Source organism: Embiotoca jacksoni, unplaced genomic scaffold (assembly GCF_022577435.1).
Source record: "Embiotoca jacksoni isolate LCO1_2020_lvr unplaced genomic scaffold, fEmbJac1.0.p SCAF_23, whole genome shotgun sequence".
Classification (NCBI taxonomy): domain Eukaryota; kingdom Metazoa; phylum Chordata; class Actinopteri; family Embiotocidae; genus Embiotoca; species Embiotoca jacksoni.
In genome coordinates this window covers 3,756,583-3,817,530 of record NW_027185374.1, presented here as the reverse complement: position 1 = coordinate 3,817,530, position 60,948 = coordinate 3,756,583, and the positions used below count along the sequence as shown (strand labels likewise).

The following is a 60,948-nucleotide window of genomic DNA, read 5'->3' as shown; positions in this document are numbered from 1 at the left end:
CTCCATCAGTTCTGCAATTTGTTTGCTTCTTGCAGAAGCCAGCTACTTACTGACATATCTAAATATTTGTGTAAGCCTTCTGTGTCCGTAGACACGTGAGATTGTTTGATTCACGAGGTCGAATTCGTTTGGTCAAACCTGCTCTTCAGGCAATGCAAATTTCTTTTGCACTATGATGGGTGGATTTTTCTACACAGTAATATTGAAAGGACTGTTGTTTGGCAGTACAATATAGTTGAGTAATACCATACAAATACCACAGTTAAACTAGCAAATAGTGATATTACATGTAAAATAAAATAAAGCTTTTAATGTATTCATACACAAGGCAATTCAAAAACATTCAAAATGATACTTTAAAAAAAACATAAAAGACAATCAAAGCAGAAGAAAACAAATACATGGTTTAACATTAAAAATAAGTATTAAGTATGTATTTACTTTACCGGAAAGGCTCAGCAAACAGTCATGTTTTAAGCCCTTATTATAGTACAATGTTCCAAATCTGAGAGGCAGCATTTACAGGCCCGAGAATGGATCCCTTTAGGAACTCCATATGTGATTTTTGTTTTCTTAGACTCATTGTTAACAATTAACACAAAACAATTCCTATCTTGAAAATAGGATTTTTAACCGAGTTAGCACAGTCCCTGAAAGTCCCACCCACTTTTCCACTCTGCTGAGAAGCATATTATGGTTAACTGTGTAAAATGCAGCACAGAGATCCAGTAACACTGACTGAAGGTTTTTGAAGTGTCACTGCTCACATGAATGTCATTTAAAACTTAAAAGTTTTTTTAAAGAAATTGTTTTGCAACAGAAATGTGTTAAGTTAGTTAAAAACAGCTTTTTCAATTTTCTTTACTTAAAAAAAAAAAAAAAAAAAAGTGTGATTTGATATGGGTCTAGGTATCCCAATTTGACTTTTTAAAAGGAAGCTTAATAACTGTTCTTCGGGGGAAAAAACATATTTGAAGACGTTTGTTGGGAGAGCAGCAGAAAGTAAGTGTTGAACTCTTGTTTGTCAAGTTTGCATAATCTAGGTGGTGAATAAGTGTCAAATTTATGTGGAGGCATAGGCAACATCTGTCTTGTTCTCAATGTTATCTTTGAAAATAGATGCAAAGTCATTGCATAAAGATGTGTCATTTTAACTGAGTTTAATTTTCAGACTTTGTCAGATCCTCAAAATTTTAGCTGAGAAAAAGATGCAAAGTCATTTAGTAAATATGCTGTAAATTGCAAGTAAGAGCTGTTTTCAAGTGTTTTATGAGAACAAAAAATATCTTTGAGTTTTTACTGTTGGACAGAAAAAAAATCACTAATTTGAAACATGGACTCTAGGAAATTGGGTTAAGCAAAATTATTTTGTGGACAAATCGATTAATAGAGGTGGGAAATCCAAATGCGGGCGTATTTGTGCAAACATTCAGTTTGTTTGCCTTATGACGACCACCTGGCTATTACTGACTACATCCAGTATTCATCACCATTATCACATGTTTCTTTGGACAGTCTCACTTCTTTGGAGGCAAAAGAGTAGTGTGGTTGCGGTTGTAGTTTTGACCGGCAAGTGAATGGACACATTCACATGATGTACTGCCACGCTGCGCCGGGTGTCGGTGACGGTTGAATGGGAGGGGATGGTCAGAGAGGGAGGACCGCACCTCCGGGGCTCCACCAATCCGAGAGAAAGCCGGTTTCCCCTGAAACCAGATGGCCGCTGATATATAGCTTGAAGACGCAGCTGATGCAACACTAGACAGAGATAACACAGACGCCGCGTCAGAGCGCTGAAAGCGACAGGATCAGCTCAAAGCAGCAAGCGGCATCTCTTTCTCATCAAGCAAGTCGGACAGGATTTTTATTTTTATTTTTTATTTTTTTTTACTGCTTATCGTCCTGGTGAGTAAATTGCTTTCGGTATACTGTATTTCATGTATTAATCTGCTCACGTTTAAAAATAAAATGAAATGTTTTAATTGATGTTTCAATCTTATATTTGTCTGCCGGGGACCACGTGCTTCTTCGATTGATTATAGTGTGCTTTTTTTTTTTTTATAATGTGCTCAATCGAAATTTCTTGTTGAGACCCTCAACCTTGTGCTTTTGGCAAAGGCAAAAAAAACAAAACAAAAACCCGGCTCAGGCAGCGTGCCAAGATAGCTTCAATTCGGCGCACTGGCTTGGTTTCAATTATCTGGGTGGCTGACTGTTTCTCACACACAGATCCCTCTTTTGGAAAAGGTTTCTCACTCATTAATACATTTGTCAGCCTCTTAATAGTGCTCAGCATCACAAAAAAAAAAAAAAGTCCAAAAAAAGCAACGATAGAGATCGGCGCCCGGTGCCGTTATGGAACTAAATTATGGGCATATCTATGATATGACGCGTTGCAAAAGAAAAGGGGGGATGCAGATCTGAGCCCCTATTACAAATGGCTTACATGGTGTGTAACGTGAAACGATGTTGGCACAACAGCGGACAGCTCATGATGTGGGGAGCGTAGACCACGGGCTGAGATGGAACAGGAGCGCATAGCTTTCTCGCGCATAAAGTTGATGAAGTTTTATTGTTGATGCTTAATTTGTGATCTTTCTTTTTTCTTTTCTTTTTTTTTAAATGTCTAATACAATGTATATGTTGTTAAATTACTACTTTTAAGGGGGTTAATACAAACGCAGTTTCATGTGATTTCTAAATCGTCCCAAAAATACCTCCAAATTCTGCCTCGGTGATTGCCGACCTGGTCTTGGCACGGTTAGTCCGCTAGAAGGCTACTGTATACCGCTGTACGCCCTCTCTCCCTGATTGGCTGTCGCCTAAGGCAGGGCAGTATAAGTACGCTCAAGTCACTTTCTTTCTTCCTTTTTTGGAAGCTCCAAATTCACTCGGTAAGTCCATTTCTGAAGTGATGCGTTGCGGGAAAATTGGCGCATGTAAGTGATGAACAAATGAAGAAACACTAAAGATAAAGTTCCATCACATTTAACCCAGAACTGCGCTATTAACGCATCACGTGTAAATGATATTATTCACCCCGAGAGCTGCTTTTAGTTTCAGGTCTAATTGTTCTAGGTGCTCGGGTTTCCCTGAGCGTTTCTGAAAATGAAATTGTTCTAATGCTGCGTGAAAGTTTGGTAAAAGTTGTGATAATAATAAAGTTGCTAAATAATAATAAATAAAGTTTTGCTGTGCGCTCGAGCGCTCCTGTTGCGCTTTTTTTTTAAATTTTTATTTTTATTTTTATGGCTAGTCGGTCATTTGCATTCAGCTGTAGACTACGTGTCTTCCCTGTTGGTACATTTTCTTGCAGTTCAGAACCTTTTTCAGGTTTATTTTATGTAACTAGAAGATAGGTTAGGTTAGGTTAGGTTAGGTTAGGTAGTTACTTTATTAATCCCCGAGGGGAATTTTTTTCGCTACAGCAGCATACAGAAGCAATAAGATAATAATAGAATAATAGAAAAGCAATAAAATAGCAGTAAAAAATATAAAATGCACAGGATATACAGTATATACAGTACAGTATATATCTATATATATTATATACAAGATAGGAAGAAAGGGATGCAAATTAAGCCGTCTGCCTCAATGCCAGGTTCGTGGTCAAGTCCTCTGTTTGTCTCTTGGCGCCTGGAGTCTGGAGGGGAGCCCAAATCTCTTGACACAGAACTTGGGAGTTTTGCCCAAAAATTTTGCTGAAAGAGGCCACCAAATGATGGCAGTCAAATATATATATGTCCGTGATCCAAATATGCTCCCAACATAATGGGAATCAGAACTCTTCTCCTTAAAAGAAAAAAAAAAAACTCTTGGCACACTAAATATCACTGCTGCCTGTGGAATTTGTGAGCCCTAGAGGGACCTAAAAGTCAACGCACTATTCTGTTTTTGTTCACCTGCAGGTACCAGCATGCCTGTCGTCAGAACCCTCAGCAAGGTGGCCAAGCAGGCCCTGCTCAGCAGCCCCGGGTGTGGCTGCCGGCCCCTCGCTGTGGCTGTACGCAACATCAGCTTCTCCCCTCGACAGGTGACTTCTGACGCGAGCTTCCACTCCGTGTCCTTCTCCGAAACAGACCACCCCAAGGTGCTCATCACAGGTACGCAACATCTGGTTCTGGGCAGTTTGCGACACTTGTTAAATACACCTTCAACATTTACTCTGGTTAGCCAATGAAAGCAGAGAGGATCGCCAGCTAAAGTGTGGGCGTCAAGGGCTTTGACCTTTTTCTTATGGCCCACTCTACTTCTTGGATACTTTAGTCTCCATGGAAACCAGCACTGATGATTATTAGCTGCTGTTCATTTAATGCGTGCTGTGTCCTCACTTAGTATTTGTGTCCTTTGCAGGTGGCCTGGGACAACTCGGGGTGGGGCTGGCCAAACTGTTGAGGTAGGAATTCACATTTGTCTGAGTACAAATGACACGTAGCTGATGTTAATTGCAGCATAACTTGTAACCAGTTCAATAATGTATTTAAAGGTGTGTAACTGTGACTTTTTTACAGGAATAGGTTTGGAAGGAACAATGTCATTCTGTCTGACATCAGGAAACCTCCCAGCAACGTTTTTCACAGTGGTGAGTTTAACTCTTGTAAGAAGTGTGTTCTGCAGTGTGAACTCTATTCATTTCAAACACACACCACAACCATTATACAATGTTCTGTTTTTAGTTTTCGAGACAGGTCACATTCACAAGGGTGTTTGATTACAATGCATTCATTCGTACAAAGCAGCGTCAGGTGCATTCAACAAGCAACAATGCCGAAATGTTAGATAAAGAGTTAGTTGCCCTCAAAATATCATATCTGTTTCGTGTCTGGAAAGTTTTTATTTCATCCCATGACAGACCACAAAGTTCCTCTTATGACTTGTATTCTTCCTTTCAAAAATTCAGGTATTTGGCAATCGGGGTTGTTTAACATGTTGCAAATGTTTCATAGCTGTTTTCCTCTGACTGAAATGCTCAAATAAGGGAGCTGTAGTGCTGGCAAATAAAACCTCTTCATATTGAATTTTCTTTTATTTATGCTTGAGGGAACGTCACGATTTCCTGAAAAATGCTCCCGAAAAATTCACAAATCAGTTCCTGACTCTTGCTCTGCTAAAGTCCAGTAATGAGCTGTCCAAAAGATGTTGATGATCACAGCAAGTAACAGCCTGCAGCTCCGAGGAAAAATTTGAGAAATATGCACCGGCGAAAACACACGTTTCGATACATTAGCAGCTCGTACAACAGTGGAAAAGGATGCACTGTAATAACAGCTCAGCATAAGAGGCAACATCCCTGACAAACAAGCACAATTGCTGTCACTGTAGACATTTGTCATTTTTGCCATTTTAATCAAGAACAATTATACCTCTAATATACAATGTTGAATCCTCTCTGTCCCCATCAGGCCCTTTCATCTACTCAGACATCCTGGACTACAAGAACCTGCGAGAAATTGTGGTGAACAACCGCATCACTTGGTTGGTTCACTACAGCGCCCTCCTCAGTGCTGTGGGAGAGGCTAACGTGGCCTTGGCACGCTCTGTGAACATCACTGGTGAGTAACTTCCTCTCATTAAGTCCTGCAGATTTAGTGGTAAGCAACAGCAATGTTCCCTGAAATGTTGAAGTGTAGTTTACTCAGTGATCGATTTATTTCTTAGGGCTTCACAACATCCTGGACATCGCGGCAGAGCACGGCCTGCGTCTGTTTGTCCCCAGCACCATCGGGGCCTTTGGTCCTACGTCACCCCGCAACCCTACACCGGACCTGTGTGTGCAGAGACCTCGCACTATCTATGGCGTTTCCAAAGTCCATGCCGAGCTGATGGGAGAGGTGAGAGTCCAGATTTTTATTTCGTCACTGCAAATCAAGACCACAAAGAACTGACTATCCTCAATGCTTATTCTCAATGCAAGTTATAATAGAGTAATGCCAGTTTTTTGTCATTATTGATTGATATTGCCTGGTATGTATGACTGACAGAACTGATTTTACATTGGCCTTTTTTTTACATGATCAATAAATTATTCCTTCCTGTTCTTCCACAGTACTACCACCACCGGTACGGGCTGGACTTCCGCTGTCTCCGCTACCCGGGGATTATCTCTGCTGACTCCGTGCCCGGAGGCGGCACAACAGGTATGAGCGATAAAGTTCGGACCGTATATGGTTTCAGTTTTAATGGAGGCCTATTCCTGTACCTCTCCTGCCATGTCACAAGCTTGTTATGCAACTGATTTATAACTGAGAATTCTTATGACTTCTATTTTTTTTAATCTCCATACTTTCACAACCACATCACAGCCAATTTTTTGTTCTTATCACTTTGTTTGTTTTTTTCATAACTGCAGTATTAAATAAATCTTAGTCCAAATACTTTAGCACTGTTGCTTTTGTTCCTTTTTTCTATATTTAATCAGGAGGGTTCATTTCAGAATTGGTATAATGATCGTGTTTATTTTCTGTCAGATTACGCTGTCCAGATTTTCCACGATGCAATCAAAAGTGGCAAGTTTGAGTGCAATTTGAGACCCAACACGCGGCTGCCCATGATGTACATCGACGACTGCCTGCGTGCCACGCTGGGGGTGATGGAGGCGCCAGGTGACACACTCAGCATGAGGACTTACAACATCAACGCCATGAGCTTTACCCCCAAGGAGCTGGCCCAGGAGCTCCACAAGCAGATGCCCGAGCTGGAGGTCACGTATGACGTCGACCCCGTACGACAGGCAATCGGTAAGCCACCCTTTGATTTGTTGAGGCAAACACATTTTTTTTCTCCTCTGAGCAGCAATGACTGAGGTGACGAGTGACCAATACAGGAGAGTGAAACGCAGAATTTGCCTGAGATCGCTGAGATTTGTTTGAGTCAGCAGCTTTAAAGGCTAATTTGTGATATATCAAAGTGAAGTGTAACTAAGTAACAAGCCGGCTCGGCAATGTCAGTTACACAACAGTGTCTATTTAAAGTTTGCTAACGTTGGCCTCCATAAGCTAAGACTGTAGCACCAAAATCTCGGAGTGTATTCAATTTAACAGGGATGGGGTTAAACTTGCATGATTTGAGCTTTTTATTTGTTAGGTGTTCACGTTTTTTTGGAAGATTTAGGATGGAAATGTTTACGTGATGCTTTAAATCCCAAACCGGCATGTTTTTAAATTATGTTCCACATATCTGTTTCCTTCCAGCTGACAGCTGGCCAATGAACTTTGATGACTCCAACGCACGGAAGGACTGGGGCTGGAAACACGATTACGATCTCCCAGAGCTCGTCCAGACGATGCTCAACTTCTTTGGCGCAGAAACACGCATGGCTCGTGCTAACTGATTGCACGCCGTATCAGTCCGAGAATTTTGTTTTTTGTACATAATGTAAAGATTGACCAAAGAGAATAGAGAAACATGGCCTGTACATAGTCGTTCTCTCATTTCTCTCCGTAAAAATCAGAAGGGCTCTGCTTGCCTGGCACAAGGCTACCGCGTCTCCAGAATGTAAAGGTGGGCGGGCTAGACAATCATCCCCGCTCCTGCCTATCTACCCCTGCTTAGTTCTCTTTTCCCCTTTTTCTGCTCGGACATTTGGGTAAAGAGCAGTTTATCAGTTGAAGGGTGTCAGTATCAGGGATATCGACTCAGCCTGTGAAAACTTGTTTGGACGAAAAACTGGGGGGGGGGGGGGGGGAAATCAAGTTAACAAATGGGGAATATTGCAGTGCGCATTTGTAAGCAATTCTACCTGTTGTTTTATTTCCATGGATTGTCAAAATTCAGGTATGCCTAAAGCTCTTGAGGCTAAAATCAATTGAGCGATGTACTTTGTGTCTTTGATGCACTTTAAAAGGAATTATATCTGAAAATTTCTGACAAATACATGAACCTAATCACCTGTGGGGTTTGATCATCTGATAAGACGCATTTGTATTGCGAGCATTGCGGGGCAGTAATTGCTCTTCAGTTTATTCCAAGTGACATTATTTATTCTGTCGGTTTTAAATGTGTGAGAGCTTCATCGAGTAAAAGCGTTTCTTAACACTCTTGTTTCTAAGTGTTCATGTTCACTTTTATGTTATTTTATTTTTTTCATCAGCAGTCAGATTATTTTGACACAAAAAAGGGAAATGTGACACCATATGCCACATTTACATTTAGCCACGTTCAGTGGTGTCTGTAATTCTGTAAAAGAAATGCTGACATTGGTTTCTATGTAGAAGTCTTAGCGGGTTCTGTCTGTTCTTGGAACCACACGACAATCTTTGACAATAAAGCATTTTCCACATACCTCTGTCTGTTTCTGTGGTCGATTTCACACCTTCACAACATTTAGTTGTGATTTCCAACAATCTCTGTTGATATCTGACAAAGAAACCAAAGACAGTTTAGTTTTTACACTCAAGGTTGAGGTGAGCCCGCCATGCCAAACATTTTAGGACAAAGTGCACTCGCAGTCTTTGAACTTAACTGTGAACACTTCAATCCTAGACACATATATTTGTTTGTCTTTCGTAAAGAGTGTTAGACATTATGTTTTAAAGGAATTAAATCCCCTTTATTTTAAAGCAGAACAAAAGTGCCCACCAGACAAATTTGGCTGTGAGTTACACAAGCAGTCGAGTATTAACTGGATAGTACATCATTATGGTCAGCAGATAAAATCAGAGTATGATCCTAATGGACCAAGCTTAAAATGATGTGGCATTCTGAAACGTCTATAAAACACAATTAACAGAGTCACCTCAAGTATGACCTCTATCAATCTGACTTTTGGACACGTCAGCAAAAACAGGACTGCATTTTCATTTCATCACAGGAAAGATTTTAGTTTACAGCGTAAACAATTGTGTTCTAGTGTTGTTGACAACTGGGGCCGGTAATAAACTATTTTCTGTGTCCAAAATGACCACACCATAAATGAACCAAAACATCTTTGGGCTTGAGGAAGGTTTATCAGTGAGACTAATTCACAGATTAAAAAAAGATAAGGTTTAATCTTCATGTTACTAAATCCTTCCTTTTTATTTGACATTCAGTGTAAATTGAGTCAACAAGCAGTTGTTTAGCAGCAACTGTAGCAAAACTGGTTCAGATCTCAGCATGAAGGCTCAATGAACTTTGGGGTTCAGTGTTTTTGTTCCTGTTGACTCCACGCTGCCTAATATATGCAACGTCACTAAAATATTTCTGCATGTATTTAGTTGAGTGGCGTAGGCTTCAATCAGCAAGTGTGCAAATCTATAAATGTGTGTGTACAGAATGGCCCTCCAGTTATTTATCTAGACTTCAATCTCCTACAGATGAAGAAGAAGGGCCAAATAACCATCCCTTTGAAAAGTGCCTTTCTCAGCATATCAATAAAAGCACTGAAGTGGTGCTGCTGTATTTTGTTCACCAAACAGGATCATAAACTGTAACCCTGACGACAGCAATGTCCTTGACTCCACGCTTGACAGCCCATCTTCAATTTCTCTATGTCAGTGATTGCTGCTGTTTCAGGTGATCTTGTTGACTGGCAGGGTGCACCGAGAGACTCTCTTTACTTCATTTTGATCAAGTGAAAGAGCATTCAGGCTCTTATATCACCCACACACTTACATAAGCTCTCATCACTACTCAGCACCTTCTTTGTCCCCGAATGTGTGACAGTAAAATGGCTGGTGTATTCTCCAGCTGGAATGATTTGTATTTTATAATTATAAATCTCAACAAACCTTCTAAAGTTGTATGCAGGCTTTTGCAGACATTCCTGTAACCCCACCAGTTTTACACATCCAGCCAACTTTAAACAAATTAAATTATTTTGATTTTGTAACTCGTACAACAGAGGGAAGACAATATCAGCAAATCATGAAAACAACCCTGTAAGTACCTACATCATACTTGCAAACATGAATTTGTGTTAGTTTGACTGCAAAATAGCTGCAGTTTTGGTCTTTTTTTAGTCTTAAAAGAGTTTACAATTTACAGAATCTTTTATCTGTAAATTTGTAATTTCAATTGTCAAAATTTTTTTTTTTAATGTAATTTCTGTTGAAAGAAATGTTGTCAGGAGTTCAGCAGGAATGTGGAACCGTAGATTAAACCAATATTTGCAGTGAATTTGCATTTATTTCCAAATAAAGCCTATGTCTAATTTAGTTTTTCAGCCTTTGAAAACAGGGAGTCTTTTTACTGACATTTAGCTGCAAATTTAAGATGGCCTGAACTAAGAGCAAAGCCTGTACACTAACGCATGACTTAAAAAAATAAAATAAAATATATATATATGAATATCTCTCAGGATTTCCAGGACATATGTACATGTGCAGGCATGCACTGCATACATATAGAACTGATACTACTGGCTGCTGGCGTGTGGTAAGAGGCAAAATATTCCCTCCTACCAATTTTGTTTTGCATATCTGTATCTGAGTGTGACTGAACATGTGTGTGTGTGTGTGTGTGTGTGTCACAGACAAAGCTTTCCAAGAGGGAAGGGTGGGGTTTGGGGCTGGGGGGTTTGTGGGTTTGGAGATTTGGAGGAGGAAACAAAGAGGCATCTGAACAGGCATTCACTTTTTACTTCATGTTCTCTTTTCTTGTAAGGAAAATCTTGCCTCTTATGTAAGACCTCTCCCTGGGTGTGTACACACGCTTGCAGCCCTGCCTCCCACCAGCCAATCAGAGAGCTCCCTAGGTCGCCTGGGCCCCAGTGTTTTGTTCGTCATAGTGTAATAAGATTCTCTGTGCGGCAGATTATGTTGGACCGTGGCAGAAAGTGAAGGACAAGACATAAAGAAGCACGGGGGAGGGAGGTGCTGGGCAGTGAGCCAAAGATGCCATAATCCTCTGTGCCACAGCTGTTATTTCACAAGGAGACCTGTTGCCATGGTAATGGAGGGCAAGACCCCCCCCCCCCCCCCCCCCCAACACCACCACCACCACTACCACCAGCACCCTCCTACCCTATACATCCATGGCCTAAACTCCAGCCTCAAATGAAAACTGTGGAGGCAAGTATACTGTAAAGTATATCCCTCCCTTACAGTTCCAGGCTCTCAGACTGACTGGAAACAGTCAAGTCCTGTGGCTGCTTTATTCCTCATCTGTTTCCCAGTAACACACACACACACACACACACACACACACACACACACACACACACACACACACACACACACACACACACACACACACACACAGACAGAACAGTTACTTCTGGTTCATCAAAAAGCACAGGCTCGTCTTGAACGCTTTAATGTCTTTAATAATCTTAAAGTTTTAAATGCTTTATGATTATATTTATCATGCTGCCTTGGTGCAAAAAAGAATGTTGTGCTGTGAGACAATAAAGAAACTGACCTAAACTTCTTTACTGCCCTAGTCGACAGATTCTACAATTGATCCAAGAGTCAAAAATCAACTTTGAGTCTTGGACCATGGTTCCATTTATGATCTCCGTGATTCAATGATTCCTGTAACGAGCTCCGTATGGAGTTTTTGACCTTCACACTGCAAGTGCACAGTTTGAACATGTGACCCGTGCATAGGAAAGCCTTTTTTGAATCTGAATAACGTCCTCATGGCTGCAACATACAACAGCCTCCATTCAAGGTTAGCTGGAAAAGAGAAAGGCAAACAGGACTGCCAGCCAGACTGGCTGATAAGGCACAGTGACACAGAATATTAGGAGGTTTACTGTCATGTTCTTTCTAGGATGGTCTGGTGAGTTGAGATGATAATATGCACTGTCAGTGATCCCGTTCAGGCTTCTGTTACATAAGCTTGCCTTAATCCTGTGCTTGAGATAACTTTACCCACAGTTTTGCGGTCAGATTAGAGTTTCACACAAATCTAAAGGGATACCTGATGCTGGAACAGCAGATCAGGTGAATCTTGTTCACTTTAATCCCTCAAGTAAAGCTGTGCAACTAGGACAAGACTCTGGGGCATACAAGCTTGTCACTATGGTGTACCTTCACACTACCCATAATTACTTACAGATTTATTTATCAGTGAGTTAGATATTCAGTCTACACTGATGGGGGTGGAGAAGGTGACCATTTCCAGTGTTTGATAGAATTAGAAACAGAAAACTATACAAATAAGACACTAGAAACAAGACAAATAAGCCCAGGGAAATGTAGGTGAGGATGGATTTATCATCTTAGGGTGCAGAAAGTCATAATTGTATTAATTATTTCTGTGTGGAGTTTGCATGTTCTCCCTGTGGCTGCGTGGATTCTCTCCGGGTACATCTTCCCACCATCCAAAGACATGCTTGTCAGGTTCATTGGTGATTCTACCAATTGCCCTTAGGTGTGAATGAGAGCGTGAATGGTCTTTGTTTCTGTCTGTCTCTATGTGCTGCCCCCGTGATGGACTGGCAACCTGTCCAGGGTGTACCCTGTCTCCGTTTCTGGGCACACAAATCTTGAAGGTGACCCAAGTCTGCCTTTTATTTTTTTTTAACCTGGGCTTGATTTCAAAGAACTAAAGGTACAGATGAGCACAGATAATTGCATGTTCACTCTTTGCCTTGGGCGCACAGGGACTGTTACCACTTGGATGAAATGTTCCTCCTAATAGGGCTGACAAATGTTCCCACAAAGCTTTTAATAGTAACTCAAGGACACCTGGGCCTATTGATGGATCCAACAGTGTGCTATATTGGTACACATTTACGTAGACTTGTAAAATGTTTACTGTGTTTAATCACAAGTAATTTATTAACCAATAGAGAGGTGTAAACACTCCATCACACAACGAACTGTTTGTTTTTTTAGGTTGGTATGCTGTCTGATGTGCTGGGTACAGGTTACATAAGAGTGACATTTGGTCAAATTCAGTTGGTCCACATCTCAGCAGTTTACTTTGTGGTGGTTAAAGCTGTTGCTTCAAGTGCAATTTGCGATTCTTTTTTTTTAGAGTTGAAGTGTTTTTGCTGGCAGTGAAACACCTTGCAATAGAAAGTAGGTAAATAAAAGTGCTTTGATATGTTGAATAGTGAGTGAGAGAAGGTTCAAGTCTACTTTTTTTTTTTTACTTTCTATGATTTACAACAACTTTTCAGCTCTTTCTGTACTAATCTTGTGCCGTTGAAGGTTAATGTACTGCGTAAATCACTAAAAACATTATGACATTTGTGTGTTGGCTGCACAATAAACTTATGCAATGATTTTTTTGGATTGAGCACATCTTAGTTTAGTTTGGATGGAGCTTGAGTAATGGATCACTGGGATGATATCAGTAGATATTGGCTGCTCGCAGATACATAATACTTGCCCTGGCATAGCCTATGTATTGGAGATGCAACAATTCATTACAGAAATTAAATGTTTTTAAACCCACATTTTTACAACCCATGTTTTGAGGATAATTTATACTGCAATTAGTCTTTATATATATATATGTATCAATTGGAATTATTCATTATTATTAATATTATAAAATATATAATTATAAAATATACTATAGGCTATAAATTCATAGAGGTCTATATGTGGGAATGAAAAGTTATTTTGCAGTGCATTTTAGCCACAACTCTTATAACCAATCTAAGTGTCTCTGCATAGATCAAAGAACATAGGATATCATTAGCATTTTAGCCCTTAATTAAACAATTATTTGTGCCGGTGGCCCCGCCCCTTCCTCTGCGGAGCCAAGATGGCGACCGTTTAGGGTGGAAAGTGTCCAGTTTCAATACTTCTTTTTTTGGGGGGTGTTTTGAGTGCATCATCCTGCACTGCTGTGTTTCTGTACTGACAGTGTGGAGAAAAAAAAAATAGTGAGTGTTAGTGTACAAGTACACCATTTGAAACACAGCAAGACACTCACTGTTTAAGTCTACGGTTCATTGAACCCGGGTGACCCATGCAGCACAAACTTCCTGCGGTGACTATTTGCCTGTGGCGCCCTCTGTTGGCGAGAACAACCACGTGGAGCGATATGAATGAAATAACAACAGTATCAATAATACAAATAATGTACAAATTAATATAAATATATACACATTGAGCACTATTGGCAGACAATAAATATTATTTTTAAGGGTTTATTTACGTCGATCAACCACCGTTGTTAAACATATTGTGTTCAGGCATTTTCTGGGACGCCTCGCCGACTTTAGTCGATCTGATCAAGGACCCCAGGATGTCCATGCTTGCTGAGCGTAAATATATTTCTTTCCGAATTTTTAACGTATATTTCGGTCTTCTTTAGTTGTAGCTATTTGTTATTCTGTGTTTTATCTTCTCAAAACCCTACCGAAACCTAATGTATAGATATTTCCAACTGAAACCATGTCGTATTTTAATAGGCCTACTTGTTAAAAGTATTCCGGTGCTGACATTAGCATTTTCTACAGCAGTAAGCAAACACGTGTTTTCTCTTGCAACTTACGGAGCTTAACCACAGCAACTCACTATCAGCTCATTTGTAGCCAAAATCGGCGTCATTAATAATTAAATAAAATGTTTTTCCATCTCTTGTCTCCTGCTTTTTGTAGTTAATGACTCGGGATGTTGTCACGGTGTTAAATGTGACATCTATCAGCGTTGTATGTAAAAAAAAAAAAAACTAGTCTCAGGGTAATGAGTGTTTTGGTGCATTGTTTGTCTGCACTGTGTATACAGACTGAGTGCCGGTTTCTTTTTCTGCACTTTTACGTGATGTCTATGTTGGCTGACTGTTATGTAATAATGCTGCTGCTCTCTGTTCAGCCCGGAGGAAACAGAAGTGGTCTGTTGACCCGAGGAACAGCACCTGGAGCAAAGATGAGTCCAAGTTTGGTCAGAAGATGCTGGAGCGAATGGGCTGGTCCAAGGGCAAGGTGAGTGTACCGATGACTCCATCAGTGGTGTCTCTAGACAGGCGGTGGATGGGAAGAATTGGTAAACATTTGTCACATGTCTGGTTTTGTTTTTTTTATCTTCAGGGTCTGGGGAGGACTGAGCAAGGCTCCACCGACCACATTAAAGTAAAACTTAAGAACGACAACTACGGGCTTGGGACCAATGCCAGCCAGGAGGTGAGCGCAGTTAAAACGTACATACATTTACATATTAATCAAAAATAGGCATTTAGGTTTTATTCTTTAATTTGAACTGGTAACGAGTATCGCCAGTTACCAGTTAGTTTTAAATGCTGAGTCAGTTGACTACAAATCCAAGTTTATCTTCCATATCAGTGTCAAACTGGTCTGAAAACATAAAATAACCTGTTATTGTCAAACAAATGTTTGTCAGTTCTGTTGTGTTGACATTTGCGATCTTCGCAGGATAACTGGATTGCTCACCAAGACGATTTTAATGAGCTTCTTGCCCAACTGAACAACTGCCATAGTCAAAACAACATCACCGGTATGTACAGAAAGCTCAGTCAAGCTGTATAGTTTGTATATATAACGCATTTTTCATCACCACAGTTTGATTTCATTTGTTTTTGTCAACTCTGTGTGTCAATGATACGGCAGAGAAGTGTGTCAAGTTGTTCTTTATGCTAAGGGACAAAAATATTAAATTTACATTTGTGACCTTTTGATCTATTTATTTTTTCCTTGGGTTGTAATATAGAAGTGGTACGTGTGCTAAGCATGTGGTTAGATTACATCCAGACTGTCCAGACCTTAAACTATTGCTTCTAACCAGTGTTAAAGCAGCTCACCGCATACAAAATCACTGTGATACACAGGATGCACAGAATATTTTGTCAATTAATGGCTACACATTACTCTTATTTACAGCATAAAGTTAATAGACATAGCAGCACATACAAGGGCACACTTGCACATGCAGGTCAGAAGATATATCAGCAGTATCTGGCACATAGCCGGCCAGCTGTCGATTTAATAGGCCTGAATTATACCATATATCTTTGCATATAGTGTTGACATGTAGTGATACTTAATATGTTTTCAATTGTAAACTTTCCAACACCAGTTACAGACTTTATCTGCCATCAAGCATGACTATGACTGTAAATAGGAAGTGTGTGAAGAAAAGCTTGGTTGGTTGGTCGACCTGATGGACAGTAGAGGGTGCTGCAGTGCAACATTTAGTCGATTGAAGGCCTGGACTTAGTCTCTGTCACATCATGAACATGCTCATCAGCACTGTGCCAGAAAGCTAAAAGCATATTAAAAAAAAAAAAAAAAAAACCGTATATGGTGCTTGTAGAGGTTTGGTGCAATAACAACACTTTTAAATCTGTATTTATATGTGACTACCTTTCGTTCCCTTTTTTGAATTTTCTTTATTAAATGTAGAAACTCCACCAGACGAGCAGAAAGGCTTCAGCTTGGAAGAGAAATCCAAGACTTCCAAAAAGAGGGTCCATTACATGAAGTTCACCAAAGGTGGGTTGACTTTGTGGCAGCTGACAGTTCTTTTTAGCTTTAGAGAGAGATGTGAAGGATAAGAAGAGTTCAAGAAGACAATGAAAACTGGGGCCTCTGCTTTGGTAGTTTTTGACATACAGACACACAGTCACCTTGACCTCTCGTTGAGCCCTGTGCTCTCATCTCAGACCACAGACGCTGATCAGAGCTCTGTCAGCCTGTCCTGGGTCAGTTGGCCCGGTGAGTGCTTGGGGAGGTTATTTATATCTCTTGCCTCTCTTTTCATTACTCTTTTACATGTCAGGAAGTTAAGATTTGCTGGTCAAGGCCAGTACACTGATAGGCACAAGGAGGAATTTGGTGTTCAGGACCACTGGAGACCAAAATGAATAACTTCAAGTCCATATTTTACTGCTGAGTCTCTTTACTTGAGCATAGTTTCATGATTACGTTCACAACTTGGTAAAACTGTCAAAGTGCTCATCAGTGAGTTATGTTGGACTGTGATTTGCCTGTTTTAAACTTGCAATTTCATGCTGATATTAATCCAAAGGTTTTTTTTTTTTGTAGTGCAAGATTATCCAATATGAACATATGTTTAGATAAGGAATCTATAATTATTTGTCATTGGGTTCAAATTTACCTCATCAGGTCAGCATACTTGGCAACAAAATATCTTGACTTTTGCTTCACCTGGAAGAGCCTTTTATATTACACGTCATTCAATAGCTGCTTCCTGTTTCCTGTTTGGGGCATCTGGCATCTCCATTTACTGGCCCCCCAAAAACAACACCTCCCGTGACCTATTAGATGACCCTGCCAGATAAAACATCGCCTCGGTCTCTCCCCAGACCCTCTCACCCTGTCTTTGTGGTCTTAATTTGGCAGGAGACAGAAAAAGACGCTTTTTCCTGACAGATTAGACGCACTTACACAAGGGACACTTAGGACATAAAGGATGGACGTTAATGCTGTGATGATGATGATGCTTGTTTTTCTTACTTAACTCCAGATGCTCTATCTTCTGTTCTTCCTTTCTCTACATTTTATGATTTCATACAACTCGTTATAACGGCTCATGTTGAAACTTGCCCAGATGTACCTTTGCCTCATGTTGTATCTGCATTCGTGAGTCTACATCAGTTCTACTGATTTGACAATTAATGCATCCATTTCAAGTTTACAGCATTCACATCTCCTTTTGAAATTTGGATTAGTGGCTGTCCAGATTGATTGGAGAATGTTATTCCAGTTAACGTGAAGACCAATCGTCAAAGCGAATATTTGAGTACAGTCACTCTAGATCATTGTTCTGTGGCTTTTGGCATCAGCATATTTGATTTGAACTAAAATGATGCGCATGCTACATTAAAGTGCCAAGACCCAGCTTTAATTTAAGTAGGTTTACATGAACATGCAAATATCTGTATGGCAAATGTTCCCCTTTTAAACATGCATCTCAATCAGTCAGTTGAGGACCTTTGCTTGGGATTGTCGTCCTGCTGAACGTTGGAGTGTCATCCAATGGGTTTCTGATGCATTTGTTTGAATCTTGGCGCACAGAGGGATCCTGTGTACTTCTGCATTCATTCTGGTGCTTCTGTCAGCAGTGACGTCATCACTAAGTACCAGTGTGCCATGTTCATTAGCAGCCATACCTGCCCTAACCATCACGGAACCACAGCCATGTTTCACAGATGAGGTGGCTGTTTTGGGTAATGAGCTGGGCCTCTCTAGTGACACTTTCCTCTTTGCATTGTTTTTGGTGGATGTTGATTTTGGTTTCATCAGTCTGTAGAACTTTGCTGCACAACTATAACGGCTTCTTATTGAATGCTAACCCAGTCCTGTGTATCCCAGTTGGGCCTCTCTTTCCCTGCCGTTACGTCCACCTCTCTTCCTCTCCTTATTGGCCTCAATGACCTTTCCTTTCAAGAGGATGCACTTGTACCCCAACCATCTGTCAAATAGTAAAGTCTGATCCTGCAGGACTTTATAATGTAATCCGTTTGAGAAGATCTCGTCCATTATCACCGCCAGCTGTTTATGCATGTCAGTGGAACTTAAAGTAAAAGTAGCATCTTACATTCGCTGTCTGTTTCATTTGATGTCCGTTCTTGTTTAGAAGGTTTAATTCTCACAGACTGTTAGAAATCTGAGAAGGTCTTCAAAGGAAGAAATGTTTTTACTAGAAATTCAATCTTAAGCCACTTTCTGTCTCTGTAGGCAGGAGAGCTGTCATTTCAACTGTCTTTGGCAATCTAACACCACATTGAACGGTCTCCACTCAAAACAGGCAGCAACAGTTGTCATGCAAGTAAAGGGATGCTGGCACTTGGTGTTTGTTTATAAACGACTTATAAAGGAATGGAAACTTGAGAGTTGAGTTCTCGGAATGCCGCAACAAGCATCAGGTTTGAGTGTGAAACTCAGTTTTGAGATAATTAAATTGTTTAAATATTGACGGCCCTCTCACAGTGGTAGGAGACAGCCATAGGAAGACATACTTTATTTATCTCTCGTTTTTAATTGTCTCCTTCTATTGAAATTTGCCACACCGTGTCCAGGTCGTGCTGTGGATTGGCACTGGCAACCAAAGTGTTACCTGGCAACATCTAACCTGCCACGCCTGTTTGCATGCTTCCACTGACTGCCCCGATGTACACTCCCCTCCCTGTGAACCTGTTGCCAAGTTAAGGCTTCGTAATAGATTTAGTGTTGCTAAGCTTGTTACATGTTGAAAAGGTCAAGCAATACATTCGTAGTTCTCTCCTACATTGTCAACAGGTAAAGGTCAATATTTGGATGGTAGAGACGAAGGTTGAATTTACCATTTTAATATTTGATTTCATATTAAATTGAAGAATGTTGTATCAGGCTGGGGCGAGACTAAATCAAATATTACGATATCTGATCAAATACCCTTGATTTTGATGTCGGCATTATTGTATGGATAGCTATCGGCGCTTTCACAAAAAATATTTACACGGTGAGATGTTTAATAATCAATAATGTCGATATAAAGTGACTGAAGGCAATGATGGAACAGCAAATACATTGGTTCTACACTGGTCAAACCCTACGACCCACAATTTTTTCTTAGTCATTAAGTCGCAAATCAAATGTTTACAATTTTTGAGGGACTTATTAAAAAAAAAACAATATTTGAGCAGGGATACACAATACTTTCCTGCACTCTTAAAACATGAAATAAAAAATAAAAAAGGCAAAAAAACTGGAACTACGGTGACGAAAAGTCTGACTTTTTTTTTATTTGCTTTTGTTTATACTGGTGATGTTCATCAGGTTTCATAAATCTAAATTGAATTGTATGCTATAAAAAGGCAGACTAATGTAACCCTCACTGTGTACAAATGCTCGAATGAGAGCCAACAACTGATGTGATGAGTTTTGGTCCCCGCTGTCATGACAATGCTGGAAACAAGCAGCCACCGCACACGCGCTGCATCATGGGAAACAATAAAGGTGTAGCATCGGAAATTACCCGCTCAAAGTGTACCTGCAACCCATCACCATGAGAACCACTGAGCTAGAACAGTTTGATGAGTTCAGAAAATGACATCACCTTACTGTGAGGCAGCTTTTCAAACCAGGAGAAGACATTACGTATGCCGCGTACCATGATATTGATGTAATATCGATACATTGTCCAGCCCTATTTCACACCACATTGCTTGCTTGTTCTATAACCAGTCACTCAGCTCGGTGCACAAAAACATTGCTGCTAAAATGTTGTGGCCACAGTGGCTTCAGAAAACCTTCCAAACACACACCTCTCCCTCTCAGTGCCGGCCTCCTCCTTACTTTCTCCTGCTTTTTTATTTTTTTTATATTGATATCCTGTTCGTGCTGGCTCCCTCTTTGCAAGCATTGAGGATTGATGGCCTTTGTTTGTGGGGAAAGGCACCAAAATCTCCGCTGCTTAGGTCCAGGGCCCACAGCATAAACCAGTAACCCAGTTTTAATTGCTACCTCCATCCATCACCTGTCAGGGCAGCAAGGGTGGTTGATGCAGGATTTAACTACAGCTCTCCATCCACTGCTCTGTGTGCTGGTTTTATCACAAGTTTGGGCTTTTAACAAATCAGAGTTTTACCTTCCAGACAGCATGTGTCTTGTAACAGATTTTGCCAGAGGTTAGCTGAATTTATAAATTACAATTGGTCATTTGGTCCCTCGAAACATCGCATCTACCTACAATTACACATTCAGTACTTAATATTACATCTTCAGTCTTTGTTTTTAAAATTATTTTTAGTTGTCCAACTGGCTTGTTTGTCTGTTTAAACATCAGTGGTTTGTAAATCTGGTTTGACTCGTTATCTGTACTGATAATCGTTGCCATTTCAACCGTGACCTTGGAAACACTTTCCACTGCACGTTCGCAGGACCCATGCTTCATCCCACTTAATGGCTCTCAGCCATGTTTAAAAGTCGATGGGAAAAGTACGTTAAAGCTTCTTTTTATCAGAACATTGTTATTTGCACTTTCACCTAAAAGGCTGAAAAGTTTGACAGGTACTTCCTCATCCAAACAGTAGGAAGGTCAGATTGGACATAATTTTACGTCTGACCTCAGTTCACCAGATGACAAACACCACAGGCCGCCCTTTCTCATTTCTTTTAGTTTTCAAGAGACTTTCTTGGTTATACATCTTAGACCTGCATGTGCAGTGACTTTCAAAGCCAAGAGCAGGGGAGATAGAGGTTTAAAAGCAATAAATAACCAAATGTTATCAGAGCCCCGCTGAAGGAAGAGGATGCAGCTGTACGAACAGGACCCAGGCTTGAGACAGACGACTGTGTGCTTCAGGAGTCTTTGAGGCCCGGCTTGAAAATGGGAATCCGGAGGCGTGGCGTGGTAGACCTTGTCGTCGGTTTATTATTCTTTTGCCGTTTTATCCCTGCAGCAAGAATAAAACCAAGCAAACCTCCTTTACTCAGTGACCACCTTCCACTTCCCTAACACGCACACACACACGAATGCTCTCATGCTTTTAACCATTACAAGTCACTTGGATCAAACTGAAATTTTCAGTTGTGTGTCTTCAAATTCATGTCTGTATATTGTAAAACATTTGGCTATGAATTGTCTTTTGGTAAATATGTTAAAACGTATACCTGCAAATGTATGCCGGGGCCGATTTATTTATCATTTTATATTGTTGTTGAAATAATCCTTGATTTTATGAGCCTGAGTGATAAAGCCCAAAACAGGCTTAAATTCTTGGATAATATTTAAAATGTCTTTTTTTTTTTTTTTTTTTTTTTTTTAATTTAGGAAAGGACCTATCCTCACGCAGTGAAACAGACCTTAACTGTATCTTTGGGAAGAGAACAAGAGCTGCGAAAGACCAAGAGCAGGTAAAACATTAATCTTTGTTACTTTACCCAGAATTGGGAATAAAAAACAACTTTCAAGCCTTTTCTAAAAAATAATTTTCTTCATCATTGTTCCATTTCTATTGTTGACCTGCAAACAAAGGCTTATTTTTATTCCTCAGATCCAGTTTGACCAGACAATATTCCTTATCCATTTACTAACTCAGTCTTCTTGTAATGAAACAGCAGTTTTCATCTAAACTGAGTGGACAAGCCTCTGATCTTCCTTAACTCAGTCAAAGTCAAGTGTGCACCCGGAGAGGAGATGGCAGAGTTCTGACCACGTGGCACGAGCTTATCTGTCTCTTTCTGGGTAATTGCGGATGACCATTGGTGCTGATGCCTCCGTTGGTTGCTCTGGTATCATGTGATCCTTCTGCTTCTACAGGGCCCAGCTCCTGATCAGCCTGTGGCCTTTGATTAGTCGTGTCACAGCAGGCTGCTTTAACACCGCCAACAGGCCACTGATGGGGGCAAGAGCACCTAAATCCAGTTAAAGGATTTGCACTCCAACACCCTGCTCCTCTCCTTCGCACTCACCTTTTTCTCCACTTCTGTCTCGGAGCGTCACATCAGGTGGTTAAGTGTGCCAGCGGGCATTATTAAAGGAAAATCAGAATTGCGGGGAGGTGTGCAGAAATCTGAAATGATGACGCGCGCAAAAAAGTTATCTTTTTTTTTTTTTTTTTTTGCTCTTGGCGTAGGTAGTTGATCACTTCAAACGTTGCCATTTGGCGTTATGGTAGGTCTCATGCTTTTGAAATATAGCTTACAGGCTCAGAAAGGTCCAAGTTCAAGCCCAGGAAGAACCTTTGGCTTACGTATCAAAAACAAAACTTCACTCATTTTTGAATTTTTATCTTTTGGGTTGTTGTCAGAATTCAATATCTACAAATTAAACTTGTTGTACAGCAAATGTGCAACTGAACCTACTGAGAAATTTACAGGAACTGTAATGGAGTAACATCTGCCTTAGTTGAAAGACAGCTGAGTGAGTTGCATATTTAAGGTCCCAATAACTCTGCCGTGTGTTTTTAGATTTGAGATGTTTGAATGGTGCTTGATGGTGAACAGACCGGATTCTGAAAGATATTTTTCAAATTTTTCATGTAAACTGTGGGAATGGTATCAAGACTCAAAAAGTGACACAAGCACCTTAAAAACATTTGTCATATTTTAATAAGGGCAAATAAATCTTCATGTAATAAAGTAGGTTTTCTTGTTTGTCACAAGTTTGACTGACCCAATCCAAAGCTTAGAGGACAATTATGTATCCAGATTTGGACTTCAAGGCACAGAAATGCCTCTTGGTGGCTTTCTGTGTTTATCTCAAGCATTTGGCTTGAAGAAATTGGCATCTTAAAAATCCATAAATTGTACAAAAAGACACCTTCTCTGCTCTCTTGCAGGGGCTGAGCCATAACGTCACAATGGCAGCTGCTCCCCAGCTGATTAACATTGGAAATGCAAGCAATACACACCATCATTTTCTCCCTAATCGTTTGGTTATGGGTTGTTATTTTTCAGCCAGGAGGGACACCATTGACCATATCGAAAAACACTCGATACAATTACAATGGCTTCCCACGAGGCCTTGTGTTGAAGCCCAGCAACATCAGCAGGTTGCTGGGAAGAGTTAAAAAGGGTGATGGACCAATCAAGCTCCAGGCATTCTGCCGGATCTCCTGTGACTGTCCTGCGAATGTGTCCGTGACACTGCCAGTGACCCTCGGCTCCCACTGATCTGTGCTTACAGTTACCCGCCGCCGCTCTTATGGTACCCAACACGCCCTACACCATGCAGTAATCTCATTGTCCCCACTGAGTTATAGTGACTATCCAAACATCGGCAGCTTTGGATTGGTACTGATTGATTGGTTTGGGTTTGCACATGCAAGCTGCCACCAATCGCATTATCACATATCTGCATCCTGACAAGGTGAGGCCACGAGACTCGAACCAAATCTGGATCGGCCTCTCCAGACCGTCCCTACTTCCTCCTCATGAATCTTCCCGCCTTCACCCACCACCCACTGCTGTCTCCCCAGCCTTCCCTCCACCAAGTCCCCCACTGCTCGTGTTTTCCTTCCTCCGCAGTGATGTGCTTCCTGCTCGCCTCTTATCGCTGTTCACAACGCTCCCTGAAAACGCAGACAAGCGCACACACATGCACACATTCGCGCGCGCACACACAAACAGTCTCACATGCCTCTGTTCATCAAAGGCAGCACTTGGATGTGTTGAAAAGAACGTGTGAGAACATATGAAGAGAATACAGTGGTTAGTTATGGACAGGTAGCCGCTAACTCTTGTCCATTATTGCGTTTCACATGAAGTACTGTCTATAAGTGATGTTTACACGTAAACCTCTTGTCCTGACAGTAGTGCTGTGTTTATGGCTAAAATCCCTCTTTCAAATTCAAGATGCAAAGATTTTTATTTTATGATTCACTTTGTGTATTTTTGAAGTTGCTGCTAAATTGTGAAATGAATTTGTGTTTTTGATATTCAAACAACCTCAGGTAAACTTGGAAGTGTAAGGAAACAAAGACGCTTGAAGAACACAACAAGCTGTGTGACATTAAAAACCCCAAATCAACGACTCAATGTCTTTAATATTTTAATATATAAAAAGTATCCTGATGTCTATCATCTGTTTATTTAGGACATATTTAACACATAAAAAAAAATCTAAATTCAAACCTAATTTTACTGCTTCAAGATTACTCGTTCAATAAAGGCTGCTATCTCAAAGATAAATCGATGATCACCATTTCACCCATAACCTTTTTTTAATTTTTAATTTTTTATATATATATCGTGTAGCCACCTGAAAATATATGCTTAAAACCATTATTTACACTTCCTGCCCAGTGAGGGTTGTGGTGTAGCACCTGTCCATCTACTTAGCTCTCTGTTATCCATCACCCATCCCACGCTTACCGGCCCCCTCCATCTCCTGCCCCCTCTTGTGCCCCTCAACACAATTACTCACCGCATGACAAACGACAGGCTCTCTCTGCCGAGATATCAAAAAGCGCCGGCCACTTCTAAATGAAGGCACTTTGGCAGCCCTGTGCTCCCCGTGCTTATCGGCGGGCGAGCAGTGCCCCTGGCCGTCCTGCGTCCTGCTCTCCTTCCTCCCCCTTCTCCACCTCCTCTGCTCTCCATGCCCTCCTCAGGGGGTTTAGTTAGGGGAGCCACATGGAGGGCCAGCCCGGCTTGATTTATCTCCCTTGCCCCTCTGCCCAGCCACTCAGGCAGGCCGAAAGAGCCGACGAGGCTCCAACGGGCCTCAACTCGAAAGCCCGGCATTAGCTGAAATAAACCATTCTGCCGCCCAGTGAAAAATGTCCTCTGATTGGCTAATTAATCAGTCAAAGGGGAGCGACGCGGCTTGTGACTTGAGGGACCCAAGCGGGCGACCGCAGAGGGCCTGCTGATAAATAGACTCCCCGCCGATTCATACATCAACAAAAGTTAGTCATTTTTTAAAGCCGCCAGCTCGGATGAAAGGTGGAAACAAGCCATAGTTTTATTTTTCCACCTACATTTCTTCCTACCTTTTTCTGTTTTGGGGGAGGGGTGTTGAAAAAGACAAAATTCTATTTAGTCTTTTTAATTTCTGTATGTTTCTCTATTTTTAATCTGCATTATTAAAACCATTTTCTAATATAAATATTGTGACTGTGAAGTGACCATGTCTCAGATGATGAGTCAGACTTTGTCATTGGAATTTGAATGAAAATATGATTAAATTACAATATTTCTATTTTATTTTATTTTTTGCATTTATTTTTCCATGTATTGATTTTGTTAAAAATCCGCAACATAATCCATATTATTTTCCTTTTGTTTAGTGCCATCAATGAATTGAATTTTGGCCTTTTAATCAGCGCAATAAGAAAACGTTCACGTCTGCGAAGGTTTTAATGTTAATGTTGACTAACGGCTATGCCTTTATGACTACTACACACATCAAACAAGCTCTTTATTAATTCTGTACTCCCTAAAAGTCTCAGGGAAGAAAAATGGTTGAGAATAATTTGGTACGAGCCTTGTTATGACGTGTGAATCTCCAGTCAGACGAGCTGGTATGGCGCGCCCTGTTCTCGGGTCAGCGTGACCCCTGCGGCCTCTCCCACTCCCACTCCTGCTCAGGCACAAAGGGCCGCGGATCAGGCCTCATCGGGTGGCACCTGTTGCAAATGTTTGCTGCCCACGCGTCGTCCACATGAAGGATCGCGCTTCAGCGGGGGCTCCCTTGATACCACCATGTTAAGGAATATGGGGCAGGGGCAACGCGGGTTGGGGGCTTGAGCTTTTGGCAGATGCGTCGCCAAGGCGCCGGGGAGCTGATGGGCGGAGTCGAGCCGTGAAAGCAGTGTCTGCTGACAGCGCAGAAGCAAAACCTCTCTTCAGTACAGAAATTGTCTGCAACTTTATTACAGGTTTCACAGGTTACTACTGAGGCCTGTGAACAGTAAAGTGAGTTACAGTTGAATAATTAATTTGAACTGTGTCAAAGGGATGAACAGACTTGGCTGGATTTTGTTGATAAAGCATCAAAATGGTTCATGTCTTTAGTTGCTATAATTATTTAAGATTCAGGCTTTTTTCCAGCTGGACTTGATGCACGTAAGCAAATTGAGAACTACTTCTAGCTTCCTACTATTTCATTTAAAAGCTATTATTTCTCGTCTATACCGACTTCCTTTATTAAGAGGTAAAATGTTGTTTTATTATATGTTATGTACAAGCGTATGTTTGTATCATGTAGCTTTACTGTGTACGGCTTGTTTACTTTCTTTGTCTGTTTAGTTTCAAGTTCCACTGCATTTTATGATTGACACTAGTCATAGGAATACGGTACCAGAGCCCTGTTTTTCTTGTTGGTTCAGTTGTCCATCAACTTGCAGTGTTGATCTGTTGAAAGGGAATGCCGGTGTAAACGCGCGTTGCTGCAGTGTGGTTGCTGCGTTTTGAATAGGCCTGTGCACTCACGCATGCTGGCTGCTCGGCTTATTGTGAAGCCGGGGAGCTCTAATTCATTCTCGGATAACATCTAATTGCCTCGAGCAAAAGCGCTCCCTTTCTTGAAGCGTGTTTGTTGACGGGCCCTTTTACTTCTACCGCCGAAAATATCAAGACCCGCCGAGTGAGTCCCCCACGCCCCCCCTCCCCCCTCCCCTCCACCCCATTGCCTGCGAATACTGACACACACACACACATGCACACACACCACACGTTTGCCACTTACCTCCCTGGCAGTTGTGTGGACTGCTCCCTCCTGGCCATGCCAGCTCGCTGACACGTACAGATTAGCGCAGGACAAAAAAAGAAAAAGGAGGGTGTCTGTCTCTTCGTTACGGGTCTAAGCCAGAAAACAGGGGACTGGGGTAATTACCACCTGGTGAAGCTAACTGCCCAAAGATTTCCAGCCCTCGGCTGTTTACAGCCACAGACTAGCGTTTAATCACTGACTCTTTAATCTAATAAATCACAGCTGGGGAAAAATAATCACAGTATCTTCTCTCCCTGGGGTTGGGGTAGGGGGACCCCGGTGTTTGTGAGAGGGGTGGGGGGGTGGGGGGGCAGTGTCTGCAAGCCTTTGCAATGTTAAACAAGCACAGAGCAGTCATGCTGCATGCATAATGTTGTCTTCATTTGTTACTTATGATAAACGTTCTTGCAGCAGGCACAAAGTGCAATTTTTCAAAACCCATTTCTTTGTGTTTGGTCTTAACTACACCGAGACGCTATGCTTAGAGAAGAAGTCGCGCTTTATGGAGGCTTCATACCATGTGTGGCATTTAATGCGCTTAGCATTCATCACGTTAGAGTTTTTAACTTTGTTACTTTGTGCGCTGCTCATCTATGCAGAAAAGGAAGATGCATATTAGAATCTCTTTGGAGGCAGCGACATTACTTAAAAAATATTGATGGTCAACAGAAGCATCTACTTATTTGCGAGGGAATAAGGTATCCACCTGTTTTTCTGTCCGCCCACATCAGGCTCATGAAGGATGGGCTGCTGGACTTGTGCGTTCATCAGGGAGAGACGGCTGGCTTATCAGGGCCTGATCCATAGACCCCGAGTATCACCGAATTTATTATTGTGGCAGGACAATGAGGGCACACATGCAATTACAGACCCTACCGATATTGGCTGGAAATTATTGGAAAAAAAACAGCAAGTAATGCAAAAAGGCAGTTTTTAAGAAAATAAATGGGCAAGTGCAGCATTGTGAAATCTTAATTAACATGAGCCAGAGGGTGTACCTTTGAAACACTGCTTATTTATAACTATTCATATTTACCCGTTTTAATACAAGTAAACCTCCCAGCAAGGCATTTGAGTGTCATCCAGTTTCTAATTATTGTACGAGGTTTTGATTTTTCATGACTGATACAAACCAGTTACCATTTTGGTGATTCTTGTAATATATTTGTTTTAATCTTGTCGGCACTTCTTAAATGACATGAATGATTTGTTTGTTTTGGAACAGCCATAAAGCACTCATTTAAAAACACGCAAAAAGTCAGTGAGACAATAACACCTTTACCTCTTCATTTTAGCCAGTTTTTAATACAAGGGGAGAATGACTTATTATTTTGCAATCTTTTTTCCTAATAGTTGACCAAAAAAAAGTCATATATGTGTCAGTTTGGTTGTGCATAAAAACCTTTTGCAGGTAGAGTTATCCCCTGTTTACACCGATTTTATTAGCACCCACATTCACTGGTTGTATTGCTGCATCAGGGAAACAGGACTGCTTTGCTCGACAATTTTACAGGACTTCTGTGTTCATAATAACAATTGGATGCTGTGTAATAAGACCTCGCAAATGACCTAGAATTACTGCAACTGACCAGTTTGTATCTTTCTTTTCAATGATCAGACTTAAGTCGGTTAAATGTCATAAATGATTACTGCTTATCATGGGATTTCTGAAGTCTACAGATTCCATCAGATAAATATTTTGATCTGACCGAATAACGAGGAAAGAACTAATCACCACGTTAGATTTTGCAAACAACAGTTGTTTGATGTGGAGCCAGATGGTGCCGATATGTTGGCGTCGAGCAGGGCTACTAAAAACATGATGTATGTTTCGTGCTGATTCATAGAAAGAGCAGATCATTTCATCATGTATACCAATTGGCTTCGTACGGTCCAGTCTTTTGTTTTGCTCTTTTGCATTCTCAGTCTAGTTATCTGTAAAAAAAAAAAAAAAAAAAAAGTCCTTAGCACTCTGTTAAACATTGAAACAGGTTCACTGATGCACAGCTTTGCATTTGATTGAGCTGTGGAATCACAAACAGCAGCAGCAGCCGTCAGTCTCACTTCATGACATCTTCACTGACTGCAACCATCAACAGGTGATGCAAACGGAGCATTCTGCTTCATATCGGGGACATTTTGAAAGTTATTATCCTGACCAAGGGCGACCTGATAGCTGCGTGGCTTGGTGGCGTAAACATCGTCAGCGGATCCATTTCCTGTCTGTTTTTACTGGTCAAATGTAGGAAAGGCAAAATGCCCCAAAAAATAATTGGAATTTTTTATTTTATTGTCCAAACCAATCCTGCAACGAAAAAAAATACTGGTGCTCATCTCTCTATGGATAATATACAATACTCTATAAACATACAATAGGACACCACAAAAGGGCTTTATTTTCCAAATGCAGAGCTGTTCAGTTGTCAAAAAGGTCCATGTAGTTTTACTAATTTACTCCTCAAGTAGACCTACGGTTCTGCTGTCCACTATTTAGGATTTATGAACTCTCCCTGACCTCTGAGGGTGCCTTGTTGTATTTGGCACTAAGAGGTTTGCAGAAAATCGTTTTAAGTCCCCCAACACTTGATCACCAGTTCATGGTTTGTCCCTCTGTGCAGTTACTGACCGCCACTGAATGAGAGGACTCTCCAAACCTCGCAATGTCTGAGTTGCTCTGATTTAAATCATTTGACCATAATAATCTGACCCATTTGAAAGTTTGCTCATGTTTTGCACCTCTAACACGTTGACGATGAGATGTGACGGCTCATTTATCATCTAATATATCGCAGACCTTATAATGTGCTATTTACTTTGTGTTTAAATAAATGAACCGAACAAAGTTCTGTGAATTTCAGTGACTTTTTACTGGATTGCGTCTGGTAGAAAAGTTTCCCCGTGCACTCCAGTGAACCTTTTCCGTCTTCTCTCTGCTGGCTTGATTGACTCTCTGCCTGAATATGTTGGCCTCGGTATGTTGGCACCTTGGCACGAGTCATACCATTGGCTTTCCATTGGCTACATTAGCAGGCAGAGATAGAACTGGAGTGTCTTGAAGGAGGCGGCCTGTTGAATGTCTTCCCACCCTCTCCTTTTCTCTGGGACCCTCTGTGGACCCTCCCTGTGTTCCCTGCCCAGCCCCAGCCCCCGCCAGGGGAGAGAGCGGAGCAGGAAGGGCCCGATAGCCAGCCAGACCGCTCCTCTGCTGAAGGAGCCTTATCTCAGAGCTGCACACAGTGCATTGAGCGCATCCTTTTCCTGGGGTTCTACGTCTGGGAGGAGAGTAGGAGGAATAGACACGGCTCGATATAGGTGTGTTCTCCAACCCTCTACTCCTCAACCCCGATTTATTTATTTTTAAAAACATTTTTTAGTCATTCTTCTCCACTTGCTGCAATTATGTAAACTATGTCTGTACGTTTTTAAGATGTAAGTGGAAGCTTTTCTCTGCAAATTGGTTTAGCATGTACAGAGCAAGTTGGAATTTGGAACAAGAAATCCTTCGTTCTTTTAAAGCATTCTTACTGAATATCATGGCATGGGAAAAGTATTAGGTTCACTTTGTAATTTGGGGGATTCGATTTGGTAATTGGTTCTTTGTGTGCCAGTTCACAGAGTAAAAATAATCACTGTCAAAGGAGGATAAACATCCAAACGGCAGGGGAAATCTATCGACGATAACCAAAGATCCTCTGTAGCTACTTAAAACTGCAATAAAGTGTGAATGTGTAACTTTTTGAAAGAAAAAATGACAAATATCTTTCTTTTATGAATTAATGGTTGATGTCATGAGAAATAATTATGGCCGTCACAATATTTACATAACAGCCTCGTCACAATCTTCTGAGATATCTCGTTGGCACCTCTTTCTATTGTTGTAATTTAATGGCTCTTAAGTGGAGGTTTAGCACCACCACAGTACATTGTTTATTTTAGACATTTCTACCTGCCGTTATCAGTAGTTTCTTTGTTTACTTCAGTAATATCTGCCCTATGCAATTTTTGTTTTCCAAGTTTAAAAGACAAATAGAAATGTAATTTTTGCCAGTACATGTTTGTTCTACTTCATACAGTGAGTCTACCGTATATTATAAAACTATGATTAGGCTCGTATTTAAGCCGTAGCATAAAATGAAAAAAAACCTAAAAATTGTTAATCGCTATTATTTTTTTGTGACATTTATTCTAAAACGTCATGATTGTAACAGGTTTAGAAATGATATGCATATGTAATTATTACATTTGGGATGAGGTGTTTAGGATTAGGAATTAGGTTTAGGAATGATATGCATATGTAATTATTACGTTTAGGATGAGGTGTTGTTACTGTCTTACCAGTATACATGTGAGTTTCTGTTGTTACAGTTTCATACGACAATATTTACACGCAAGAAAAATATGTTACACGCAGAAGAGAATCAAACACTGACAGAGGAGGTTTGAGTTTTCTGTTGAAAACAGAAAACATTTTCTCAATGAAAGGGATTGAATACATATACATATTAATTATGAAAATACATTGATATGACAGGGATCTGTTTTTGATTCATAAAAAAAAAAAAAATCAATATAATTTTTTTTTAAATAAGAAAAAAATGATTTTCACATTTTTGTATAAGAATATTGTTTTGGGAATCAGTTGTTTTTGATCATGGCTCAGAAACAAAGACTGATAAGAGATCAGAGAAAAGGAGACACGAATGCGGAAACAAGAATTCAAAACACTACTGCCGAGTAGTTTGTCAGTAACATGTTGCCCTCAACTCTCCATGCCAAGAAAAATCTCCAGGGCTGCCAGTAACGCTGACTGAATCTGTACACGCGTGTGTGTGTGCGTGTGCGTGTCCGTCCGTCCGTCCGTCCGTCCAGCACAGCACTTCTCCTGCTGTTGGATCAGAGTCTAATGGAGATCCCCAGGCTGTGAGGACGAACCGCATACCAAGCTCAAGCCACCTTTCCCTGACGGTGAGGAAGATGTTTCTCTCCCAGTCACTCTCTCCTCTTTCTTCCCTCGCTCATTCACCGTCTCCCTCTCCTGAGAGTAATTTCACAGGCAGCTCTAAAGTGGCCCCCAGCCATCTTCCAAATCCCAGTTACATGTTGTTTGGCGCTGTCAGCTCTAAGCCCCATCTCCACTCTCCCAAGCAGAGAGGATGCCATTGTGCAGTAACAGGGAGTATAGATTTTCTCTGGGAAGTTGGAAAGTTTTGTTTAATGGCACCTCACCTGAAGGGCTTTATCCCCCTTGTTAGAAGTTCTTTCTCCTCACGGTCTGAGGTGGCGGAAAAGTTTGTCTGTTTAAACACTTGTCATTTAGCCTCAATCATATCCATTTGAATCTTTTTTTTTTTTTTATGTACAGTAATGTACAAGTCTCCCGTTTTACTTTAAGTTTCATTTCTGGTACGTGTGTACAATCTGAACCCAAACCCAAGTCCAAATTTCCCAACGTCTACCGTCATAGGTTGTGTTGTCCCTTTGAGATATAGAGTATATTGTTGATATTCCTCTCAAAAATTTACCAAGTCAAAATAAAAACCCATGTTGCTGTGTACACAGAAATAATAGTTCCTGATAAAATATAAAACATGACCTTGGGACCTTGATCCACAAGCAAATAAGATTTGACTTCTTGTAAAGTGCTTGTTAAAAAAAAAGAAAAACAACTTCGATTTGAATATATTATAGTTCTTGGCTTTTGTGTTTTTTTTCTTCGTCCTGGTCTTTTGCTGGTGTCCCTAGAAAAGTGCTTTGGTTGTGAAAAAGTTGTCGACCTTTTCTCGGTCGAGAAGGAAATTCACCTCTTCATTGTCCGCGAAAAGAAAAAAAACATGAAAATGGCTGACCATCAGTCAAAGTTGATGTCAGGAACCAAAGAGGTGGCGATGGCTACAAATTCAGTTTTTGTGAATATCTGTGCAGTAACTCCAGCTTCTCCTGTTATGCTTCTCCTCTGTTATGTAATACTCAAACATGTCCGATCAGTCACAGTTCCACTGTAAACTTTTCTTCACAATTTATTGTCTTTCTTTGCCGTGTGTAAATCTGCAGAGCAATCATTTCTTCGTATAGGAATCAATATATTAGACCACAAAGACAATGGTGGTTCCCTTGATGAAATTACATTGACTATGAAAAGCCTTTTAGTTGGCTAAGACTAATAGCTTGTAGGTTTACATGAAGTCCCCAGTGGCTGGTTTGAAAAAAAACAAAATTTGAGATGATCCTAAGAATCCATATTGATATGTTGCATGTTACAAATATAGATACAGTAAACTATCCTTTCACAGGCCCTAGAGGAAGCCCAGTGTGTATCCGATAACATCCCTCTGCATTTTAGTCCATTGAGGTCCCACAAGACTTGTTTGGCGCTACGTCCACATTGTTTTACCCAGACATCAGTTAGCTTGTCTATCTCAATCAGTGCTGAGGGTCAGAGCTGTGTAATCTGAATGTAAAAGCTCCAAGGCCAAACCACGAGGTGACTCGACACAACACGGTGTTTTCAATTTATCTCTAATCTGTAGGCTTTGAAAAATGCCGTCCACTCCGCCATCTCCGAGGTAATACACAGAGCGGCAGTATTGTTTAGTGGGACTCTCCAGAGGAGCTCCTGTATTCTTCTGAACAAATCATTATGCATTGAGTAGGCCATTAGGAAAATGAAGACAAATGGGTCGCAGAGGTGAGGTGACAAATTGTTCATGCTGCCGAGTTCAAATCTGGACCGTGTTGTGCCTCAGTTGTAAAGTTGGCCCCGTTTTCCATGTGTAGCCTAAAGGTTGGAGAGACGAGTTTGTGGTCAGACTGGATCGTGTCCCCCAGACTGGAGTTTAACTAAAACTAATGAATGAGTGCTGTGGATTTTTGCCCTACTTTTTATACACGACAGTCGTGGCCTGAGGCATAAAAGTTCAGGTTATCTGTACGTTCCATTTCGTATGTGATATTTCAAGAATACCTTGAGGGAATTTTTTCAGATTTGGCGCAAACATTGACTTGGACTCGAGAATGAGCTGATTAGAATTTGGTGGTCAAAGGTCACTTTGACCAGACAATATGTGTGTGGCCATAATTCAAGAATTCATGCGCTAATTTACACTAATAGGATAAAATGATGAAATGGGGACATTTTATACCCAATAAGTCAAAGGGTCAATGTCACTGTGACATCATAATGTTCTGAAAGAACACTTTTCTGGCCAACATTTAATGCCATAACTCGGGAACAGAAAGGCATACCGTAACCATGTTTCACATTTGGACTAATCTTGTCCACCTTGAAAACGTGGCACTTGTAAAGATCTTCTGTGCTGTCAGGTTGAAGATGTGTTTGAAGCATTCGTGTTTTAGGACCTGTAACGTGTTTGCATCATCATCAATATTTGAAGCATCGTCAGTTGTCATGGCCACAACTTTGTGTTCAGTCAGAATCAGCTTTATGGGACAAATTCCTTTAAAGTCTTCACTAAATATATTATTATGAGTCTGAACAGCTACGGATGTAAACAGCAACTTGACTCGTTGATGAAGGCACTTAATTCTAGTTAACCTTCACCATCAGTGTGAAGCCTTTTTTTTTTTTTTTTTTCCTCTGGGCAGCTTCCACTTCCATTCAGTTTGAAACTGTTGTATGTTTATTAGCAGACGCATGCAACACGGGTACTGCATAGCAAACATCTTCCTCACGAGCTTGATCTTTTTCAAACATTGCACTGTGTAAGTTGTGGAGTGGTCTCGAGTCTCAAACTCATGATGACACGCTTACAATTACAATTACAAGTAGTGCCTCAGGAGTGTCTACAAGACAGACCGTCAGACTCCATGTTCATTTTGGAATATGTCCTTTGACTTCACACATTAAATAGTTTCATGCTGCGCCAGGTTTCGACAATTTGTTGTAAGAAATATGTAATTCTTTAGAGGGAAAAGAATGTGTTTGAAAATATTTATAGATCATGAGTTAAATTTAGGAGGCTTTATACTGATATCAGCTAATGATTATTTTTTTTGATAAATAGATGATATAAATGAATGATATGATATCGGCAAATGTAGGTTTCTTTCAGACTGCCTTCATCAGGCACAGCTATCGTTTCATTCCGGTGTGAAAATCAAGTTTCAGCTGTTGTTTGCTTTGCTATTGAGCTATTACAAAGGGACGGCAGTTAAAGAGCTGACTGTGCAAAGACATACAGCTGGATGTGTGCAGAAACCAAGTGTTGGAAGAAATGGATGATACATTTCAGAAATGTGACAGTTATGTTGATAGTGCTTTTTTTTAAGGCTTTGACACCTATTGTTACATCGACATCCTATTTTGGGCTCCCGCTCTTCACTCACTGAAGTCTTCGTGGGTAATCTTTGCACGTTGATTGACGATCACTTAAGCTCCTCGATTCACCATTGTGTTCCGACTCTTTATCGTGTAGATTCTCTAAATGCTGCGCTAAAGCCTAACTCCGTCTGCTCATCTCTGTCTCTGTGGTCTAGGAGAGCAACAGCGGCGATTCTCAGGGCGAGACGGAGGAGGGCGCGACTCCCGCTGCTTCTGAACTGGATACAGAGTCCATCGCCAACACTGTGACGAGCACCCTCACGATGCAGGAGTACTTTGCGAAGCGAATGGCTCAGCTGAAGAAGGCTCGTGGGGCCCAGAGTGCAGCGCCCTCAGTGGAGGCAGGGGCCTCCGAGACATCTAGTCCAATCCACACCAACAACGATGACACAGAGGAGCTCAAAAAGAAGAAGAAGAAGAAGAAGAAGAAGAAAAAGGCTGCGCGTGAGGTGGAAGTGGTAGAAGAGATGTGTCCGATTGTTATAGAGGATGAAGAGAACCAAGAGCAAGAGCGTTCAAAGAAAAACAAGAAAAAGAGGAAAATGGCAGAAAACGAAGGCGCTACAGAGGAGAGCTGCAGCTCCACCTCTGGTGTCGAGCCGAACTGTGAAGAACTGCCTCCCGCTAAGAAGAAAAAACTCCGAAAACACAACAAGGAAGGTGAGCTAGCAAATGGACACGAGGCAACTGAGAATCAAACGGTCGAGTCAGTGGTTGTACAAAAAAAGAAAAAGAAGAAGAAACAGAGAGAGGAGGTGGACACTGTAGTAAAAGAGGAGGAGGAGGAGCTGGTGAAGAAGAAATCCAGAAAGAAAAAGAAACATGAATAAGGCAGAGTTCAGGGCAAAGTTGAATCCTCTATGCCTCAGGGTGACCTGGTACTCTTCCTGTTCTCCTGAAGAATCCCATCTGTGGAGTAAATGAAATGTCTTTACATACACAACATAGTATCTGTTAGTGAAGATGACTTGTGTATTGGGAGGAGAAAAGGCAGGTTTGAAAACCTTGAAGCGGCCTCAGCCTCACACTCCTGGCTGCTGAGGTACCACCGTAGGAGGAGATGGAGCAGTTCTCTTGCTGAGAGTGTGAAAAGGAGATAGATACCACTCTCACTGCTATGGGAAAAATAAAGCTCAGAAAATGTGTCCGGTAAAACCCTGACATGTCCATTTTACACTTTTTTTTTTTTTTAATCGGCAAATCCTAAGTGTACCTACTGACTTTGTTACTTTTGACAAAGCTGTTTCCAGCTGTTTTTATGCTAAGATAGCTTAACTTCATATTTACTGTACATATATAAGAGTGGTATTAATCAATAATCTCTGGGCAAAAAACCCCCCATGAACTGAAGCGTGTCTCTCTGATTTTATATGACAGAAGTAATTGGATAATGTTTCGGTATGAATCTGAAAACATCCTGACAGTTATGTCCACTAGAAAATCAGACAAACTTTGGTGCTTTATGGGATCGAACCTTTTTAAATAAATCCAAATGGTCATGCGGGTTTGTTTCTTCTTTTTGTCTCTTCATAGGTGGAGTGAAATGCTGGTGAATTTAAACAGGAGGTTTATGAGAGTGATGAGTAGAAAAAGGTCTGCTTGAGTCTTGCAGCGAGCTCTGTGTGCGAGCAAATAATCTGCAGAGGCAAATTAAAGATATCCAAACACAACCGTAATGTTTTCCACTTCCAAATATGATGTTGCGAAATCATGTCTCAGACTTGACAGATGAACTATTTAGCAAGTCGGTCCTGTTCAACAGTTGTGAGTCAAATGAGGAAACGGGGAACTACACTTGTCCAGTCTCGCATAAAAACATTCTTGTCAGTCATTGTCACTATTTTTGCAAATAATATGAAGCTCATTTGTCATCCTGTGATGAAAAGCCTGATGATCACTTTAAGCACCACGGGTGTGTTGTTTTTCCCATTGTTTCCCTTTCGTCATACACTGTGTTATCATTACCCGAAGATTATGCAGTTAAATCTATCATCTGACACACTGGTTACCTTCACCAATGACTTTAAGTTTTAAATGCTGCACAGTTTGAACCATCTCCGCAATTATAAATATAGTAAATATATTCTGATACTGTGTGAGGATGGATCCAGAAGTTACAGAAGTTCCAAGATCGCTCTTGTTGAAAAGACGTGTCCGGTCAGGAGCGGAACCAGGGTGGATTTGCTTTGACATTCGCGGCGAGTCTTATACGCCGTGAATTCTTCCCTCAGGGTCCGACTGCCGACACAGTCCCACTGTGACGCTCTGAGGTGTCTGAAGGAAAATATTCGGTGCAAACCACCAAAACTGTGCCGCGATGGCACTTTTTGGGTCCCCGACATGACAACATACCTGCTCACAGCATAAGTTTCAACACAAAGAGAACACGATCGGCACTCCCCCGACAGCCCTCTTCACTGGATTTGGCTCCTTCTGACTTCTGTCTGTTCCCCAAAACTTTGACCCGAAATTTGATGGGCGTGCTCAGCTTCAAGTCCGTGGCGAAATTGCGAATACTTAGTCATTAAGCCTGTGATGGACTGGCGATCTGTCCAGGGTATACCCTGCCTTTGCCCAATGTGAGCTGGAATAGGCTCCAGCCCCCCCCCCCCCCCCCGACCCTGTTCAGGATAAAGCGGGTATAGATAATGGATGGATGGATAGCCATTAAGCTTATAGTTTAACCCTGCTGCATGCACATTACACTGCTGTGCTCCATTCATGCGCAACAGAAGGCTCTTCTTGATTGTGCCTACTATATTGTGCTTTTGGTTTTAGATTTACATATCATAGACGAGTCGATTATTGGCCCTGGTGGAGGTCTGCGCTCCAAGAGTTCTCTTGTAGTTCCCAAATTAATTCATAGATACATTAAACAACAACAACAACAAAAAGGCTGCAAAGTAGACTGAAATATTTACTTTTGTGCGCACAGGATTATAATCCTCATTTTTTTTTGTTTTTGTTTATATTACATTAAAATGATGCATAACAGCAAATTTGGCGTGAAATTAATAGATAATCATAGAAAAGAGTGATAAAGGTTCATGTTAGGTTTACCTTTCTAATGCTCAACTGGGGAATCCCTTCACAAACAGTTTTGGATGTACAGTCGCTTAAAAAAAAAAAAAAAAAAAAAAAAATTGTTGCCATGGTGAAATGTCCCTTAACGCATAAAGAGACAGACTCGCTCTTCAAGTCTTCAGTAGCCACATGTCTCTTCGACTGAAAGGGTGAACAACAGCAGGCTGATGCAGCTCCCACCCACACAGTGGTTACCACTCACAGCTGTAAGTCATTTCAGAGATCACCCCCCCCCCCCCTCCAACTCCAGATTTCATGTGCTTCATCACCAATTTAAAACGTGATGTGAAACTCTCGACTGTACTGTGCCTGATCTCGCAGTCACTCTTATCCCTCCATCAGCTCTCACTTGTTCTGCTGACTTTCACTCGCACACCGACTACACATCCACGGGGCCTCTCGTCTGAACACCCAGAGGAAGTGTGGCCCTATATATCACTGATGTGCCCGCTCTACGTGCAATCTGTGGCTTCAGGTGCCGTTTCCTGTTCCTGTGCGTGGTAAGTTTCACACAAAGCTCGAGCTGACACTTCAGTTTGGTGGGTGGAGAGGCACAACTCACCAAAAGATGTGTGCTGCACCTTAAGATCCATGTTCCCTGTGAATTTAAGACGGCTAGATATTCCTCCGATGTGTAGCGCCCCTCCTACATATTAGAATCCAAGATACTGTCTGAGCTGGTCAGTAGCTCTGTTTGAAAAGTGTGTGTGTGTGTGTGTGTGTGTCAGAGATAGCGAGAGGGAGCGTAAGCTCGTCCATGGCTGCAGCCCAAGGGTATCCTGTCAACAGGAACTCCTGGATTTGATATGCACCCGCTTCTGACCACTGAAGGAAACTGATTTGTTTGTGTGTGGTTTCATTCCTACTTTAAACCACAGACGTGTTCAGGAGTTCCAGGAATTCATCTGAACCCAAATTGAAAAAATAAGCAGCATACTTTTCATATTGGCCTCTTAGTTGAGATGACTTGTGAAAAATATATCTGAGGCAATTCAATTCTGTAAAATTCGAATAGAAAGGAAGAAAAAGGTTTGTATTTTCTAAAATTGAGAGAGTTTTGTTTTGCACGCCATGCAAACACCTTGATAAACCTGGCAGCTTGGAGTTCTGGGTAAATGTGGACGTGTCACCAGTGCAGTTTTCTGGCTAAAGTCCTTGATCCTTGAGTCAACTGCAAAACAGGTTGGGCAAGTTTGAGTTTTTTTTTTCCTTGTGTAGAAAAAACTGAATTTGCAAAAAAAATCTCTGTCATCAATAGTGTCCTTGCACATTTAAAAAGGATATTGTTTTTGTTCGCAAAAAATATGTCTGTGCCTTCTTGTTTGGCAAACGGTTTCACTCAAACTGGTGACCAAATGGCTCAAAAGAATCATGAATGAAATGTTCGGAGTTCCCTCGTTAGTTAAAAAGTTATGAGGTTATCTGTGAGAGAGAGAGTGTTGTTTTGTTGTGAGGGTCAGTTTAAGGAGTTGGTAGTGTTGAAATGTTGCGCTCTCTCTCTCTCGCTTCCCTTTCACGGGGCTCAACTTGCAATCAAGGAGGAGCCGACGTCCTCCGGGGTTTCTCCTGGAACCTGCTCCTCAAATATAAAGCGCTCCCCCCATCCACCAGGAAAGACTGAATCATAACTCACAAACAGGAGCCGCCGCCTGAGCACAGCTGTGGTTTCTCCTACAGCCTTGTATTGACACCTGACTAGTTTGCAACTGTAGTGATTTTAATCAGAGTGAAGCACCGCTGGATTTTTTTTAATTTTTTTTTTAAACTGTGTTTTTGGTAGGGTTTTATTTTTTTTTTCCAGCTTATTTTGTTTCCAGCTTTTTAATTAGTCTGCGGTCTCCACACAGAGAGAACAATTTGTCAGAGTGTCACACGCGCACTTTGAAGTTCGTAGAGGAGAGAGCGCGCAGATGGCTGCTCTCATCAGCGCGTACTCGTCGTGGCCGGAGTCCTTCGAGTGTCCTCCAGGAGACGGAGACGTGGCCGACGGACACGGCCCGCACAGGACTCCCGTGGACAAGGCGCCGGAGCCGCGGATCCGACGGCCCATGAACGCGTTCATGGTCTGGGCCAAAGACGAGCGCAAACGGCTGGCGGTTCAAAATCCAGACCTGCACAATGCCGAGCTCAGCAAAATGTTGGGTGAGGAAGAAAGTTATTAAAAGTTACCATTATTATTATTATTAAGCTTATTATTATTATTTTGTAATTATTATTAGTGTTATTTTCTAATCCTTTTCCTTCACACTTATAATTCCCCCCGGGCCTCGGTTGTTTAACAAAACGTTAAAACGTAAATGTTGCAACGCCAAAAAGACAAGTTCATAAAGTCTAAAAATTTTGTTGTTCAAGTTGTTAAAGATAAGACAGCAAAATATCTTCAATTGCAGCTGGCCATGAGGTGCACTAAATGAATCACAACTTCGCAGCAGTTGCAGAAGCCTTTAGAGCGCGTCCACAAAATCCACATGAAATAATTTACTGTCACTGAACTTTAAATTCGTTAAGAGACGGACATAAAAATGCACAGAAAATGTATCTATTATTTATTATGGATTTATTCATCTTGGATTAATGCTTAATGTTAAGCTCTAAATCTGGCACCCGCGCAGATCATCTTTGAGCCAATTCCAGAACAGAAATGTTTTCATAAATGTATTTAAAATTGGTGTTTATCTTAACACGAGACATTCATTATTTTCAGTTAAGTTTTAATTTAAAAAATACCTTTTCAGAACTGAAAAGGACCGTGAACGTTGCAGCGGAAGTTTTATTAGGTTACAGATTTTTTTTCCGGTCTTTTTTTTTCTGTTTACTGTAACGCACCAGAAACGTTTATCAAATTGCGAGGATTAAACAAGACCTTATCTTTACATTTTTCTGTTATATGTTTTAAAGTACTATTTAACTATTCAGTGGTGTTATCCCAATAATATCCACATGAATTTAATATCTTCATTATCCATTCAAAGAAATGAAGACAAACGTCTTAAAATGATGGAAAATATTTCTACAGATGCGTTATAGGGATGGTTTGTGTGAGAAAAGATTGTTTTGTCAGTTTTATTGTGTCATTAATGTGCAAGAACTCGTTGTAGTGTATAATTTGTTGAACTATATTGAAGAATTTGAGTTCTAAGTAATAATCTCTCTGTCTCCTCTGCATGCAGGCAAGTCATGGAAGGCCCTAACTCCCCCTCAGAAGAGGCCCTACGTGGAGGAAGCGGAGAGGCTCCGGGTGCAGCACATGCAGGACTACCCCAACTACAAGTATCGGCCTCGCCGGAAGAAGCAGCTGAAACGCATCTGCAAGCGAGTGGACCCGGGCTTCCTTCTCAGCGGGCTGGCTCCCGATCACAACGCCCTGCCCGATCAGCGAGCCCTCTGTCACCCCCTCGACAAAGACGAGGGCAGCCCTAATGGAGTCAGCAGCGGGTTTTCCAGATCCAGCCCTGCTCTGCCCAGCGTCAGAAGCTTCAGGGACCCTGCCGGTTCCAACAGCAGCTTCGACACCTACCCCTACGGCCTGCCCACGCCTCCCGAGATGTCCCCCTTGGACGCCATGGACCACGAGCATGTACCCTCCTCTTATTACTCGACGTCCGGTAGCTCCTCCGTCTCCTGCTCCTCCTCAGCCTCCTGTCCTGATGAGCACCACCAGAATCAGACACACATGGGCAGCCCGCCCCCTTACCACACTGACTACATTCAGGCCCAAATCCACTGTGGGGGCACACACTTAGGTCACATCCCTCACATGTCCCAAACAGGGGGCAGCGGTGGACTGATCCCTGGCCCGCCCCTGTCCTACTACAGTTCTTCACCTTTCTCCCAAATCCACCACGGTCTCCACCAGGGCCACCTGGGTCAGCTGTCCCCCCCACCAGAGACACAGGGTCACCTGGAGACTCTAGACCAGCTGAGCCAGGTTGAGCTTCTGGGTGAGGTGGACCGCAATGAGTTTGACCAGTACCTGAACTCCACTGGGAGCGGGTTCCACCATGAGCAGGGCGGCAGCATGACTGTCACAGGACACATCCAGGTGGCATCAGCCACCACCGCTCCAACCACTGCGTGTCCCAGTAGCACCACAGAAACCAGCCTCATTTCGGTGCTCGCGGACGCAACGGCGGCCTACTACAACAACTACGGCATCTCGTAAGCGTGGTCGCAGCACCTGTCATACTTGTGACTGATCAGACACACTAAACAAGGGTTAGGATGGGTGAACGAAACTTGGGATGATGTTGCACTTGGGTGCTCATAAGGGAAAGATTTTTGCGCAGCCGTTTGTAATTTCAAAACCCTTATTAGCATCTGTGGGCGACATCGTCAGACCATGATTAAACGCTGAACTGATTACTGAGCAATATGACTGTCCGGAGCCGAGGAAAGAACAAATAGCAATTGGAGGAATATGAAGAAAAGGAGATGGACACCTCAGGGATGCAGAGATACTACAGTATGCCACCTCCAGTTGTCATGAAATTCCTAAACCAGTAGAACAATCGTAATAGACTTGTTTGTCCACTTGTAAATGTCACTGTTGCCACCCAGGCATGTACAGATGCTCTTTAGAAGCTAATTTAAGTCCTTTGATGTTTTGAATTAACGCTACCTGTAATGCTATTATCACCGCTTTCCATTCGAATGTTTGTATCATATGTTTTTGCTCTCATTAGTTTGGGAGTCTTACCTCAGTAGTTGTAATTGAATGAGGTTTTAGTTGGACATTTCTTATGCAATTTAACAAAACGGTGTGTAATGAGGCGCGAAAGGCGTTTATACTTCTCAAGTACTTAATAATATATAATCAACCTCTACACTGAAAAATAATAATGTTAACTATAACTGTATGCTGATTTAGGTTTGTGACAGACAATAATTTAAAATAAAGGTCAATTTTTTTATTAATGCAGTTGCTATTTGGATATTTTGCCCACAGACAACATACCACGACACAACAATTGTTACACCTAAACAGGCGATGTTGGTCATATTTAATACTCTTAAAGGAATTGAGCTCTTGCATATGGATTACATTTCCAATCATATACATATCAATAACAATTAAAACAATTAGATTCTGAAATTTAAAAAAAAAAACAATAAAAGAAAGCGGGATTCCTGCTAGTTTTTGATCATTTTAATGCACGGAAAAAAAAAAAAGGTGTGTTCTACTTGTTCAAGTGATCCATCCGTCTTTGAATTGAGTGTCACACCATGTATTCGTCTATTTCAGGCTCCGTCTAGCTGCGAGAGGCCCATTCTGACACCCACTCCCCTGCTGGCTTTTTCTCCCCTCCATCATCTTTCTCCACCCGTCTCCTCTCGCTTTCATTTCATCCCGGTTCAGAGGATTAGTGTAAAACAGGCACAGTCGTCGCCACCCCGCCTCCATCTCAACCGTCCTTTGTTTTCCTGGAGTCTTATTCTGGGTGCCATTCTTAGGCACGCCGGACCCCCTTCCACCCCCCCGCCCCCTCACCCCACGGTATATCTTGCTGATGCAGACCTTTCGTAATCTGTACAAAATAAATAAAAAAAATAAATTCCGGGGCCTCGTTGACTGTTTTACACCCTTCTCATTTTTCTCCTCTCGCCACTCCTCCCCTTCTCACCCTCTCTGTTCTCTTGAATTTTTCTTTTTCGATAAAAGGAATTCAGGGGGCTTTTGACAAATCCTGGAGTCTGGCTGGTCTTCCTGCATTTTTTGGGAATGGTTGAGTCGTGCTTCTTGTAAAGAGGATGTGGCGGAGGAGCGGTGTTTCCTGACTGATAAGGGAAAAGCCTCTCTCCGTCAGGATGTTTGGGCCTGGCTGGGCCCTGCATTAAAGAGCCAGAGTGAGGGAAGGGAACCCGCTGTTCAGCAGGCGGGAGGAAACACTGACGCGCTGATTAGCATCTTACTTACCCGTCTTTACTTATCCACCATTTTTCAGGAGAGGCTTTCTCAACCTGGCCTATTGTACCTTGACCACAAACACGCAGACGCACCGCACAAAGATACACAATAATGAGCTAAAAGCAGGTTTCTCAATGTGAAAACAAGACTTGCACAACACATGCACTAAATATGACCTTTACATGCAACCGTGATCATGTACTCTTGACGCTCCTCGTTGCGGATGTGATTAAACTGACCAGAATGACAACATTTATCACGTAGCAGTCTTTGCAGCCGGCCGGTGTCGTGCTCATTTCTTTGAGGTTAGATCATTAACCTTCGTGCCTGCGGGGTTAAAACTCTGCAGAGGGTCCATTTGAGCGTGACCGTATTTTGGATGTGGGGAGCCGGACGGGTGGTGCCCCAGGCATACGGGGTGAGAAAGTAGTGCTTGGTAGGGCATCGGCCCCAGAGTTGTTAGGGTGAGCTCGGGGTGCGGTTGCAGACTCCCTTGGTAAAGATGACCTGCAATGTCTCAACAGTCACATCCACCACCTCAGGGTAGGACGTTGTAACACGGACAAGGACAAAGACTCAAGCGTCAACAAAGCGTCATCGCATTAGACGTAGACTACAACACAATAACCCGGAGTCAGGCATGAGCTGAGGTGCTGTACTTGAGCATAAATCACAGTTCAAAGCAGGATTTTAATCATGATATCATATTATATAAAAGTGTTTTTAATAGTGTATTTCATCCAAACAACTGAAACAAATCATCATGGCCACCATGGAGATTTGGAATAAAAGAATAAATATATGATAAAATGCAGTTAATATTACATGAAAAACAATTGTCTCTAAAAGTATTCATGAGTTAATAGAAACAGTCCTTTTTCAGTTTTATGAAAATGTATTTTTCAGATGATCTCATTTTGATGACAGATGACATAAAGCATAAACGAACAGCACTATCTTTACTTACTTGAACATTTCAAATTGAAAATACATAGTATTCATTGGACAACATATTTACAAAGTGTCTATTCATTATGCAGCCATTTGCAGCTGGACATTCATTTCTAAAATCCCACCCATTGTCCACTACATTGAAACCTTCTGCCTAATATTGTGCAGGCGCCCCTCATACTGCCAAAAACTGCTCTGTCGAGAAATGGACTCCACCAAACCCTTGAAGGTGACCTGTGGTAGCACCAAGACGTCAACAGCAGATCATTTAAGTCGCGTAAGTTGCAAGGTGGGTCCTCCATGGATCTGACCTTTTTGTTTCACAGATGCTCGATCGGATTGATATCTTCGGAATCTGCAATGTGTATCACGGTGCATCATCCTGCCGAAAGATGTCACGGCTATCAGGGAATACTGTTAGCATGAGGGGGTCTACATGGTCAACACCGGTGTTTAGGTAGGTGGTATGTGCCAGAGTAATATCTGCCTGGATGAGGACCCATGGTTTTGGAGCAGAATACTACCCATAGGATCACCCCGCCCATGTCGGTTCGCCTTCTTCCCATAGTGCATCCTGCATCCACCTCTTCTCCAAGTAAACAACACTCGTGCACCCGTGGTTCACCCGTACCAAGCCACCTTCTTCCATTGCTCCATCATCCAGTTCTGACGCTCTTTTGCTCATTGTAGGTCCTTTTGGTGGCGGACTGGTTAGTTTGGACACTCTGACTAGTCTGCAGCTATGCAGCACAAGATAGCATGATGCACGCACTTTATTAGTGCGCAAAAGATAAGTTTATATTAACAGAGACAGCACAGCCCAACAGGCTTTCTCCTTTCACTGCACCTGCTTCAAGTGTCAGTCATTTCAATTCCATCTAGTGTGCGCTGTTGATTTCTTTACCATGTATAATAATCTTTTATTAGGGCACCAAAATCCTTTCGGTGAAATGTCCAGAAGAGCTATTAAGGAGTCTGTACTGATATTTGTGCATCCTGTGACTTTTAAGTTTTGGGAAGTGAGGGCAAAATACTCTGCTTGTCAGCCTCAGTTTTTCCCTCCCTGGAAGTTGACTCATCATCATCCTAACCTTTAGCCAGAGCTTTCTGTTCAAATTCAAAGACAGCCATTGCTGCTGTTTCATCTGCAATAAATCAACAAGAACAGAAAGAGAAAATAATGTGTCAACAAACGTTGGCATGATATGGTTGTGCACTGCCTACATTTTTTAAGACTTTATACACACATGTGCAGCTTAAAAATGGTGTCTATAGCCTTTTTTGAATGACCGTAGTGTTCATAAAACTTTTAATTTGACTAATTGAATCTTTCACGCACTTGCAGAATCACAAGATTTACAATATTTGTGATTATAAGGATATAGGCTGAACAAACAAAAGAGCCTGCTCTTGTTATTTCTCTCTGATTGCTGGCTGGCTCAGTTCCAGTCTCAGGTCAAGCCCGTGGAATGGGTCTGTCAGGTAGTCTGTTATGTTTCCTATTTCCTCCTCTGCCGTCCATGTCACTTCCCTCGGCAAACAAACAACTCGCTGGTCTAACACAACACCAACTGTCAAGGTAACAACGCAAGGCTCGGGGTGCGTGGACGCAGCCCAGAGCTTTCACAGCTGTGTAAAGTATTATCCATCTGTTTGGGAACGAGTTGAGCAGTGATCACTGAAAATATCTTTTTCTCTGGAGGCATGGAGGAGGCTGACTGTCTGGTTGGCCATTGTGTAGCTAACGTTCAGACACGTCACATTTGGCAGATGACCATATGTGCTATATGACGTTCTCAAGATATTACCTCTAGGTCAAGAGGAAGTGGCTAATGTGAACTACGTGACCTAGGCATATCACTGGTTGAGACTGAAATGCCCTTTAAACCTACTTACTGTACATGGTATGATGTGTTTGATTAACTGACTGAGCTTGTATGCGCCTGCTGACCGTTGTGCGATTTCCTCTTATGATATTTGAGATTATAAAATCAAATAAAGCAGCTGCAATAGACACAATTTCTTTGCTGCTGAATGGAGCAAACGTATTATTCCAAGCAATTTTAAGGGAATAATTTCATCTTTTCCTGTTAATCCTGGCAAAAAGAAAAGAATAACCCCATTACAACATCATCATCACACTAAATGTAGTGAACTTTACACCAAATTAAACTACTCTATGTGACAGATGAAGACACATTTCCATCAGTAAACACTAAATGTTGTTGGAGTGCATTTCCAGTTGGAGTGTGTTACAGCAGCATAATAACCTGTTTACAATTTGTACTTGGCCCTAAATCTGGCCAAAAGGAGGAAAAGAAGGAAAACACACACACACACACACACACACACACACACACACACACACACACACATCTCACAGCAAGGGATTATGGGTGCAGCTATTCTTCATCTCATTGTGGCTCAACAACAGGCAGAGTGTGAGGTGGCAGGCAGGCGTGTACGTCGCCGGACGAAGAATGGACCAGACTCGTCGAGGGACAGGTGCCATGTGGCAGAGGATGTGCGGGGACACAGATGGGGACCCCTGGAAAACTTGGGGGACTGCACGAGCAGCCAAGGGCCTCCCACCCGTACCTGTGCTGTGAATGCTGCAGCTGAACGGGATCCGGCACCTGTTCTAAGCAGATACAGGCGACCGGCAAAAGCACAGAGGGAGGCCAGCGCATGGCTGCCAGCCCAGGGAAGGAGAAGGCTAGATTTCCATTTACCCGTCAGCGCGGCCTGATTACCAAATCGGCACAGCCAGTAAAGCTTGTGCTCCGCTGCAGAATGTACAAAAAAGGATTGAGTAATGTGCTTTCTTCCAAAACTATGTGCATTTCAGTAAACTACACACTTTAATAAGAGCTTTCAAGTTGTATAACAACATGTTTCAGAGTAAAAACAGCACTGAAAAGTCAAGAGGAATGGACACTTACACATACTGCTGCAGAGTTATTATTTCAAAACGGTGATGCAAAATGCAGAGCGTGTCCTATTTTTACTGCCTGGCCTGCATTGGTCCCTCTCTCTCTCTAAAAGCATGGGTTGCATTGGTCTACAGTGCGAATGCTGCAGCGCTATCTGGCTTGTTTTTGACTGCTGCAGAATCTCCCGTGGGTGGTGTAACTCTTCACCTCAATGTGGAGGAGGATGTTCCTATTGTGCTTCCTAATTGCAATGTGGTTGTTCCATTTAAGAGATAAAATATCCTTATCTGTTCCGTGTGTGATCTCATATTGTGAGAATAACTCGAAGAGGCGTTACAGATTTTGATTCACATTTTAATTGAGCTAATTACGATTTGTAATGTACCGCTGTCATTTTCTGACAACTAATAAAGAGAGGGGGCATTAAAGCTGGCACATGCAGTTGAATTGTAAAAGAAAGGACTAATTCCTGCAAAGTTTGGGAATCTTAAAATTGCCAATCTTTTGAGATAGTGCTGTCCTTTCTTTAGACATTCAATTAGAAAAACATGCTGTCCACACATTAAGTGAATATGGACAGAGCTCTTTAAGAGGGTAAGGACAACACGTCTTTGATCCGAAGTCACTTCCGTCATTTCCATTTTAGTGGGCCCACATACTGCCATCGTGGCTCTGACCACGTTGTCCTGCACTAACAAAGTTTACTCAGCGCACATCCTGAAAAGCAGACGCTGTAATGATTTAGATGAGTGATGTTATAAGTTCAGCTGTGTGAGTGAGGCCCTTTTAACAGCTACTGTGGAGGGTAGACAAAGCAAACCAGCAGGCTGACTGATGACAGCTTCGTAGACACAGTGAGCGCAATTAAGCTTTTAATGTTTCAGCAAATAGAATTCATACTATAAGATAAATATAAATAAATAAATAAATAAATATATATATATATATAGTGGGTACGGAAAGTATTCAGACCCCTTTACATTTTTCACTCTTTGTTTCATTGCAGCCATTTGCTAAAATCAAAAAAGTTCATTTTATTTCTCATTAATGTACACTCAGCACCCCATCTTGACAGAAAAAAACAGAAATGTAGAAATTTGTGCAAATTTATTAAAAAAGAAAAACTGAAATATCACATGGTCATAAGTATTCAGACCCTTTGCTGTGACACTCATATTTAACTCACATGCTGTCCATTTCTTCTGATCTTCCTTGAGATGGTTCTACTCCTTCATTGGAGTCCAGCTGTGTTTAATTAAACTGATTGGACTTGATTAGGAAAGGCACACACCTGTCTATATAAGAACTTACAGCTCACAGTGCATGTCAGAGCAAATGAGAATCATGAGGTCGAAGGAACTGTCCAAGGAGCTCAGAGACAGAATTGTGGCAAGGCACAGATCTGGCCAAGGTTACAAAATAATTTCTGCAGCACTCAAGGTTCCTAAGAGCACAGTGGCCTCCATAATCCTTAAATGGAAGAAGTTTGGGACGACCAGAACTCTTCCTAGACTTGGCCGTCCAGCCAAACTGAGCAATCGTGGGAGAAGAGCCTTGGTGAGAGAGGTAAAGAAGAACCCAAAGATCACTGTGGCTGAGCTCCAGAGATGCAGTAGGGAGATGGGAGAAAGTTCCACAAAGTCAACTATCACTGCAGCCCTCCACCAGTCGGGGCTTTATGGCAGAGTGGCCCGACGGAAGCCTCTCCTCAGTGCAAGACATATGAAAGCCTGCATAGAGTTTGCCAAAAAACACATGAAGGACTCCCAGACTATGAGAAAAAAGATTCTCTGGTCTGATGAGACCAAGATTGAACGTTTTGGCGTTAATTCTAAGCGGTATGTGTGGAGAAAACCAGGCACTGCTCATCACCTGCCCAATACAATCCCAACAGTGAAACATGGTGGTGACAGCATCATGCTATGTTTTTTTTTTTTCAGCTGCAGGGACAGGATGACTGGTTGCAATTGAAGGAAAGATGAATGCAGCCAAGTACAGAGATATCCTGGAAGAAAACCTCTTCCAGAGTGCTCTGGACCTCAGACTGGGCCGAAGGTTCACCTTCCAACAAGACAATGACCCGAAGCACACAGCTAAAATAATAAAGGAGTGGCTTCGGAACAACTCTGTGACCATTCTTGACTGGCCCAGCCAGAGCCCTGACCTAAACCCAATTGAGCATCTCTGGAGAGACCTGAAAATGGCTGTCCACCAACGTTCACCATCCAACCTGACGGAACTGGAGAGGATCTGCAAGGAAGAATGGCAGAGGATCCCCAAATCCAGGTGTGAAAAGCTTGTTGCATCATTCCCAAGAAGACTCATGGCTGGACTAGCTCAAAAGGGTGCTTCTACTCAATACTGAGCAAAGGGTCTGAATACTTATGACCATGTGATATTTCAGTTTTTCTTTTTTAATAACTTTGCACAAATTTCTACATTTCTGTTTTTTTCTGTCAAGATGGGGTGCTGAGTGTACATTAATGAGAAATAAAATGAACTTTTTTGATTTTAGCAAATGGCTGCAATGAAACAAAGAGTGAAAAATTTAAAGGGGTCTCAATACTTTCCGTACCCACTGTATGAAAAAAAAGTCATACTATAGCATGTCGTCCAAAATGTTAAAAAAACTCATACTATAGCATGTTGTCCCAAATATGAAAAAAAAGTCATACTATAGCATGTCGTCTAAAAATATTTAAAAAAAGTCATACTATAGCATGTCGTCCAAAATGTTAAAAAAAACTCATACTATAGCATGTTGTCCAAAATATGAAAAAAAAGTCATACTATAGCATGTCATCCAAAATGTAAAAAAACGTCATACTATAGCATGTCATCCAAAACGTAAAAAAAGTCATACTACAGCATGTCGTTCTAAAATTAAAAAAAGTCATACTATAGCATGACATCTAAAATATGAAAAAAGTCATACTATAGCATGTCGTCTAAAATATGAAAAAAAGTCATACTATAGCATGTCGTCTAAAATATGATCAAAAAGTCATACTATAGCATGTCGTCTAAAATATGATCAAAAAGTCATACTATAGCATGTCGTCTGAAACATGATCAAAAAGTCATACTATAGCATGTCGTCTAAAATATGAGAAAAAGTCATGTCATAGCATGTCGTCTAAAATATGAAAAAAAGTCATACTATAGCATGTCGTCTAAAATATGAAAAAAAGTAATACTATAGCATGACATCTAAAATATGAAAAAAAGTCATACTATAGCATGTCGTCTAAAATATGAAAAAAGTCATACTATAGCATGACATCTAAAATATGAAAAAAAGTCACACCATAGCATGTCGTCTAAAATATGAAAAAAGTCATACTATAGCATGACATCTAAAATATGAAAAAAGTCACACTATAGCATGTCGTCTAAAATATGAAAAAAGTCATACTATAGCATGACATCTAAAATATGAAAAAGTCATACTATAGCATGTCGTCTAAAATATGAAAAAAGTCATACTATAGCATGACATCTAAAATATGAAAAAGTCATACTATAGCATGTCGTCTAAAATGTGAAAAAAGTCATACTTTAGCATGTCGTCTAAAATATGAAAAAAGTCATACTATAGCATGTTGTCTAAAATATGAAAAAAGTCAAACTATATCATGTCGTCCGAAATGTGAAAAAAAAATCATACTATAGCATGTCGTCCAAAATATGATCAAAAAGTCATACTATTGCATGTCGACCGAAATATGATCAAAAAGTCATACTATAGCATGTCGTCTAAAATGTGGAAAAAAAAATCATACTATAGCATGTCGTCCAAAATATGATCAAAAAGTCATACTATAGCATGTCGTCTGAAATATGATCATAAAGTCATACTATAGCATGTCATCTAAAATATGATCAAAAAGTCACACTATAGCATGTCGTCTAAAATATTTAAAAAAAAGTCATACTATAGCATGTCATCTAAAATATTTTAAGAAAAGTCATACTATAGCATGTCGTCTAAAATATGATCAAAAAGTCATACTATAGCATGTCTTCCGAAATATGAAAAAAAGTCATACTATAGCATGTCGACCGAAATATGATCAAAAAGTCATACTATAGCATGTCGTCTAAAATGTGAAAAAAAAATCATACTATAGCATGTCGTCCAAAATATGATCAAAAAGTCATACTATAGCATGTCGTCTAAAATATGATCAAAAAGTCATACTAAAGCATGTCGTCTAAAATGTGAAAAAAAAGTCATACTATAGCATGTCGTCTAAAATATGATCAAAAAGTCATACTATAGCATGACTTCTAAAACATGAAAAAAAAGTCATACTATAGCATGTCGTCTAAAAATATTTAAAAAAAAGTCATACTATAGCATGTTGTCCCAAATATGAAAAAAAAGTCATACTATAGCATGTCGTCTAAAATGTAAAAAAACGTCATACTATAGCATGTCGTCTAAAATGTAAAAAAGTCATACTATAGCATGTCGTCCAAAATGTAAAAAAACGTCATACTGCAGCATGTTGTCCCAAAATAAATAAAAAAGTCATACTACAGCATGTCGTTCTAAAATTAAAAAAGTCATACTATAGCATGTCATCTAAAATATGAAAAAAGTCATACTATAACGTCGTCTAAAATATGATCAAAAAGTCATACTATAGCATGTCATCTAAAATATGAAAAAAGTCATACTATAACATGTCGTCTAAAATATGATCAAAAAGTCATACTATAGCATGACATCTAAAATATGAAAAAAGTCATACTATAGCATGACATCTAAAATATGAAAAAAAGTCATACTATAGCATGACATCTAAAATATGAAAAAAGTAATACTATAGCATGAAATCTAAAATATGAAAAAAAGTCATGCCATAGCATGTCGTCCAAAATATGATCAAAAAGTCATACTATAGCATGTCGTCTGAAATATGATCAAAAAGTCATACTATAGCATGACATCTAAAATATGAAAAAAGTAATACTATAGCATGAAATCTAAAATATGAAAAAAAGTCATGCCATAGCATGTCGTCCAAAATATGATCAAAAAGTCATACTATAGCATGTCGTCTGAAATATGATCAAAAAGTCATACTATAGCATGTCATCTAAAATATGATCAAAAAGTCACACTATAGCATGTCGTCTAAAATATTTTAAAAAAAAGTCATACTATATCATGTCATCTAAAATATTTAAAAAAAAGTCATACTATAGCATGTCATCTAAAATATTTTAAAAAAAGTCATACTATAGCATGTCATCTAAAATATTTAAAAAAAAGTCATACTATAGCATGTCGTCTGAAATATGATCAAAAAGTCATACTATAGCATGTCATCTAAAATATGATCAAAAAGTCACACTATAGCATGTCGTCTAAAATATTTAAAAAAAAGTCATACTATAGCATGTCATCTAAAATATTTTAAAAAAAGTCATACTACAGCATGTCGTCTAAAATATGATCAAAAAGTCACACTATAGCATAACTTCTAAAACATGAAAAAAAAGTCATACTATAGCATGTCGTCTAAAAATATTTAAAAAAAGTCATACTATAGCATGTTGTCCCAAATATGAAAAAAAAGTCATACAATAGCATGTCGTCTAAAATGTAAAAAAGTCATACTATAGCATGTCGTCTAAAAATATTTAAAAAAAGTCATACTATAGCATGTCGTCTGAAATATGATCAAAAAGTCATACTATAGCATGTCATCTAAAATATGATCAAAAAGTCACACTATAGCATGTCGTCTAAAATATTTAAAAAAAAGTCATACTATAGCATGTCATCTAAAATATTTTAAAAAAAGTCATACTACAGCATGTCGTCTAAAATATGATCAAAAAGTCATACTATAGCATGTCGACTGAAATATGAACAAAAAGTCATAGTATAGCATGTCGTCCAAAATATGATCAAAAAGTCATACTATAGCATGTCGTCTAAAATGTGAAAAAAAATCATACTATAGCATGTCGTCCGAAATATGAAAAAAAGTCATAGTATAGCATGTCGTCCAAAATATGATCAAAAAGTCATACTATAGCATGTCGTCTAAAATATGATCAAAAAGTCATACTATAGCATGACTTCTAAAACATGAAAAAAAAGTCATACTATAGCATGTCGTCTAAAAATATTTAAAAAAAGTCATACTATAGCATGTTGTCCCAAATATGAAAAAAAAGTTATACTATAGCATGTCATCTAAAATGTAAAAAAACGTCATACTATAGCATGTCGTCTAAAATGTAAAAAAGTCATACTATAGCATGTCGTCCAAAATGTAAAAAAACGTCATACTGCAGCATGTCGTTCTAAAATTAAAAAAGTCATACTATAGCATGTCATCTAAAATATGAAAAAAGTCATATTATAACATGTCGTCTAAAATATGATCAAAAAGTCATACTATAGCATGACATCTAAAATATGAAAAAAAAAGTCATACTATAGCATGTTGTCTAAAATATGAAAAAAGTAATACTATAGCATGACATCTAAAATATGAAAAACAGTCATACTATAGCATGACATCTAAAATATGAAAAAAGTAATACTATAGCATGAAATCTAAAATATGAAAAAAAGTCATGCCATAGCATGTCGTCTAAAATATGAAAAAAAGTCATACTATAGCATGTCGTCTAAAATATGAAAAAAAGTAATACTATAGCATGACATCTAAAATATGATCAAAAAGTCATACTATAGCATGTCGTCCAAAATATGATCAAAAAGTCATACTATAGCATGTCGTCTAAAAATGTTTTAAAAAAGCCATACTATAGCATGTTGTCCCAAATATGAAAAAAAAGCCATACTATAGCATGTTGTCCCAAATATGAAAAAAAAGTCATACTATAGCATGTCGTCTAAAATGTAAAAAAACGTCATACTACAGCATGTTGTCCCAAAATAAATAAAAAAGTCATACTGTAGCATGTCGTCTAAAATATGAAAAAAGTCATACTTTAGCATGTCGTCTAAAATATGAAAAAAGTCATACTATAGCATGTCGTCTAAAATATGAAAAAGTCATACTATAGCATGACATCTAAAATATGAAAAAAAGTCATACTATAGCATGTCGTCTAAAATGTGAAAAAAGTCATACTTTAGCATGTCGACCGAAATATGATCAAAAAGTCATACTATAGCATGTCGTCTAAAATGTGAAAAAAAAATCATACTATAGCATGTCGTCTAAAATATGATCAAAAAGTCATACTATAGCATGTCTAAAATATGATCAAAAAATCATACTATAGCATGTCGTCTAAAATGTGAAAAAAAAGTCATACTATAGCATGTCGTCTAAAATATGAAAAAAAGTCACACAATAGTATGTCGTCTAAAATATGATCAAAAAGTCATACTATAGCATGACTTCTAAAACATGAAAAAAAAGTCATACTATAGCATGTCGTATAAAAATATTTAAAAAAAGTCATACTATAGCATGTCGTCTAAAATATGAAAAAAAGTAATACTATAGCATGACATCTAAAATATGATCAAAAAGTCATACTATAGCATGTCGTCCAAAATATGATCAAAAAGTCATACTATAGCATGTCGTCTAAAAATGTTTTAAAAAAGCCATACTATAGCATGTTGTCCCAAATATGAAAAAAAAGTCATACTATAGCATGTCGTCTAAAATGTAAAAAAAACGTCATACTACAGCATGTTGTCCCAAAATAAATAAAAAAGTCATACTGTAGCATGTCGTCTAAAATATGAAAAAAGTCATACTTTAGCATGTCGTCTAAAATATGATCAAAAAGTCACACTATAGCATGTCGTCTAAAATATGAAAAAAGTCATACTTTAGCATGTCGTCTAAAATATGATCAAAAAGTCATACTATAGCATGTCATCTAAAATATGATCAAAAAGTCACACTATAGCATGTCGTCTAAAATATTTAAAAAAAAGTCATACTATAGCATGTCATCTAAAATATTTTAAAAAAAGTCATACTACAGCATGTCGTCTAAAATATGATCAAAAAGTCACACTATAGCATGACTTCTAAAACATGAAAAAAAAGTCATACTATAGCATGTCGTCTAAAAATATTTAAAAAAAGTCATACTATAGCATGTTGTCCCAAATATGAAAAAAAAGTCATACAATAGCATGTCGTCTAAAATGTAAAAAAGTCATACTATAGCATGTCGTCTAAAAATATTTAAAAAAAGTCATACTATAGCATGTCGTCTGAAATATGATCAAAAAGTCATACTATAGCATGTCATCTAAAATATGATCAAAAAGTCACACTATAGCATGTCGTCTAAAATATTTAAAAAAAAGTCATACTATAGCATGTCATCTAAAATATTTTAAAAAAAGTCATACTACAGCATGTCGTCTAAAATATGATCAAAAAGTCATACTATAGCATGTCGACTGAAATATGAACAAAAAGTCATAGTATAGCATGTCGTCCAAAATATGATCAAAAAGTCATACTATAGCATGTCGTCTAAAATGTGAAAAAAAAATCATACTATAGCATGTCGTCCGAAATATGAAAAAAAGTCATAGTATAGCATGTCGTCCAAAATATGATCAAAAAGTCATACTATAGCATGTCGTCTAAAATATGATCAAAAAGTCATACTATAGCATGACTTCTAAAACATGAAAAAAAAGTCATACTATAGCATGTCGTCTAAAAATATTTAAAAAAAGTCATACTATAGCATGTTGTCCCAAATATGAAAAAAAAGTTATACTATAGCATGTCATCTAAAATGTAAAAAAACGTCATACTATAGCATGTCGTCTAAAATGTAAAAAAGTCATACTATAGCATGTCGTCCAAAATGTAAAAAAACGTCATACTGCAGCATGTCGTTCTAAAATTAAAAAAGTCATACTATAGCATGTCATCTAAAATATGAAAAAAGTCATATTATAACATGTCGTCTAAAATATGATCAAAAAGTCATACTATAGCATGACATCTAAAATATGAAAAAAAAAGTCATACTATAGCATGTTGTCTAAAATATGAAAAAAGTAATACTATAGCATGACATCTAAAATATGAAAAACAGTCATACTATAGCATGACATCTAAAATATGAAAAAAGTAATACTATAGCATGAAATCTAAAATATGAAAAAAAGTCATGCCATAGCATGTCGTCTAAAATATGATCAAAAAGTCATACTATAGCATGTCGTCCAAAATATGATCAAAAAGTCATACTATAGCATGTCGTCTAAAAATGTTTTAAAAAAGCCATACTATAGCATGTTGTCCCAAATATGAAAAAAAAGCCATACTATAGCATGTTGTCCCAAATATGAAAAAAAAGTCATACTATAGCATGTCGTCTAAAATGTAAAAAAACGTCATACTACAGCATGTTGTCCCAAAATAAATAAAAAAGTCATACTGTAGCATGTCGTCTAAAATATGAAAAAAGTCATACTTTAGCATGTCGTCTAAAATATGAAAAAAGTCATACTATAGCATGTCGTCTAAAATATGAAAAAGTCATACTATAGCATGACATCTAAAATATGAAAAAAAGTCATACTATAGCATGTCGTCTAAAATGTGAAAAAAGTCATACTTTAGCATGTCGACCGAAATATGATCAAAAAGTCATACTATAGCATGTCGTCTAAAATGTGAAAAAAAAATCATACTATAGCATGTCGTCTAAAATATGATCAAAAAGTCATACTATAGCATGTCTAAAATATGATCAAAAAATCATACTATAGCATGTCGTCTAAAATGTGAAAAAAAAGTCATACTATAGCATGTCGTCTAAAATATGAAAAAAAGTCACACAATAGTATGTCGTCTAAAATATGATCAAAAAGTCATACTATAGCATGACTTCTAAAACATGAAAAAAAAGTCATACTATAGCATGTCGTCTAAAAATATTTAAAAAAAGTCATACTATAGCATGTCGTCTAAAATATGAAAAAAAGTAATACTATAGCATGACATCTAAAATATGATCAAAAAGTCATACTATAGCATGTCGTCCAAAATATGATCAAAAAGTCATACTATAGCATGTCGTCTAAAAATGTTTTAAAAAAGCCATACTATAGCATGTTGTCCCAAATATGAAAAAAAAGTCATACTATAGCATGTCGTCTAAAATGTAAAAAAACGTCATACTACAGCATGTTGTCCCAAAATAAATAAAAAAGTCATACTGTAGCATGTCGTCTAAAATATGAAAAAAGTCATACTTTAGCATGTCGTCTAAAATATGAAAAAAGTCATACTATAGCATGTCGTCTAAAATATGAAAAAGTCATACTATAGCATGACATCTAAAATATGAAAAAAAGTCATACTATAGCATGTCGTCTAAAATGTGAAAAAAGTCATACTTTAGCATGTCGACCGAAATATGATCAAAAAGTCATACTATAGCATGTCGTCTAAAATGTGAAAAAAAAATCATACTATAGCATGTCGTCTAAAATATGATCAAAAAGTCATACTATAGCATGTCTAAAATATGATCAAAAAATCATACTATAGCATGTCGTCTAAAATGTGAAAAAAAAGTCATACTATAGCATGTCGTCTAAAATATGAAAAAAAGTCACACAATAGTATGTCGTCTAAAATATGATCAAAAAGTCATACTATAGCATGACTTCTAAAACATGAAAAAAAAGTCATACTATAGCATGTCGTCTAAAAATATTTAAAAAAAGTCATACTATAGCATGTTGTCCCAAATATGAAAAAAAGTCATACTATAGCATGTCGTCTAAAATGTAAAAAAGTCATACTATAGCATGTCGTCTAAAAATATTTAAAAAAAGTCATACTATAGCATGTCGTCTGAAATATGATCAAAAAGTCATACTATAGCATGTCGTCTAAAATATGATCAAAAAGTCACACTATAGCATGTCGTCTAAAATATTTAAAAAAAAGTCATACTATAGCATGTCATCTAAAATATTTTAAAAAAAGTCATACTATAGCATGTCGTCCGAAATATGAAAAAAAGTCATACTATAGCATGTCGACCGAAATATGATCAAAAAGTCATACTATAGCATGTCGTCTAAAATGTGAAAAAAAAATCATACAATAGCATGTCGTCCAAAATATGATCAAAAAGTCATACTATAGCATGACTTCTAAAACATGAAAAAAAAGTCATACTATAGCATGTCGTCTAAAAATATTTAAAAAAAGTCATACTATAGCATGTTGTCCCAAATATGAAAAAAAAGTTATACTATAGCATGTCATCTAAAATGTAAAAAAACGTCATACTATAGCATGTCGTCTAAAATGTAAAAAAGTCATACTATAGCATGTCGTCCAAAATGTAAAAAAACGTCATACTGCAGCATGTTGTCCCAAAATAAATAAAAAAGTCATACTACAGCATGTCGTTCTAAAATTAAAAAAGTCATACTATAGCATGTCATCTAAAATATGAAAAAAGTCATACTATAGCATGTTGTCTAAAATATGAAAAAAGTCATACTATAACATGTCGTCTAAAATATGATCAAAAAGTCATACTATAGCATGACATCTAAAATATGAAAAAAAAGTCATACTATAGCATGTTGTCTAAAATATGAAAAAAGTAATACTATAGCATGACATCTAAAATATGAAAAAAAGTCATACTATAGCATGACATCTAAAATATGAAAAAAGTAATACTATAGCATGTCGTCTAAAATATGAAAAAAAGTCATACTATAGCATGTCGTCTAAAATATGAAAAAAAGTCATACTATAGCATGACATCTAAAATATGATCAAAAAGTCATACTATAGCATGTCGTCCAAAATATGATCAAAAAGTCATACTATAGCATGTCGTCTAAAAATGTTTTAAAAAAGCCATACTATAGCATGTTGTCCCAAATATGAAAAAAAAGTCATACTATAGCATGTCGTCTAAAATGTAAAAAAACGTCATACTACAGCATGTTGTCCCAAAACAAATAAAAAAGTCATACTGTAGCATGTCGTCTAAAATATGAAAAAAGTCATACTTTAGCATGTCGTCTAAAATATGAAAAAAGTCATACTTTAGCATGTCGTCTAAAATATGAAAAAAGTCATACTATAGCATGTCGTCTAAAATATGAAAAAGTCATACTATAGCATGTCGACCGAAATATGATCAAAAAGTCATACTATAGCATGTCGTCTAAAATGTGAAAAAAAAAATCATACTATAGCATGTCTAAAATATGATCAAAAAATCATACTATAGCATGTCGTCTAAAATGTGAAAAAAAAGTCATACTATAGCATGTCGTCTAAAATGAAAAAAGTCATACTATAGCATGTCGTCTAAAAATATTTAAAAAAAGTCATACTATAGCATGTTGTCCCAAATATGAAAAAAAAGTCATACTATAGCATGTCGTCTAAAATGTAAAAAAAAGTCATACTATAGCATGTCGTCTAAAATGTAAAAAAACGTCATACTATAGCATGTCGTCCAAAATGTAAAAAAACGTCATACTACAGCATGTCATCTAAAATATGAAAAAAGTCATATTATAACATGTCGTCTAAAATATGATCAAAAAGTCATACTATAGCATGTCGTCTAAAATATGAAAAAAGTCATACTATAGCATGACATCTAAAATATGAAAAAAAAGTCATACTATAGCATGACATCTAAAATATGAAAAAAAGTCATACCATAGCATGACATCTAAAATACGACAAAAAGTCATACTAT

At 39.4% G+C, this 60,948-nt stretch overlaps 3 protein-coding genes across 4 annotated transcripts; all 3 read left to right on the top strand.

The window, feature by feature from the left end:
* Positions 1-733: 733 nt before the first annotated feature.
* tdh (L-threonine dehydrogenase) lies at positions 734-7,674 on the top strand. 2 transcript variants are annotated; one of them, XM_069158295.1, is made up of 10 exons: positions 734-1,002; positions 1,516-1,905; positions 3,909-4,103; positions 4,354-4,396; positions 4,512-4,582; positions 5,403-5,552; positions 5,659-5,831; positions 6,047-6,137; positions 6,468-6,737; positions 7,191-7,674. In XM_069158295.1, exons 3-10 carry the CDS (start codon positions 3,917-3,919, stop codon positions 7,328-7,330), a joined length of 1,125 nt encoding a protein of 374 aa, XP_069014396.1. In that variant the 5' UTR covers positions 734-1,002; positions 1,516-1,905; positions 3,909-3,916; the 3' UTR covers positions 7,331-7,674. The 2 variants fall into 2 exon arrangements, with proteins under 2 accessions (XP_069014396.1, XP_069014397.1); XM_069158296.1 differs by lacking the exons at positions 734-1,002; positions 1,516-1,905 and adding an exon at positions 2,138-2,894.
* Positions 7,675-14,109: 6,435 nt separating this feature from the next.
* On the top strand, positions 14,110-36,838 carry pinx1 (PIN2 (TERF1) interacting telomerase inhibitor 1). The gene is made up of 7 exons (XM_069158293.1): positions 14,110-14,146; positions 14,697-14,806; positions 14,912-15,004; positions 15,254-15,335; positions 16,241-16,330; positions 21,615-21,697; positions 35,493-36,838. The coding sequence occupies exons 1-7, from the start codon at positions 14,128-14,130 to the stop codon at positions 36,165-36,167; spliced, it is 1,152 nt and encodes a 383-aa protein (XP_069014394.1). The 5' UTR covers positions 14,110-14,127; the 3' UTR covers positions 36,168-36,838.
* Positions 36,839-40,017: 3,179 nt separating this feature from the next.
* sox7 (SRY-box transcription factor 7) lies at positions 40,018-43,335 on the top strand. Its single transcript, XM_069158292.1, has 2 exons — positions 40,018-40,563; positions 41,592-43,335. The coding sequence occupies exons 1-2, from the start codon at positions 40,332-40,334 to the stop codon at positions 42,581-42,583; spliced, it is 1,224 nt and encodes a 407-aa protein (XP_069014393.1). The 5' UTR covers positions 40,018-40,331; the 3' UTR covers positions 42,584-43,335.
* The last annotated feature ends 17,613 nt before the right edge of the window (positions 43,336-60,948 follow it).

Excerpts from the sequence above, each read along its gene's own strand:
- pinx1 (XM_069158293.1), top strand. Across the intron at positions 15,005-15,253 it reads GGACCAATGCCAGCCAGGAG|GATAACTGGATTGCTCACCA; the intron begins GTGAGCGCAGTT and ends CGATCTTCGCAG. Across the intron at positions 21,698-35,492 it reads CTGCGAAAGACCAAGAGCAG|GAGAGCAACAGCGGCGATTC; the intron begins GTAAAACATTAA and ends TCTGTGGTCTAG.
- sox7 (XM_069158292.1), top strand. The coding sequence starts at position 40,332 with ATGGCTGCTCTCATCAGCGCGTACTCGTCGTGGCCGGAGTCCTTCGAG. Across the intron at positions 40,564-41,591 it reads CGAGCTCAGCAAAATGTTGG|GCAAGTCATGGAAGGCCCTA; the intron begins GTGAGGAAGAAA and ends CTCTGCATGCAG.
- tdh (XM_069158295.1), top strand. The coding sequence starts at position 3,917 with ATGCCTGTCGTCAGAACCCTCAGCAAGGTGGCCAAGCAGGCCCTGCTC. Across the intron at positions 5,553-5,658 it reads ACGCTCTGTGAACATCACTG|GGCTTCACAACATCCTGGAC; the intron begins GTGAGTAACTTC and ends TTTATTTCTTAG. Across the intron at positions 6,138-6,467 it reads GCCCGGAGGCGGCACAACAG|ATTACGCTGTCCAGATTTTC; the intron begins GTATGAGCGATA and ends ATTTTCTGTCAG.